Source organism: Salvelinus namaycush, chromosome 35 (assembly GCF_016432855.1).
Source record: "Salvelinus namaycush isolate Seneca chromosome 35, SaNama_1.0, whole genome shotgun sequence".
Taxonomy (NCBI): Eukaryota; Metazoa; Chordata; class Actinopteri; order Salmoniformes; family Salmonidae; genus Salvelinus; species Salvelinus namaycush.
In genome coordinates this window covers 22,633,741-22,705,829 of record NC_052341.1, presented here as the reverse complement: position 1 = coordinate 22,705,829, position 72,089 = coordinate 22,633,741, and the positions used below count along the sequence as shown (strand labels likewise).

At 43.2% G+C, this 72,089-nt stretch overlaps 1 protein-coding gene across 1 annotated transcript; it reads left to right on the top strand.

Moving 5' to 3' along the window:
• Positions 1-18,996: 18,996 nt before the first annotated feature.
• myocd (myocardin) lies at positions 18,997-71,825 on the top strand. The gene is made up of 12 exons (XM_038974929.1): positions 18,997-19,159; positions 56,576-56,746; positions 63,896-64,080; positions 64,798-64,905; positions 65,031-65,338; positions 65,481-65,637; positions 65,799-66,332; positions 66,431-66,931; positions 67,104-67,250; positions 67,626-67,754; positions 68,302-68,359; positions 68,657-71,825. The coding sequence occupies exons 1-12, from the start codon at positions 18,997-18,999 to the stop codon at positions 69,286-69,288; spliced, it is 3,093 nt and encodes a 1,030-aa protein (XP_038830857.1). The 3' UTR covers positions 69,289-71,825.
• Positions 71,826-72,089: the final 264 nt, after the last annotated feature.

Genomic DNA, 72,089 nt, shown 5'->3' with positions numbered 1-72,089 from the left:
TTTCACCTGATTTACCTGGTCAGTCTATGTCAAGAAAATAGCAGGTGTTCTCAATGTTTTATATACTCAGTGTATTGGCCTAATCCATAGAGTTAGAGTACATAGAACAACACATCTACACTATGTAGAATCCATAGAAGTAGAATTTGGAATGTTGAGGTGTATGAGTTTTTAGTAGGTTTCCCCATATCACGTGTCTACAGTTTTTGATGTATTCGGTACGTATTGGAAGGGGGGAGTTGATGGATTCATGGTTAGTATATTTGTCATAACACCCGAGCTACATCTGGTGAACTGTAAAGTATTAGAGAATCCTCTTTTCTCAGATATCTTAATGTTTCTTGCCGTTTGTGGCCAGACATACGCAAGCTCTTAGCGCGGGGTATTCTAGTTATTTTTTGTTGAATTTACACATAAGTGGTCCTGGCCTGGGACATCCTTCACTGTTTTGCTGTGTAGAGTGTTGATGAAACACCCCGGCCCAATTCCTCCGGTGATTGATGCCTATGAAGCCCATAGAGCTAAACAGTGTTGAAGGAGGGGAATACTAGAAGCTGCAGCTACATTGTTAGATAGATCACAGACATAGTAGCTTCTGTGTTGTTGCCTCATGTCATGTCCATCACAGATACATACTCAACCACTTTACAAACAGGTGAGGAAATCAGTTCGACAATTGATTGGTTTTGTTGTATTTTGGGGTTCTGAAATGGTGTACACACTATGATGAGAAAAAAAGCCTTTGATTTCATTGTCATATCTTCCAGAGCACGTTCTATGCTCTCCGTCTCTATTTTCCCTCGCATCATAACATAGCCTCACTTACACACTGTTTTTAAGTTAGTGTAGGTAGTGACAAAGACATCCTCTCTACTGATATACACCCAAACAGTTATTTTTTCCACCCTGTGCCTGTTTATTTAAAACATCTGACCTGTGAACTCTCTCCAGCAGTTTACATTTGTAATCTGCCATAAATTACAGAAGGGGTGTGTATGTATCAGCTGTCAGACACACTGCCTTTTAGGAGCCCACTAGACTAAACCACCAGTGGTCATAAAAAAGGTAAAAGTTAACAAAAAAGCTTGGTTTGTGTAATATCTTTCCAAATGAATAAGCTTCATAATCCTTTGTTGAATGACCTCGAATAAGTCTGAGATTTAGGAGAATGAGGGGAGATGGTAGGATGGCGCTGTTGTGGATTGAATGCAGAGATCGTTTCTACAGTTGTTTATTTGCGTACAGCACATCACTGAGAACTGATTTAGAGAATGGAGACAGTTTCAGTTTGTTTCTGTCACCATGTGAAGATCTGAATCCTGAGCTGAATCAAATGTGCTTTGATAGAAAACCCCACATATATTTAAGAAAATATTGTCTTTGATTTACCGTTAAGCAATAATCATTGCTGCCTTTCCAATGTTATTGCTGGGTAATACACTACCGGTCAAAAGTTTTAGAACACCTACTCATTCAAGGGATTTTCTTTATTTTTACTATTTTCTACATTGTATAATAATAGTGAAGACATCAAAACTACAAAATAACACATTTGGAATCATGTCTCCAAAAAACAAATAAAAATATATGTGAGATTTGAGATTCTTCAAATAGCCACCCTTTGCCTTAAAGACTTTGCTTTGCAGACTCTTGGCATTCTCTCAACCAGCTACATGAGCTAGTCACCTGGAATGCATTTAAATTAACAGATGTGCCTTCTTAAAAGTTCATTTGTGTAATTTCTTTCCTTATTAATGCGTTTGAGCCAATCAGTTGTGTTGTGACAAGGTAGGGGTGGTATACAGAAGATAGCCCTATATGGTAAAAGACCAAGTCCGTATTATGGCAAGAACAGCTCAAATAAGCAAAGAGAACTGACAGTCCATCATTACTTTAAGACATGAAGGTCAGTCAATCTGGAAAATGTCAAGAACTTTGAAAGTTTCTTCAAGTGCAGTTGCAAAAACCATCAAGCGCCGTGATGAAACTGGCTCTCATGAGGACCGCCACAGGAATGGAAGACCCAGAGTTACCTTTGCTGCAGAGGATAATTTCATTAGAGTTACCAGCCTCAGAAATTGCAGCCCAAATAAATTCTTCAGAGTTCAAGAAACAGACACATCTCAACATCAACTGTTCAGAGGAGACTGTGTGAATCAGACCTTCAGGGTCGAATTTCTGCAAAGAAACCACTACTAAAGGACACCAATAAGAAGAAGAGACTTGCTTGGGCCAAGAAACACGAGCAATAGACATTAGAACGGTGGAAATTTGTCCTTTGGTTTGGAGTCCAAATTGGAGATTTTTGGTTCCAACCGCGGTGTCTTTGTGAGATGCGGTGTCAGTGAACGGATAATCTCCGTATGTGTATTTTCCACCGTAAAGCATGGAGGAGGAGGTTTTATGGTGTGGGGGTGCTTTGCTGGTGGCACTGTCTGTGATTTATTTAGAATTCAAGTCACACTTAAAAAGCATGGCTGCCACAGCATTCTACAGCGATACGCCATCCCATCTGGTTTGGGCTTAGTGGGACTATCATTTGGTTTTCAACAGGATAATGACCCAACACACCTCCAGGCTGTGTAAGGGATATTTTACCAAGAAATAGAGTGATGGAGTGCTGCATCAGATGACCTGGTCTCCACAATCTCCCGACCTCAACCAAATTGAGATGGTTTGAGATGAGTTGGACCACAGAGTGAAGGAAAAGCAGCCAATGTGGGAACTCCTTCAAGACTGTTGGAGAAGCATTCCAGGTGAAGCTGGTTGAGAGAATGCCAAGAGTGTGCAAAGCTGTCATCAAGGCAAAGGGTGGCTACTTTTAAAGAATCTAAAATATATTTTGATTTGTTTGACACTTGTTTTGGTTACTACATGATTCCATATGTGTTATTTCATAGTGTTGATGTCTTCACTATTATTCTACAATTTAGAAAATAGTAAAAATAATGAAAAAAAAGTTTTACCTACAATGAAGACTTGCAGTAAAGTGAAGGCATTTATTTTCTCGCAACATCCTAAAATCAGCCGACTCTCCCCGCATAGCTAGATATCAATGAAACAAGCAGGAAATACATATTTGGTTCACACGTCCAGGCATCACCTACTTGAACTTTTTCATTTTGCTAAGCTTCTATAACGCTGTAATCATTTATAAACCCCCCAAAATGGGAGGAATGAAAAAGAGAGACAATAAGTTTTTCCCCTGGATAGTTCTTCAAAAGCCTCCTGTCGGTGTGTTTACTCATTGGGAGAGGGGCTTGGTTTTCAGATCTGGAGTCTGCAGTCTTTTACAACATTATCTTGTCCGTCACTTGACAATTGACTGCTGTAACTGCAATCCCCGCTTAGCAATCCTCCTGTTATATTTTCCATTCGAACAAGCCGAGGGGTCACCAGAGCGGGCTGCCTGTGTTAGCCAAAGCCAGATGGGCTTTTCCTATAAACAAGTGTACAGGCGGTATTTATACAGTCCGTGGCACCTGACGCCATAACACTCACCATACTCTGTTTAGTGGCCAGTGTTGCCATAAGTCACTTTGGAAAATTAAGTAAATATTTTCAATATGGTCCATGCCATTGTTTATTATAGAATGGCAAAAGTTCTAAATCTTGCCAAATCCTCTGTTAAAAAATCATTTAATAACAACTTGTCGGAGCTGCAAAGCGAGGCGTACATAGAACCAGTACCTTTTCATTAGTCCAAAGTCTATTTACTTTCAAACAAATCCTGAAACACCATCTTTTTTTAACATTCTTTCTCTCTCAAGCACGTGGAAGGGCTCCGGTTGTAGTCGCCTATTACACAAATCACAGACTATGACAATGTTGGCTGCTAACATTGGATTCTACAGTTTGGGATAAAAACATGCCTGCGCCTTGCCAGGGGGCACTGTATCAAGTTAAAGCCAAAGAATGACATAATTCATAACATAGAATGAGAAGGTGAACTCCAACATGAATGCATTCTATGTCTATGTTTGAAACAGTGTATATCACCACTCATTGATACACGCTCACATGTCATCCTCATATTACCCATCATGCTGCTGGATTCAGGCTCCTTCAGCTTCTCCTTCTTCATTAGCTCTATGGATTGTCCAGCAGGAAGCATTAGGTCACGTTAGACATTGTAAGGACATTCTCCCGGGTGGCGCAGTGGTCTAGAGCACTGCATCGCAGTGCTAACTGCGCCACCAGAGTCTCTGGGTTCACGCCCAGGCTCTGCCGCAGCCGGCCGCGACCGGGAGGTCCGTGGGGCGACGCACAATTGGCTTAGCGTCGTCCGGGTCCGGGTTAGGGAGGGTTTGGCCGGTAGGGATATGTGGATATTGTAAAGTGTAAAGTGTATATTGTAAAGTGGTTGTTCCACTGGATATCATAAGGTGAATGCACCAATTTGTAAGTCGCTCTGGATAAGAGCGTCTGCTAAATGACTTAAATGTAAAATGTAAATGTAAGAACAATGGGGAAATACTCTGAGAATACACAACATTTTAGTAGGAGAGGGCAATACGCTACTTACTTTTATATGTTTTATATTTGGGGCAAACCACAAACATGGACCAGAGTAATGTATTTCTTTCAGACTCCGTTAAGTGTTCGAAGTAAATAAGTCATGGTAGAGCAAAGTCTGAAGCAGTTAAATATAGAATTAGCTCAGGATAAGATGCCATACAACTGCTACATTTAGAATCATTTAGCAGATAATAGTATCTACAGCAGCTTACAATAGGTGCATCCAAATTACACAGTTAAAAAATATGAGAACATACCTCAAGCATCACAGTTTGTTTGCCAGCAACTATCATAGTACCATAGTAGAACATGATAAGCAGCAAAAAATATGCTAATTAGCTTCAACAGAGAATCCCTCTATTAATTCCTCAGTAAATTCCCAATCAGGAAGTCCTGGCTTAACCCCAACATAAATAAATGTAGCCAGCCAGCCAGTCAGCCCTCGGCCCAGCTGGTGGTCCAACAGGGGGAAGAACAGAAATAAGAAAAGAGAGAGTGTGAGAGAATCAGGAAAGATACAAAAAGAAAAAAAACATTCCTGGAGAAACCACTCAAAATAATAGTTTGTCAGTGAGAGGACCCGGAAACTGATAGAGAGGATTTCGAGGATATCTTAGATGTGTGCAGCGCTTTCTGTAAGATTACATTGGAACCTACGTTCAACTCAGGGCCTGTGGGGCCTTTGCGCTAATGCTTAAAATAATCCCCCCCCCAAATTCCCATGGACTAAAAGTCAGATTTACCCCAAATGTGGTCTTTTGACTCATCACAACAGTCTCTGAAGAGTTTGAGGAAATAGTGTTGATGCATTCAAAGATGGCCACACTATACCAGTAGATGCACATTAGCACATACGCTAAAATGTTAAAAACACTTCATCTTCTTCTCATGAACCATAGGACCAAATCACACAAAATGTGGTAGACCATGCTACATTTATTTATATATTTTTTTAAATATACACTGCTCAAAAAAATAAAGGGAACACTTAAACAACACAATGTAACTCCAAGTCAATCACACTTCTGTGAAATCAAACTGTCCACTTAGGAAGCAACACTGATTGACAATACATTTCACATGCTGTTGTGCAAATGGAATAGACAACAGGTGGAAATTATAGGCAATTAGCAAGACACCCCCAATAAAGGAGTGGTTCTGCAGGAGGTGACCACAGACCACTTCTCAGTTCCTATGCTTCCTGGCTGATGTTTTGGTCACTTTTGAATGCTGGCGGTGCTTTCACTCTAGTGGTAGCATGAGACGGAGTCTACAACCCACACAAGTGGCTCAGGTAGTGCAGCTCATCCAGGATGGCACATCAATGCGAGCTGTGGCAAGAAGGTTTGCTGTGTCTGTCAGCGTAGTGTCCAGAGCATGGAGGCGCTACCAGGAGACAGGCCAGTACATCAGGAGACGTGGAGGAGGCCGTAGGAGGGCAACAACCCAGCAGCAGGACCGCTACCTCCGCCTTTGTGCAAGGAGGAGCAGGAGGAGCACTGCCAGAGCCCTGCAAAATGACCTCCAGCAGGCCACAAATGTGCATGTGTCTGCTCAAACGGTCAGAAACAGACTCCATGAGGGTGGTATGAGGGCCCGACGTCCACAGGTGGGGGTTGTGCTTACAGCCCAACACCGTGCAGGATGTTTGGCATTTGCCAGAGAACACCAAGATTGGCAAATTCGCCACTGGCGCCCTGTGCTCTTCACAGATGAAAGCAGGTTCACACTGAGCACATGTGACAGACGTGACAGAGTCTGGAGACGCCGTGGAGAACGTTCTGCTGCCTGCAACATCCTCCAGCATGACCGGTTTGGCGGTGGGTCAGTCATGGTGTGGGGTGGCATTTCTTTGGGGGGCCGCACAGCCCTCCATGTGCTCGCCAGAGGTAGCCTGACTGCCATTAGGTACCGAGATGAGATCCTCAGACCCCTTGTGAGACCATATTCTGGTGCGGTTGGCCCTGGGTTCTTTCTAATGCAAGACAATGCTAGACCTCATGTGGCTGGAGTGTGTCAGCAGTTCCTGCAAGAGGAAGGCATTGATGCTATGGTCTGGCCCGCCCGTTTCCCAGACCTGAATCCAATTGAGCACATCTGGGACAACATGTCTCGCTCCATCCACCAACGCCACGTTGCACCACAGACTGTCCAGGAGTTGGCGGATGCTTTAGTCCAGGTCTGGGAGGAGATCCCTCAGGAGACCATCCACCACCTCATCAGGAGCATGCCCAGGCGTTGTAGGGAGGTCATACAGGCACGTGGAGGCCACACAGACTACTGAGCCTCATTTTGACTTGTTTTAAGGACATTACATCAAAGTTGGATCAGCCTGTAGTGTGGTTTTCCACTTTAATTTTGAGTGTGACTCCAAATCCAGACCTCCATGGGTTGATAAATTTGATTTCCATTGATCATTTGTGTGATTTTGTAGTCAGCACATTCAACTATGTAAAGAAAAAAGTATTTAATAAGAATGTTTCATTCATTCAGATCTAGGATGTGTTATTTTAGTGTTCCCTTTATTTTTTTGAGCAGTGTATATTTCTTTCATCTTTATTTAACCAGGTAGGCCAGTTGAGAACAAGTTCTCAATTACAACTGCGACCTGGCCAAGATAAAGCAAAGCAGTGCGACAAAAACAACAACACAGAGTTACATATAGGATAAACAAATGTACAGTCAATAACACAATAGGAAATCTTTATACAGCGTGTGCAACTGAAGTAAGGAGGTAAGGCAATAAATAGGCCATAGTGGCGAAGTAATTACAATTTAGTAATTAACACTGGAGTGATAGATGTGCAGATGAGGATGTGCAAGTAGAAATCCTGGTGTGCAAAAGAGCAGAAAAAAACAAATATGGGGATGAGGTAGTTGGTTGGATGCGCTATTTACAGATGGGCTGTGTACAGCTGCAGCGATCGGTAAGCTGCTCTGACAGCCGATGCTTGAAGTTAGTGAGGGAGATATAAGTCTCCAACTTCAGTGATTTTTGCAATGCGTTCCAGTCATTTGCACCAGAGAACTGGAAGTGAAAGGCGGCCAAACGGGGTGTTGGCTTTGGGGATGACCAGTGAAATATACCTGCTGGAGTGCGTTCTACGGGTGGGTGTTGCTATGGTGACCAGTGAGCTGAGAAGGCTGAGCTTTACCTAGCAAAGACTTATAGATGACCTGGAGACAGTGGGTTTGGCGATGAATATGTAGCGAGGACCAGCCAATGAGAGCATACAGGTCGCAGTGGTGGGTAGTATATGGGGCTTTGGTGACTAAACGATGGCACTGTGATAGACTGTATCCAATTTGCTGAGTAGAGTGTTGGAGGCTATTTTGTAAATGACATCGCTGAAGTCAAGGATCGGCAGGATAGACAGTTTTACGAGGGTATATTTGGCAGCATGAGTGTAGGTGGCTTTGTTGCGAAATAGGAAGCAGATTCTAGATTTAATTTTGGATCGGAAATGCTTAATGAGTCTGGAAGGAGAGTTTACAGTCTAACCAGACACCTAGGTATTTATAGCTGTCCACATATTATAAGTCAGATCCGTCCAGAGTAGTGATTCAAGGCGGGTGGGCAGCGATCGGTTGAAGAGCATGCATTTAGTTTTACTAGTGTTTAAGAGCAGTTGGAGGCCATGGAAGGAGTGTTGTAGGGCATTGAAGCTCGTCTGGAGGTGTGGACACAGTGTCCAAAGAAGGGCCAGATGTATACAGAATGGTGTCGTCTGCGTAGAGGTGGATCAGAGAATCACCCGCAGCAAGAGCGACATCATTGATATATACAGAGAAAAGAGTCGGCCCGAGAATTGAACCTTGTGGCACCCTCATAGAGACTGCCAGAGGTCCGGACAACAGGCCTTCCAATTTGACACACTGAACTCTGTCTGAGAAGTACTGTAGTTAGTGAACCAGGTGAGGCAGTCATTAGAGAAACCAAGGCTGTTGAGTCTGCCGATAAGAATTAGGTGATTGACAGAGTTGAAAGCCTTGGCCAGGTTAATGAAGACGGCTGCACAGTACTGTTTTTTATTGATGGTGGGTATGATATCTTTGAGAACCTTGAGCGTGGCTGAGGGCCAGTTGCTGCAGGGGTTGCAGAGCTGTTGGCTGGGGTTGGGGTAGCCAGGTGGAAAGCGTGGCCAGCCGTAGAGAAGTGGATTTATCGGTGGTGACAGTGTTTCCTAGCCTCAGTGCAGTGGGCAGCTGAGAGGAGCCTTTGCTTTCCTAACTGAATGTGTATATTGGTTCCTGACTTCCCTGAAAAGTTGCATATCGCGGGGACTATTAGAGGCTAGTGCAGTGCGCCACAGGATCAGTCAGATTGACTTCAGATTTGGTATATACAGTTGAAATCAGCAGTTTACATACACTTAAATTGGAGTCATTAAAACTTGTTTTTCAACCACTCCACAAATTTCTTGTTAACAAACTATAGTTTTGGCAAGTCAGTTATGACATTCACTGTATGCATGGCACAAGTCATTTTTTTAACAATTGTTTACAAACAGATTATTTCACTGTCTTTCACTTATAATCCACTGTATCACAATTCCAGTGGGTCAGAAATTGACATACACTAAGTTGACTGTGTCTTTAAACATCTTGTAAAATTCCAGAAAATTATTTCATGGCTTTAGAAGCTTCTGATAGGCTAATTGACATAATTTGAGTCAATTGGAGGTGTACCTGTAGATGTATTTCAAAGCCTACCTTCAAACTCAGTGCCTCTTTGCTTGACTTCATACGAAAATCAAAAGAAATCAGCCAAGACATCATAATTTGTTTTTAGACCACCACATGTCTGGTTCGTCCTTGGGTGCAATTTCCAAATGCCTGAAGGTACCACGTCATCTGTACGAAAGTATAAACACCATGAGACCACGCAGCCATCCTACCGCTCAGGAAGAGATGCGTTCTGTCTCCTAGAGATGAACGTACCTTGGTGCGAAAAGTGCAAATCAATCCCAGAACAACAGCAAAGGACCTTGTGAAGATGCTGGAGGAAACAGGTACTAAAACATCTATATCCACAGTAAAACGACTCCTATATCGACATAACCGGAAGAAGCCACTGCTCCAAAACCGCCATAAAAAGCCAGACTACAGTTTGCAACTGCACATGGTGCAAAGATCATACTTTTTGGAGAAATGTCCTCTGGTCTGATGAAAAAAAAATAGAACTGTTTGGCCATATTGACCATCGTTATGTTTGGAGGAAAAAGGGGGAGGCTTGCAAGCCGAAGAACACCATCCCAACCGTGAAACACGGGGGTGGCAGCATCATGTTGTGGGGGTGCTTTGCTGCAGGAGGGACTGGTGCACTTCACAAAATACATAACATCATGAGGGAGGGAAATTATGTGGATATTTTGAAGCAACATCTCAAGACATCAGTCAGGAAGTTAAAGCTTGGTCGCAAATGGGTCTTCCACATGGACAATGATCCCAAGCATACTTCCAAAGTTGTGGCAAAATGGCTTTAGGACAACAAAGTCAAGGTATTAGAGTGGCCATCACAAAGCCCTGACCTCAATCCTAGCGAAAATTTGTGGGCAGAACTGAAAAAGCGTGTGCGAGCAAGGAGGCCTACAAACCTGACTCAGTTACACCAGCTCTGTCAGGCGTAATGGGCCAAAATTCACCCAACTTATTGCGGGAAGCTTGTGGAAGGCTACTCAAAACATTTGACCCAAGTTAAATCATTTAAAGGCAATGCTACCAAATACTAATTGAGTGTATGTAAACTTCTGACCCACTGGGAATGTGATGAAAGAAATTAAATCTGAAATAAATCATTCTCTACTATTATTCTGACATTTCACATTCTTAAAATAAAGTGGTGATCCTAAATCCTAAAACAGGGAATTTTTACTAGGATTAAATGTCAGGAATTGTGAAAAACAGAGTTTAAATCTATTTGGCTAAGGGGTATGTAATCTTCTGTCTTCAACTGTAAGTATTCAGAACCTTTACTCAGTACTTTGTTGAAGCACCATTGGCAGTGATTACAGCACAGTCTTCTTGGGTATGACGCTACAAGCTTGGCACACCTGTATCTGGGGAGTTTCTCCCATTCTTCTCTAGAGATCATCTCAACGTCTGTCAGGTTGGATGGGGAGAGTTGCTGCACAGCTATTTACAGGTCTCTCCAGAGATGTTCGATTGGGTTCAAGTCCGGGCTCTGGCTGGGCCACTCAAGGTCAATAAGAGACACTACTACATTGTCTTTGCCGTGTGCTTAGGGTCGTTGTCATGTTGGAAGGTGAACCTTTGCCCCAGTCTGAGGTCCGGAGCGCTCTGGAGGTTTTCATCAAGGATCTCTCTGTACTTTGCTCTGTTCATCTTTTCCTCGATGCTGACTAGTCTCCCAGTCCCTGCAGCTGAAAAACATGCCAAACTCATGGTGCTGCTACCAACATGCTTCACCGTAGGGATGGTGCCAGGTTTCCTCCAGACGTGATGCTTGGCATTCAGGCCAAAGAGTTCAATCTTGGTTTCATTAGACCAGAGATTCTTATTTCTCATGGTCTGAGAGTCGTTCGGTGCCTTTTTGGCAAATTCCAACTGGGCTGTCATGTGTCTTTTACTGAGGAGTGGCTTCTGTCTGGCCACTCTACCATAAAGGCCTGATTGGTGGAGTGCTGCAGAGATGGTTGTCCTTCTGGAAGGTTCTCCCATCTCCACAGAGGAACTCTGGAGCTCTGTCAGAGTGACCATTGGGTTCTTGGTCACCTCCCTGACCAAGGCCCTTCTCCCCCGATTGCTCAGTTTGGCCGGGCGGCCAGCTCTAGGAAGAGTCTTGGTGTTTCCAAACTTCTTCCATTTAAGAATGATGGAGGCCACTGTGTTCTTGGGGATCTTCAATGCTGCAGACATTTTTTGCTACCCTTCCCCAGATCTTTCCTTCAACCTCATGGCTTGGCTCTGACATGCACTGTCAACTGTAGGACCTTATATAGACAGGTGTGTGCCTTTCCAAATCATGTCCAATCAATTGAATTTACCGCAAGTGGACTCCAATCAAGTTGTAGAAACATCTCAAGGGTGATCAATGGAAACAGGATGCACCTCAGCTCAATGAGTGTCATGGCAAGGGGTCTGACTACTTATGTAAATAAGGTATTTCTGTTTTTTTATTTTTAATACATTTGCAAAAATATCTGATAACCTGTTTTCGCTTTGTCATTTTGGGATATTTTGTGTAGATTGATGATGAAAAAATGTAATTGAATCCATTTTAGAATTAGGCTGTAACACAACAAAATTTGGAAAAAGTCAAGGGATCTGAATACTTTCTGAATGTACTGAATATGGGGGATACAACGATACCATCTCTGCAGATTTTGCTGTGAAGAGACAGAATTTATTATCAGAATCATTAGATCATTTGTTTTGGTACTGTCCATATGTAGCTTGTTTTTCATCACAGGTTCAGGAATGGCTGATAACTTCAGCTAAATGTTGCAATCTAACTCTGCAAATAGCACTGTTGGGTGATTTAAAAAATCATAGTCAATCGATCAATAATATAATAATACTCTGAGCAAAAAAAATTATTTAATTTAGAATCTGTAGAAAGTATGAGAATAGAAAGGTTCAGAACTTTTGTGAAACATCACAGCACAGTTTAAAAATATATGGTAAATAGAAAACAAAACTGGATGGTGTTCAGAGATAGATGGGAGGGGTTGAGTGGTACTGAAGGGTAGGACTAAAAACAAGATAACTTGTCCGGAACCCCATTGAAAACCTCTGGAATGTGATCAAGAGGAAGATGGATGTTCACAAGCCATCAAACAAAGCCGAGCTCCTTAAATTTTTGCACCAGGAGTGGCATAAAGTCACCCAACATCAATATGAAAAACTGGTGGAGAGCATGCCAAGATGCATGAAAGCTGTGATTGAAAATCAGCGTTATTCCACAAAATATTGATTTCTGAACTCTTCCTTTCTTTGCATTATTCGAGGTCTGACAACACTGCATCTTTTGTTAAATTGATCAGTTGTCATTTTCTACAAATAAATGCTCTAAATGACAATATTTGGGGGAATTTGGGAGAAATGTTGTCAGTAGTTTATAGAATAAAACAAAAATGTTAATTTTACCTAAACACATACCTATAGCTAGTTAAACCAGAGAAACGTATAATTTTGCAGTGGTCTCAATTTTTTTCCAAAGCTGTATATTTACCAAAAAAGATATGCGGTATTGAAAAAGATGCAGACAATTACATTGATGGAAGCCTCAATCTATCTGCAATATTAAAGCTGATCTTTAAAGAAAAATTGCAGGCACTGAAAATGGGAAAGTGAAACGTGTCAGATGACACAGATACCTAATGACAATACCATCTACTTTGACCGCACAAACAAACAGTGTCACTAATGCTTTACGGGATAATATATTTCTGAAATAGCCATTACAGTCACTGAAACGTGAAACGGGGCACAGATGACACAGATACCAAATGACAGGAGACTTACTCGCATTACTCCTCGATCTGTTTTTCATTAGAGAGAGTGGACGAGAACACATCCAGGGGTCTACCCCCAAACTAAGGGAATTGATAAGGTCAGGAGAAGAGGGAGAAACTGCACCATGTCTAATGACAAGACAGTGACTTATTCTTCCCGACTCTCTGTTAGTCATGAGAAAGGAAGATAACACACAGGTCGTCCCCCATACTGAAGGGGAAAAATAGGAGGCCCTCTTTACACCTAGATGGAAGTCTACATTTCAGACTTGTTTCTTACCTCTGATTGGTCTGTAACTCAGGTCTCCGGTCACTCTAAGCGTCCAGATAACATCAGACAATAAAATAAAAGTATTTTGATGAGGAGGTCTCGGTTTTTTACAGCGTCAGAGTTGGGTGGCTTGAGCCACTTAGCCACATCGTGCACTTCACTCCCACCTTACCCTGGACCTATTGCCTGGGCACATATCTAGAGTTGAGCTCAGAACATAGAATTAGAACTCATTCTAGTTCTAGAACTACTGCAGAGCTTTTCCAATGTTTCACCACATTGACTGTAGGAGAGTGGGGTAAGCTGAGCCAAAGGGGTAAGCAGAGCCACTCTTGCTTCTAGGTTACCATACACAAAATGTATAATTTGGAGAAAGTGGTAAGCAAGTTAGGTGTCACGATCGTTATAAGACGAATGAGTGGACCAAGGCGCAGCGTGGAAAAAAGACATCTTCTTTTAATGAAGAAAAACGTGACGCTAAACCAAACTAAGTGCACACATGCAACATAGACATAGACAATTACCCACAAACACCTAAAACCTATGGCTGCCTTAAATATGGCTCCCAATCAGAGACAACAATAAACAGCTGTCTCTGATTGAGAACCAAACCAGGCAACCATAGACTTTCCTAAACACCTACACTGAACACAACCCCATACATTCTACAAAACCCCCTAAACAATACACACACCCTAAACTAGACAAAACACACAAACATCCCCCATGTCACACCCTGACCTAACTAAACTAATAAAGAAAATCAATATAACAAAGGCCAGGGTGTGACATTAGGTAAAAAAAATATATTAAAAAATCATGAATTGTCACCAGGATTCATGATACTTGTATCTAAACCAAGGTAGATAATTTTAAAATTGTTCTATATATAATCTTCAATTTGAGGTCCTAAACTTAGCATGAAAGTGCATCCTTGTAGATGGGTGGGCTAATATAGTCTAAATGTTTTATCTTGGGGTAAATTGAGCCAATGACCATGGAGTAAGTTGAGCCAATGTTTGAGCCAATTGCAAGTTCAGCAAATTGAAGTGTTATCTTTCCAGGCATAATGCAAGGCATTATCGCTGGGATATGAGGTAACAACGGGGCCTGGCCTATGTTAAAAGTATTTTAAAAGTTTGTTAGGTGTTAACCCTTTACACTTGTACCTGTATACAGGTTACAAAGTGCAGATTTGGGCACTAATAAATTGGAACGTAGTGGCTGTACAGTAACATGCTATACATGATGTCAGAGCTCTGGCTCTGCGCTTCACAGCGACGTAAGGGTTCTGACTGACAGGCGTTCTGAACTTGAGCACCACGCATGACAAGAAGTTGCCCCCATCCCTCCCGGTAATTGGGCAGTTTTTTTAGGGAAATGCTGTAATTTAAGAGGACTCTATGTATTTTGAAAGATGAGACGTTGAGGATTATAGTAAATACCGATTTGATGTCGTACAAGCAAGCCAAACAAATGTGTACTTCACATTTCCAAATCATAAAAACGAATGTCATATACAGTGTCAATGTTTATGATCACTATGTTTGATGTCCAGTTATAAGATGACATATTGTCATACCCTGGGTTGTTCTGAACAGAATGAGCCTATGTTTGTTTATTGTGAAGAACAATTTGCCGCACACACACCTAAATGTACTCATAACTCTGTTTCTCTGAATTGCCTTGTGAAAGCCTAACACTGTTAGATTGTATTATATAGTTTAGCTAGTCATATTGGCAATAGAACAAGCTTTCAAATCATGCCCTCCAGATTGCGATTTATAATGGACCGTTTTTTGATTATGTAAACAACAACAGTAAATATGTGATTGCAGGGTTGTGTTTCAAATGAAACAACTACAAGTGTGCTTGGTGTAGTTCCTAAACGGCACAGCTAGGAAAACAAAATAAAGTACTTTTATAGTTGAAGACACTTCTTTGATTGAAAGGACTTAGGAACTGTTCACGCTTTGGAGAGGTGTGTGTCCACTTGGAGACACCAGTCAGTCCTCTCACTCAAACCCTTGTCATTTTTTTGTCTTATGTTGCACCTACCGCACATTTCCCATGAATATTTTTTATCATGATATTGAATGTATCCAGAAAAAAAATACAGTAAATGTAAAATGCACAAAAAAACAACAGTAGTTGGTTTCCATCCAATTAGCATCAGATTTTCATGCGATTATTCAAAAATCTGCATAAAGAAAATATGATCATTTTCCCACCAGTGGTGTGTTTCCACCAAACAGATTACAATCATTGAGTGATGATGTAATGCACACAAAATGTACTTTTTCGCTTAAGTTTTCATGTACCGAATAAAAATCTAAAGTTCAATATGTTTCCATTGCATTTTCAACTCTACCAATAATTTAGTCACAAAAATTGTTACGTTCAATTGTAAATGTGCCTACTCTGGTCCTGGCACTGTGTGCTCTATCAACAGCTCACAGATACAGTGCGTGTAGGCTAGTCTACATAATGAGATTAGTATGGATAAGATCATATTTGAATTTGTCAAATGGCAGTCAAGCATCGATCATCATGTCACCAGAATCAGACCCTTGATATTTATTGGAAAGGAGCATCAAGATCACAGTGCGTTTTCACCACGGTGTGAAGTTAATCATCATTTATTTCAACAGTAGCCTAATAAACTGCATGGTTTCCCGAGTCATAGTGGGAGGACCACACACCATGTCATTGTGTGACTCCACGTTTACCTCAATATGATGGTTATTATATCAAAATGTCCACTGCCATTTCTCGCATAATTAATTGTATCTATCAGCATTTATTAAACTGTACTGAAACTTCCTGTTTCCATCACAGCTGTCAAAAAAATGTTTTTTATATGGTATGACTTTACTAGCATTAAAAAAACGGTGGATGGAAACATGGTTAGTGTAATGTTTGGATTCAGTCTTGTGTTAGGTGAACTGTTGTGTACCCACCTTTGGTCTTATCATTTTCCCATTATCTCCTAACTGTTCCCTTTCAATTGCTACTAGTGCGGAGCGATTAGTGCTTTTCTTGTTCGGCTTCGGTGTGATTGTAAAAACAATAATCATGGTTTTCGATTTCTGTGTAGATACAAAATTGTATATATTAAATGCATTATGAAATAATGACATATCAAATATTTGGTATATTTCTTTATGGAAATTCCAAAGCCAAAAATAGTGAACATTGAATTGCCAAAACATTGAAAATATTATATTCTCTCTGTCAGGTGCACATTGGGTAGACACAAATACAAAAATAGGAAATGACTATTAAATAATACAATATTTTAGTTAAATATTACTTCGTTTTTATTAGATGCCTTTATTACTTTTCATTCCTTAAAGTCATCATCTCATCTCTGCTCAGGCAGTAGCAGCCAAACAGCCAGACAACATGATCTCTGTACTCCCCATACTGTTGTCTTTAGTCATCTATTTAGCTAAGCTAGCTGCAGAGCTGTCTGACAAAATCATTTTACTAGTTCTTCAAAGAAGATAAGGCATACTTTCACGAACTGTCTCTGTCCCTTTCTCTCATCGTTGTGTTGTGTACATTCCTCTCTCTTGCAGTCTGTGTGCATCTAACCTAACATAGCAGGCGTAAAAAGTCTCTGTCTGAGCCGGAAAAAATGGCTCAATGGATTATTGTCACAGTAGGTAATTATCATGTGCTGGGCTGTACTAGTTTGAATATTTGCTTAGTGAAAACTACAATTCCCTTCAGCCCAGCGTCTCACATAGTTCTTGAATTGATTTCTCTCATGATTTGAATGATTAGATTTCAACACAAAAAAGGCGATTGTGTTGAATTGTGTTTGGAAAATAATGATAGACATGGTTTTAAAAAGGTAGTGGTAATATTTCATCCAGTACAGAAATTTGTAGGCGGCTTAATTTACCCTGTCCTGAAGCCAAGAGACCACTTTATTTTCAAAACTGTAATGTTTACATTAATTCAGATTATTTTCAGGGATACACAACATCCTGAAATATATGTAGATATCTTTGTTAGAAAGAATACTATATTTCCCTTGATGAGTGATGCTGGATGTAAAAATGGCTCAATTTACCCACCCCTCTCCCCTACCACCTAAAACGTATTGACTGAGGGAATAACATTTTTTACAATTTTTTTTTGTAGTTCTCATCCTATAGCTGAGCCATGTAGGCCACACAGGACACCAGTCCCAGCCATCCCAGCCTTTATTAGGCTGTCACTGTTATATAAAATGGGCAGGGTGGGCTTCCTCGGTCAATGGCGATGGGTGGGCTTTCAACCTCCGGCCCATCAGTTAAGACCTCATTAAAGGAGGAGTGCATGAAGGCATTTTTTCTCTGTTCTGCTGTTTTATGGAGGATAATTTACTGTAAGTGTTGTCTTATTTCTGAGGTAAATGCTGGGCTTTGTTATTGTTTCCCCCTAGCTCGTGTTTATGTACCGCGCACAAGCCCCCTCTTTGTCTGCTCAACGAACGCTACACGTATCTGTGGGACGAGATACTGTCTTACCACACAGATAAGTGTGTTTCCGATGGGCTCTCCTCTCCCTCACAGGGCTGTTTGGTCAAGTCTTGGTGAATGGCTGTGGCGTAAAAGTTTATTTGAATCATAGTGCAGTATTGTTAACAAGTGTGGAAAGGATTTAGTTGGGACCATTAGTTGAACTTGTAAAGTGTTATTGGCAGAGAAGCAGAACCAAGCATTACACTTGTTTAATTCCTTTCAAATATGTTTTCATTATACATTTACACTATTGTTTTCTTTTGAACTGATTATTTCATTATTCAAAAGATTTTTCATAGTTTTCACCCTCCAATCTTGGCCTTTACTTACTGAACACTCTAACCGGGCAGACCAGCTGACGTAGCCTAGCTTTTTGATACCTCTGCTATTTTTATGAGGCATCACATATGAGGGAATGATTGTCTTCTAAGCATCAGAGTGGTTCTCCAAACAGAGCTTATTAAAGAAAACACTGATGTATGTTTGTGGTGGCCTGTGAGGCCTCTCAGTGGATGATGATGTACGGGGCCCAGACAGAACAGCACAGAAGACTTGGCTAGTCTACGGACGAGAGTGAGGGGCCTCGTTTTTCACCTCGACACGTTGTGGGGGCTCTCAAAGCTCCTGAATCTGGAGAGTGTGGTGTGTTTAATATTTGCACAGAGGGGGAAGAAGGTCTGCTCTTTGTAAATTCTGTAAATTAAGAAGTTGGCTGCTGTGGCGGTGGAGGGTGGATGGCGAGAGAAGCAGGACATGTCCGTGGGCTTAAGCTCTGTAAACAAACAGACGCATGCAGCGTGCTGGTCGCTGTGCTGTCTCCAGTCTCAGCAGGCTCAGATGCTCTCTAAACCAAAGACAATACTAAACGCTGTAGGGCTGTTGGAACGGCACACACTAACATAATGGTTTAGAACCACAGGGTTTAGAACCACAGCGTCGTTCAAAATGTGAAGGCATAGATTTCTCGTTGTGTGACGTTTATCTATGGGGTATATTTCTCGTCTTGTGACGTCAGTTGGATATGAATTGACCAGTTGTTGTTTTTAACCTGGAGTTGACAGACGCTGAGGCAGCAACAATATCCAGCATGGTGACCTCTGTGTTATTATGACATCAACCTATGGAGTCGTGACAGGATGTGTCCTCTCTTTCTCTGACAGGGGGACCCCCAGTAAAGGAGTCATCCAGAGGGGAACACAGCGTTGCAATGTGCGACATGAATGCAGTGAAAACTACTGAGCTGTCTGTCCACAGTAAGGAGAACGGGCAAAGTCCTGGACACCTAAAGACTAAAGAGGACGATGAGGACGCCTGGGACAGGAAGGACCCCAGTAACCACACAACCAGGAAGCATCCCTCAACCATTGGGGGCAAGAATGGTGAGTTTCAATAATATTAGTTATAATTCTAATTAAATGAAAATGTAAACAGGACTAACATTTGTGACCGACCGGCTCGATTCGCTCTTATGTAGCAACATTTGAAATGTTCTTTTTTACATTGCATACAAGTAGAGACTCACAGCTAGAAAATGGTATATCATACACTACAGTTTTGGAACAATGGGAAAGTAATTCTGCTTTGAAAGTTAATAAACTTGTTACCTCAGCTTTTGAGAAAATGGCCCTTGAATGCTTTTGACCACCTACTGGAGAGCTCTTCTTTCTCTACACCCATCGTTCACACACTCTTAAGCTTTAGCCCCAACCATCTCCTTAAGGATTCACATGTGAGGCCATGTACTAAATAACCAAAGATTTCAAGACTATAGGCTGGTTTATACTATGGGTGTGTTCGTAAATTTAATCTGGAGTGCTAGAACATGCTCTGGGTGATTGTAAACTCAGAGTGTTGGCACATTGTCAGTTCATAAACGCACACTGGATGCTCTGGCCGAGGAGTAGGGTTGATCCGAGCGTTCTGACCTAACAACAGCAGTCAAGCACCCAAGCTAGCTGGCTAACATTGGCTAGCTTGCTAGCTACTTCCTGACACAAATGAGAGAACAGCTCATTCTGACCATTTTACTCGCCCTAGCAGAGCTGGTTAGGCTGTTTTTATGTTATCCAGAGTGTTGGTGATTGCAACTGTGCTGCTGGCAACTATTTAATTACGCTTTTTTGACAATGTTTACTGACACCGCCATATTCAACGGGTGTTGAGCGTTTGTAAATTCGTAATTTATTCTGTGCTCTGGCACTCTCGGAAGAGAGTGCTCTGAAATCGGAGTAGATAGCCAGAGTAAATTTACCAGCAACGTCTATCGACAGTTGTCTCAGTGACATCATGAACATTCTATTGAAACGGGCATAGTGGAGTATTTTGTTTAGACATGTAGCTAGCTAGCTAAACAATTAACCATAATCCCAACTCATAACGTAACTACCCTGCATGAATCTGCAAGTAGCTAACCAACCAGGTTCAATGTTAGCTAGCTAACATTAGGCTACAACTAGCAATGCAAATGGCTCTGAGATACGAATAATATTACTACACAGATCATGTAAAGATAGATTTTTTTACCTTTATTTAACTAGGCAAGTGTGTTAAGAACAAATTCTTATTTTCAATGACGGCCTAGGAACCGTGGGTTAACTGCCTTGCTCAGGGGCAGAACGACAGATTTTTACCTTGTCAGCTCGGGCATTCGATCGAAGTCCAACGCTCTAACCACTAGGCTACCTGCCGCTCCCGATGATACTAACGATAGTGATCAGCAGATTGACTGGATTCGCTGAATCAATCACACAATATAACAAATTATATCTAGATTTTCGTAAATCTATGACCAAAAATAATTTGGGTTATTTTCTTTTTTAACTTAAAGTTACATACAGGCCTCTTTTAAAATAAATCACTTATATTTTCTACCAACATACATACCAGATAAATAGGTAAGTATGTACGGTGAGTCCCTGCCAAGTTCCTTCCCGCGCCAGATAAAACAAGATTGTTTGAACATTTTATTAAAGCCACCTGATGATTAATCTGCGTTGAAATATCTGTACGCTCTGCTTTTCAACTTCACAGCCCTAATCAAACCAGCTTAAATGTCACTGGCATCACAAGGGTCTGAAGATGAAGGTATTTGAGGAATCCAGTGATATAAACGTGTATTTTTAGAATGATGTATCCCCCTGGACTCCCTGCGAAACGAAGGAACGACGCTGAGAGAAATACAGCCTCTTCCCACTTCACTCCTCCTCAAGCCCACTGCTCTCCTCTCCTCACTTCTTTTCCATGATGTCATGTGTGGTTAAAAGTCATGGAAGAGACAGACAAACATAAACTGGAATCTCCTCAACTTTTAGCCATTCATTTATTTCCTCCTCTCTCTCTCTCCCTTCTTCTTTCAAATCAGTCCTGAGACAGACAGATAGAGAGGGCGAGAGAGTGGAGAAAAAAACCAACAGTAAAATGCCTCAGGATCTTGACCATGTCTCCCGGTGCTCTTGCCAAAGACTTGACGACAGAGTCCAAATATAAAGTAAAGATAAGGCTGATTTGGTCATAGTCGCCTTTTTAATTTACGCAACTATGTAATGGTGATACGATAATCCCAATGTCTGGTTTCTAAGGCTCATTGTAAATGAACACTTTGTAAATGTCTGCAGGGAAAATACAGTTAAGAAGTTAAATGTGAGTCCAGTTTTACAGGAGTTAGATCCCAACAAGAAGACGGTTACAGTGACCGTCTAGGATTTTATTGCAGTCCGCAGCCGCCCTCACACCTCTTTAACAGCAGCAAGCTGCGGAAACACGCAATACACACCTCCCTCAGCAAGCACCACTGGGACACGCACAGCACTCACGCTCTGTGTGTGTGTGTGTGTGTGTGTGTGTGTGTGTGTGTGTGTGTGTGTGTGTGTGTGTGTGTGTGTGTGTGTGTGTGTGTGTGTGTGTGTGTGTGTGTGTGCGCACATCCATCTGTGTGTGTGTTAACAAAAACCCAGCAGTGTCTCAAACTTGGCCTCTAGCCAGACGGTCATGTTCTTAGTCGGCATCTAATCATGAGAACTCTCCTCTTCTCTCTCGGGGTGAATGAATGCTTCTCACGTGTGATTCTGGCAGCCGTTATAACCTTGTAACTCCTAAACGCAGCATCACATATGACCACCCTAGTCGGTTAAAGTAGACAAGCACAGCCTGCAAAAACGTGATTTAATCAGTGTTATGATTGTAAAGGGGGAAACTTTAATGTAGACTTTTAATATGTTGTTTAAAGGTCAATATGCAGCATTATTAATTTCAAAGAATCTCTGCCGGGTTTAACATAAAAAATACTTTGAATTGACTTGTTGTATCTTGTATCTTGTTTATATCGTGATATAGAGTTGAAAAGAGGGCTAGATCTCTTGCCATGTCATACCAAGTCTTTTAAGGTGTTGAAAGAGTCCACAGGATGGCATCGTTCACACAAGTTTGGCAACAGATGCCTATACCCTCCCATTGTAGCTCATAGGGCATCTTTCACTGCAATGAAATAACACAGAAATCTTCCTCCTCCACTACTCAGTATGGAAGACGTGACTCAGTCAGAGGACTTTTAGAGTGCCCCTTGATAGTCTTAAGTCTTAAGTGGTTTCCTCTCCTTGTCTCCTTTCCTCTATCCTGCACTGGCATAAAAAAGCAAGTTCCTAATGCATCCAGATCCATATCTTCCAGATCAATGCAGATGAAGGAGAGGAAACAAGGAAATGAAGCCACGATTGCACTATTGATATACACCCCAAGTCAGATGTTCTCATGTAACCCCTTAAATGTCAGATTACCTTCTCAAGAGCAGGTTGATTCAAATGATCGATTACTCCCATCACATGAGACTTGAAACACTTCAACCAAGAACTGACTTCCTGAAATTTAGATTGAAGAGTCCAATAGTGATATCCTTTTATTTATGGGATAGGTATTTCCAGAGTACAAGCCTCATAAACTTGCAATCAAATCTCACTGGCCCCACATCAAAGATCTTGATTGGGTAGCGTTCCGGTTACCGATTTGTAAGGTGGTTCAATGCGAGTGTAATTCTTCACAGGGTTTTCATGTGAAAACAAACCCACAGCTTTACCTGATAGAAATCTGGAAAAAATACTTTTTTCGTTTGGTGAAACGAGGGAGGAGGAGATGAGGAGGAGGAGGAGAGGTCTGAGGGAAAAAGGTTGTTTGGCACGTCTGGGTTCTCCGACACCTGCAGTGGAGAACCATATTGTTTCAATCTGGGTTCCGTGGCATGCTGCACCTTCTTCTCCCTGCATGCCTTGCTTTCATGAGAATTCCATGGTGATTTGGTGAGGATTATTGGTCCACGGATGGGAGCTTACACCCATCTGGAGCGGATTGGCCTATGAAGTGAGCGGAGATGATCACTTGATCACTGGGATAATTGGGATCCTGGGTCGGGTCAGTTAAGTGGACCCACACACCGTTATCACACTAATGATAAGAGGACTGATTAATGAAATGTCATCATGAGTACATTGATGTTCCCCTCATATCATCCACCTGGTGAATGGCTATGTTACCAAACAAATGTATGTCTAAAAACTGTCATTGTAACTAATGTATAGGATAGTGTTCACGCCAGAGATCTGAAGACAGGGTTACAGCAGTAATACTTCAGTGGATATGGTAATGTTCTGTTCTAAGCATTTGTTTACTTCTTGGCATCTTACAAAAAGAGCTTTCTACACAATTGCCAAAAGCTATATCTCAGATGTGAAAATAAAAACACAATAACAGCTAGGGCCCAGCATTGTCTCATTAGGCAACAGGTGGAATGTGTGCCGATGTACTTTCCTCTGCTGTTGCTTTAAGCTCTTAATTCAACCGTGAAATTACTCAGATGTTCATTCATCATCGGACCGCTGCTCAGCTCCGAACGGAGAAAGGCTCGAAGACGATGGAGGATTAGTTGATGGATCGAGCATTTCTCAGGGCAAATATTACCTCAGTTCGCAAGACCAGTCGTAAACACATTTATTATTTATTAAATGCGTGGTGAAAATCCCCCTGAATGGGAGAACAGAAAATAAATAATTGTTTCTGAGCGACATACGGTATAAAACCTGAGAGGCCAGGAGACGCTGTTTGTAGTGCCGACTGACCCTGGGCTGGTTGGTAATTGGTTTCACATTGTGCTTGTATTACAGTAAAACCTTATTGAAACGTATACTAGCAGGGACCTCTGAGCTCAGCCATATAAATACGGCATCGTTACCTTTGTTGCAAAAATGTTCTGTATTATGCCAAGAGTTCTGCCTGCATGTTGACTGGACATCGATAGTTGACTTTTTGTTGTAAGCTTTGAAATATGTGGCTCCCCCTTCGCCAAGTCTATGCTCACCTAGCTGGAATGTACAGTTGAAGTTGGTTTTCAGCTAATATAAATAAGGGGCACTGACTGCAGTTGTAGTAGAGAGAGAGAGAGAGAGAGAGCAGACGCTCTCTTGAGCAGATTTAACTCTTCGTCATTCATTCCCTCATAATTGACCATGAGGACACGTCATCATTTGGACATGTACTATGGTTCACTCTGAATGTATTTTAAGTGGATGAGGTGGCACTAGTATAGTGGTGCGTCTGCCGTCTATCTCCAACAGTTAATTAACGACATGAGATGATGTCACAGATTGAATCCTTAACCATGAGTCCCTGTGATGGACCAGCTGCTCTTCTGCCACTCATACCTCTCAAGGAGTCATTCCATGACTGTATGAAGTTCAATTCCATGGTATCAGGATCTGTTGAAGAGATGGGCCAACTATACTGTACTACTGAGTCATGGTCTCTTGGCTGGACTGAAACCACTCTGAATTGTCATATTTTCTGTCATGAATCTAGTACAAACGATTAGCAGTATTGTGTGATAATGATTGTCTATACTAATGATTGTCTCTCTGGTTTGATGTGGACTGAAGAAGCAGTGTGGCCTGGATTGCATTTGTGAGTAGCATCTAAATTCAGAGCAGTAAAATGGTGCCGGAGAAGAAGGCAGACGTTTTACGTGCCCCCAACCGATTGTTTTTTTGTTTGTAAATTTGCCTTGTTTGTAACTTATTTTTTTTACTTATTTTGTACATAATGTTGTCACTACCGTCTCTTATGACCGAAAATAACTTCTGGACATCAGGACTGCGATTACTCACCACGGACTGGCAGAATCCTTTTTTTCCTTTAACGAGTCTGACGAGACTGACGCAAACGATACACTGCTTTCTCGGGAACAGGCCCAGATCCCTGTGATTTGCGTGATGAGGAGGTGGAGAAAACGGGGCCAGAGGGCGGGCTGCCTTCTGCGAATTCGTAGGCGATCGAATAAACCCCCACTTCCTTCCATTCAGCTAGCAAACGTGCAATCTTTGGACAATAAAATAGATGACCTACGCGAAAGATTAAACTACCAACGGGACATTAAAAACTGTAACATCTTATGCTTCTTGGAGTCGTGGATGAACGACGACACTATCAACATACAGCTGGCTGGTTATACGCTGCACCGGCAGGACAGAACAGCGGCGTCTGGTAAGACAAGGGGCGGCGGGCTATGTATTTTTGTAAATAACAGCTGTTTAAAATATATATATATATATTTTCACCTTTTTTTAACCAGGTAAGCTAGTTGAGAACAAGTTCTCATTTACAACTGCGACCTGGCCAAGATAAAGCAAAGCAGTGTGACACAAATGTCAACACAGAGTTACACATGGAATAAACAAGCGTACAGTCAATAACACAATAGAAAAAGTCTATATACAGTGTGTGCAAATGGCGTGAGGCGTAGGCAATAAATAGGCCATAGTAGCGAAGTAATTACAATTTAGCAGATTAACACTGGAGTGATAAATGAGCAGATGATGATGTGCAAGTAGAGATACTGGTGTGCAAAAGAGCAGAAAAGTAAATAAAAACATTATGGTGATGAGGTATGTAGATTGGGTGGGCTATTTACAGATGGACTATGTACAGCTGCAGCGATCGGTTAGCTGCTCAGATAGCTGATGTTTAAAGTTAGTGAGGGAAATATAAGTCTCCAGATTCAGCGATTTTTGCAATTCGTTCCAATCACTGGCAGCAGAGAACTGGAAGAAAAGGCGGCCAAAGGAGGTGTTGGCTTTGGGGATGACCAGTGAGATATACCTGCTGGAGCGCGTGCTACAGGTGGGTGTTGTTATCGTGACCAGTGAGCTGAGATAAGGCGGAGCTTTACCTAGCATAGACTTATAGATGACCTGGAGCCAGTGGATCTGGCGACGAATATGTAGCGAGGGCCAGCCGACTAGAGCATACAGGTCGCAGTAGTGGGTGGTATAAGGGGCTTTGGCAACAAAACAGATGGCACTGTGATAGACTGCATCCAGTTTGCTGAGTAGAGTATTGGAAGCTATTTTGTAGATGACACATCGCCGAAGTCGAGGATCGGTAGGATAGTCATTTTTACTAGGGTAAGTTTGGCAGCATGAGTGAAGGAGGCTTTGTTGCGAAATAGAAAGCCGATTCTAGATTTGATTTTGGATTGGAGATGTTTAATATGAGTCTGGAAGGAGAGTTTACAGTCTAGCCAGACACCTAGGTATTTGTAGTTGTCCACATATTCGAGGTCAGAACTGTCCAGGGTAGTGATGCTAGTCGGGCGGGCGGGTGCGGGCAGCGAACGGTTGAAAAGCATGCATTTGGTTTTACTAGTGTTTAAGAGCAGTTGGAGGCCACGGAAGGAGTACACGATATCTAAGGAAGTCTCGAGCTATTGCTCGCCTGAGGTAGACTATCTCTTGATAAGCTGTAGACCACACTATCTACCTAGAGAGTTTTCATCTGTATTTTTCGTAGCTGTTTACATACCACCACAGTCAGAGGCTGGCACTAAGACAGCATTGAATGAGCTGTATTCCGCCATAAGCAAATAAGAAAACGCTCACCCAGAGGCGGCACTCCTAGTAGCCAGCTACACGGCTCATTATCCCGTTATCCCAGAAACCCTAGACCCACTCCAATTTGCATACCGCCCCAACAGATCCACAGATGATGCAGTCTCTATTGCACTCCACACTGCCCTTTCTCACCTGGACAAAATTAACACCTATGTGAGAATGCTATTCATAGACTACAGCTCAGCGTTAAACACCATAGTGCCCTCAAAGCTCATCAATAAGGTAAGGACCCTGGGACTAAACACCTCCCTCTGCAACTGGACCCTGGACTTCCTGACGGCCCGCCCCCAGGTGGTAAGGGTAGGTAACAACACATCCGCCACGCTGATCCTCAACACATTGGCCCCTCAGGGGTGTGTGCTCAGCCCCCTCCTGTACTCCCTGTTCACTCATGACTGCACGGTCAGGCATGACTCCAACACCATCATTAAATTTGCCGATGACACAACGGTGGTAGGCCTGATCACCGACAACAACCGGGGCCAAGCTTCCGGCCATCCAGGACCTCTATACCAGGCGGTGTCGGAGGAAGGCCCTAAAAATTGTCAAAGACTCCAGCCACCCTAGTCATAGACTGTTCTCTCTGCTACCGCACGGCAAACGGTACCGGAGCGCCAAGTCTAGGTCCAAGAGGCTTCTAAACAGCTTCTACTCCCAAGCCATAAGACTCCTGAACATCTAATCAAATGGCTACCCAGACTATTTGCATTGCCCCCCTCTCCTCTCCCCCTCTTTTACACCGCTGCTAGTCTCTGTTGTTATCATCTATGCATAGTCACTTTAATAACTCTACCTTCATGTACATATTACCTCAACTAACCGGTGCCCCTGCACATTGACTCTGTACCGGTACCCCCCTGTATATAGTCTCGCTATTGTTATTTTACTGCTGCTCTTTAATTACTTGTTACTTTTATTTCTTATTCTTATCCGTATTTTTGAAACTGCGTTGTCGGTTAGGGGCTCGTAAGTAAGCATTTCACTGTAAGGTCTACACCTGTTGTATTCGGCGCATGTGACAAATAAAATTTGATTTGATTTGGATTAAGAGGTAATTGAAAGCTATTGCTCACCTAAGCCTCTGCCAACAGGGAAGTAGCAATCAGATGGGAATACTATGGATCGGGCTTAAGGGTTTGACAAAATAGGAAATCATGGATTAATGTGGGTGAATTAGGAGAGCAATTGTTGCCTCAAAATCATCTATCACTAGAGACGGACCAATTAACTTCATTAAAGAAGCTTAAAGGTTACCTGGAATTGATGTTAACTTTGTTGTTTGGTCTGTGTCAAACACGCACACACACACACACACACACAAAGTGAGTAAAGGTTTGGGTAGCTTAAGTACGCAGCATATAGTCTCGGCGGTACCAGTAATCAGTGCGATACGGTATGATTAAATGCTGTTGCGTAAACATTGCCATTGATCTAATCTAAGGCACGGCATGTTTATTAATTCATCAGCCCTTCACCAGGAAGATAAAACATATCTGGAATTAAAATCTTTCTGCAGAACCATCGCCTCCCGCTCTGCCGATAAATATGAGGCCATCACTTCCAGTGTATTCTATTATTAGATATTTAACGGTGGCATATTAAACAAAGCGCTCAGTCAAGAAAGGCCACAATGACCTGAATCTAACCCACAGAGTTATTGTAAAACAAAGAGCTGTGCGCTCCTGCTAGCCTGCCACAGTGCGCTATGCTGCTGGCCCAGCTCTCACATGTGGTTTGGTAGACAGGAGCTAGCGCTTGAAACACATCAGATTCTTAGGGCAGCGGAGATTAATGGAGAGTTTCTTTTTCCAGGTGTTGTATTGTGGATACAAGAGCTTTAGATGGTGAATTTTACCAAGGAGAGAAATCCACTCAGTGGAAAGGAAAACAGAAACACAATATACAGCTCTGATCCAGCTCACGGGAGAGGAGAAACGAAAGAGAGAGACCTCATTCCACTCTGGGAGAAAGAGACATAGATATAGAGATCATTCTGAATTCTCAGTTATTGATAATATGTGTGGCATTAACAGTGCCTTCGGAAAGTATTCAGACCCCTTGACTTTTTTCAAATTTTGTTACGTTACAGCCTTATTCTAAAATTGATTAAATGGTTTTATTTACCTCATCAATCTACACACAATACTGAAAAAAATGTGAAATATCACATTTACATAAGTATTCAGACCCTTTACTCAGTACTTTGTTGAAGCACCTTTGGCAGCGATTACAGCCTTGAGTCTTCTTGGGTATGACGCCACAAGCTTGGCACACCTGTATTTGGGGAGTTTCTCCCATTCTTCTCTGCAGATCCTCTCAAGCTCTGTCAGGTATTGATGGGGAGTGTGGCTGCACAGCTATTTTCAGGTCACTCCAGAGATGTTCGATCGGGTTCAAGTCCGGGCTCTGGCTGCGCCACTCAAGGACATTTAGAGACTTGTCCCGAAGCCATTCCTGCGTTGTCTTGGCTGTGTGCTTAGGGTCGTTGTTCTGATGGAAGGTGAACCTTGGCCCCAATCTGTGGTCCTGAGCGCTCTGGAGCAGGTTTTCATCAAGGTTCTCTCTGTACTTTGCTCTGTTCATCTTTCCCTCGATCCTGACTAGTCTCCCAGTCCCTGCTGCTGAAAAACATCCCCGCACCTGGATGGTGCCAGGTTTCTTCCAGACGTGACGCTTGGCATTCAGGCCAAAGAGTACAATTTTGGTTTCATCAGACCAGAGAATCTTGTTTCCCATGGCCTGAGAGTCCTTTAGGTGCCTTTTGGCAAACTCCAACTGGGCTGTCATGTGCCTTTTACCGAGGAGTGGCTTCCGTCTGGCCACTCTACCATAAAGGCCTGATTGGTGGAGTGCTGCAGAGATGGTTGTCCTTCTGGAAGGTTCTCCCATCTCCACAGAGGATCTCTGGAGCTCTGTCAGAGTGACCATCGGGTTCTTGGTCACCTCCCTGACCAAGGCCATTCTCCCCCGCAGAAATGTTTTGCTACCCTTCCCCAGATCTGTGCCTCGACACAATTCCTTTCGACCTCATGGCTTGGTTTTGCTCTGACATGCACTGTCAACTGTGGGACCTTATATAGACAGGTGTGTGTCTTTCCAAATCATGTTTAATCAATTGAATTTAACACAGGTGGACTCCAATCAAGTTGTAGAAACATCTCAAGGGTGATCAAAGAAAACAGGATGCACCTGAGCTCAATTTCGAGCCTCACAGCAAAGAGTCTGAATACTTATGTAAATAAGGTATTTCTGTTTTTTTATTTTGAATAAATTAGCAAACATTTCTAAAAAACTATTTTTCCTTTGTCATTATGGGGTATTGTGTGTAGATTGATGAGGAAAAATAATACATTTTAGAATAAGGCTGTAACATAACAAAATTAGGAAAAAGTAAAGGGATCTGAGCACTTTCCGAATGCACTGTATGTGAATGGATGAATGCTGTATGAGGAAGTTCTCATATGAAATTGATTACGTCTTCTGTTTTAGATGTGGGGCTTCCTTCTTCACTGTTTCAAAATCTTTTCTCTGCCATATAAGCCTGATAAAGATGTTAGAATGATAGAGAGTTACAGCTGCTAAAACAAAAGATACAGAGAAAACCAGAGGAGAATTTAAACATCTTTGTGGTACCAAGTATGTAACAAAGGTACACAATCAGACTATTAATAAAGGGTAGAGAGAGATGGAGCCAGGTTGCATGCAAGGTGAAATCATTCTCAGTAACATTCCTCCTTCTCCACTCCCCACTCCCAAACCATCCTCATGTGTTGCAAATAACAAAAGAAGAATTCATTTTACGGTTTTACTAGTCAGCAACCCAGGTATGTATTAGTCAAAATAGGGGGAAAGTTAGAACCATATGTTAATTTGAATGGGAAAGCACCTGGTTGTGATTATAGACATGCTGTGGGTGATAGGAGTGCACACAGAGACCTGCCCGAGACATCCCGGTACACTGGACAATGATCAGTAAATCAAAACAATTATAGGGTATAAAGAACTCGTATCAACAAGCAGGCCAACAAACACAAAATGGCGTCGCCAGGTCCCACATGCCTCCTTTTGAAGCACTTTGAAGCAATGCGATTTGTGTGGTAGACAGCAACACAGACTCTCAACATCAAGGCACTTTATTATTCTGTAAAAAGTAATATAATCTGTTTATGATTTCCCTCCCAGCATGAAGGCATGTATGCCTCAGAACCTTCTCACCTGTCCTAGGGACCTCAACAGGTGTTTGGAATAAGGCTTACTGCGGTTAAATAAGTCTGGAAATTGTTCTTCCAAAAATGACGTTGTGAAAGCTCCATGGTGTTTAATAGAAAGATATCCCAGTTTCGCTCCTCACCTCTATTCTCTTGATGTAGTTGCAAACTACACTTGTACACAGGGTGCTTTGGGAGACGATTGAGTGAAATGTCGATGCCATCTATTACCTCCCACAATATAGCCAATGTGTGGTTCACCTGCAGATACAGTAGAATGAACCAGTGCACTGGTTGGTAGGCCTACACACCCAGTCAGTCCAATAGACCCAGCCTCCTCGTCTGGTTATGGATGTGGTCTTCATTAAAGTGGAGAGCAGAGAATCCAACACATGCTGCCTCAGATGTCTCCTCCTGAAAGCTGCCTATCCCATAGGCCAAACAAAACACGGCAGAGAGGCTGTGAGGCTCGTATTTTTAACGGTTTCAGCTGACATACCAGCCGCTTGACTATGGGAATTGGCTAGAGCAAAAACAACAGAACACCAACTCATATATTGAGATTTTGGTCGGCCCGAGCCATTGCTTTGGAGATACTATCAGTGAAACTGACTGTTCATCACAGGTCAAAATGGCTGGTCTGCAATTATGTCTTTGGGAAGTCTCTGCTACTTTGATGCTACTTCTTTATTATTTTACATTGTCCATCATCTCCAACACACCTGAGTGGAATTTTCATAAAAATTGAAGAGGAGTTTAAGAAGGATTTGGGTTTTGTGTCAAAGGTTTGCTTTTGTTTTATATGGACCACTGTCTTGTGATATTGAATTGTTTGCAAGTAGGCTTTCCAATTCAATTAGGAGTAGGAGGGATGGTAGAGTGAGGAAGAAACTGTTTGCGAATTCTGTTCTTGGCTGCATGTGATACAGTACATCAAAACAACAATGTTTGTCAGACATGGACACTGTGTTAAAACCAGACCTACTAGTAGACCCACTGCACTGAAGGCAGTTCAATGAACCATGCTTGCGTGTTGAGCAATTTTGGCTGAAACCTGAGGACTTGTGTTCTCTCCCAGAGCTATAATGGCTAGACTTGAGTTGCATGGACAACCAGGGTTTGAAAGCCAGTCTGTCACACAGGAATTGAACATCTCGTATTCTTTAACGTTTTTCTTCTTATCTTCCTCCCCAGTCATCTCTCTGGTCTCTGTATCTGCCCAGAAACCTACTGAATATCTTCTTATTTATCTCCTCTACACTCACGCCTCCTGTCTGCGTGGAGTTTGACCAGTATCCTGACAGGTGACCTGTCGTGTTCAGCCAATAGCAGACGTTTCCAGCAGGACATTCCAGGCCAGGCAGCGATCCCTCCAGGCAGGCGATGTATGTTCCCCTCCAAAACAGACAGGGGTGATAAGAACCTCCACGCTGCTCAATGTTCCACCTAAATACATAGCCAAGCCCTACAACACAAGGTCACATACACACGGACATGCGCACACACACACACACACACACACACACACACACACACACACACACACACACACACACACACACACACACACACACACACACACACACACACACACACACACACACACACACACCACCTCACTCACAAGTCTGTCTCTCAGTGTACACTACAACCTCTCCCACACTGAAAAACCACCCATGTTTTTATGATATTTCATAAATGTGAGGTCCTGAGTAGACGCATCACTGTGCTGGACCAACTCAATATTTACTAAGAATACGGCAGACTGGCTTTGGTATTTGTAATATGAATACATTATGTTTGGTTTGGCACACCAGTACATTGGGCCAAGGCGATGAGATGTCTTTTCTTCACCTGTAAATGGAACATTCTATTTTGTACAATGGGCCCTGGAAATGGTATGGTGCTATGTGTGTTTAACCTCTTGTCTCAGTGGTGGGCCTGGTTTAACTGTTATACCCAGGCGGTAGATTTCCCCTGGAAGTCAAGAGGTGAAAACACTCTCCCAGAGCAAGCTGTGTGTTATCTCCTCTGCTAATGCCTCCATTACTAAAACAGACACATTCACACAGATAACAACAACTTTCGTCTCTGATTCTGTCTCACTAATCCAGTATCTTTTACTCCTCTTACAAATCCCTTGCTGTCTGATTCCAAGTCAGAGTCAGTAGATAAAGTTGATGTGCAGTGAGTGAAGTGCTGCTTCGGCCAAGATAGGGTCTCGAGAGACAGAAACATTTCTTTAACTGTCAAGTTTTCAGACCACCAGACAGACACATACACGCGCGTGCGCATGGACGTACACACACGCACACAGCAGTCAGTTAGCAGGTCTGTGTGAAGTATGCTGCCTCCTTGTCAACACTGTGGCAAGGTGTATCCCTCCAGAGACAGAAAAACAGACATGGCTGTCAAATCAGTCAGTCAGTCAGAGGGGTAATCAGGGAGTCTCTCCCCCAGGAGCCTCCTTAGACAGCTGACACCTGCCAAGGGCTTATCAGAGAGGCACTGGAGAGTGTGTGTTTGGGGGTTGGGTTGTGTACTGTGTGTGGCATTCATTGGACTACCAGTGGGGAGTCTGATCTACTGTATTGTAGGCCTTTTGGGAAGGTAACAGGCCTTTTTTCATCTATTTAGCCTATTGGGTTAATTCAGGCTGCCTGTGTTTAATGACGACCTGAAATGTAAGCTTGTCCCTGGAACACCATTAGTCTAGGCCCCCTCTTCCCCCTGCTCCCCGCTCCTCTTCCCTCCTTCCCGTGTGGTGTCTGTAAGTCCTCTGGTTTCTGATCATGGCTTTGGTCCACTGCTCAGCCGACAGGCATCCAGTAATATCATCCCTCACCCTGGCGGGGAGAGGAGAGGGAGACAGTATGACACCTCTGGTCGTGGTGACACACTACACTATCTCACCCCGCACGGCCCGCGTTGTGAGTCAGATCTGAGCAAGGCTACGCGTGTGTGTGTGTGTGTGTGTGTGTGTGTGTGTGTGTGTGTGTGTGTGTGTGTGTGTGTGTGTGTGTGTGTGTGTGTGTGTGTGTGTGTGTGTGTGTGTGTGTGTGTGTGTGTGCGTGTGTGTGTGTGTGTGTGTGTTTGTGTGATCCGTTGAGCTAATGGAATATGCGTGTGTGATCAGATGAGCGCAGGGGTTAGGGAAGGTGTGTCTCTGATCTCGGAGCAACTGTTACATGCTTTGTTCTGCGGTAGGGCCTCTTTGGTCTCACTGCATGATGTCTCTATAGACCTAAGTACATTACATGTATACCTTTTAGCGTTTAGGAGCTGTTTTACAGTAGAATGCCTACATGTAAATAATGAATGCATTAATTATAATTTTTCATGTTAACCACTACATATTTACTGGGTAACTGGTCCTGAATCGGGTCCCAAAGGCAGAATGCCTCCTGGACATGGATACTGTCATAGCCACTGAGGTCAAAACCAACATTTACGCTCTGGTTCATAATCTGATTATCCGAGTACACAGAATCAGCTTCACTTTATCCAATTACCTTCAAATAACACAGTAATGCAAGTTTCCAAAACCACGCTGGCTAGAGAAGTGTGCAGAGGTTAATACAGTTACTGCTTCTTTTGTGATGGTGTGTGTGTGTGCACGTGCATGTGCGTGCGTGTGCGTGTGTGTGTGTGTGTGTGTGTGTGTGTGTGTGTGTGTGCATTGGAGTTGAGAGCTAATACAGTTATTTTCCGACCCTCAAACAACATTTGGGTTGCAGGTGTTGGGTAACTTAGTTGGGTTGTTTTCTTTAAAAAGAGCAAGGTTGGGTTGTTAATGCTGGGTTATTGGTGCTGGGTTGTTGAGATATGAAGACTGGAGCAAAGGGGGTGGCTTTCAGATAGTTGTCTGTTGAGAGTAGATGTAATTCCTATTCATCTGTTCTGTTGTATAGATATCATATGTTAAGGTTGAACATTTACATTTTTGTAGCTTCAATAAGGCTTACAGAAGTGTATCACTTCCCTAAAAGCCTATGCAAATCCCATTTTTGGATAGATAGCGCCTTATTATAATATGTAATACATCATCTTAATATTCTAGTAGGAAAATGAAGGAAAAATGCAATTTGCAGCATGTAAACGTACCATGATGAACAGGAATGACTACTCTCATGGGTGGCAAATAAGATCAATCTGCAAGCCACATGCCTAATAAGCCATGCCTCCTGAAATTGCATTCAAAACCCAGCATGAAAGTAAAAAGTACCCAACTAATGGTTCAATTAACCCATGTGTGGGTAATCCCAACAACCCGACATGTTGGGTTATTCGTGCCACCCAACTGGCTGGGTCAAAATCACCCAGCGTGTGTTCAGTCCAATATTTACCCAGCGCTGGGTTACCAAAGAACACAAATTGGGTTGTTTTTAACCCAGCATTTTTTTAAAGTGCAGTGACTGTCCCCTGGGAGTTAAAAGCATGACTCTGTAGCTATTGGTCCTCCTTTGTTGTTTCAGGTTTTGGAATCGGGAGAGAAAGAGAGGTTTGTTTGACCAAATTACCTATCGCAGGGAAAATAATAAAAACGCAGTGTACCAAATCAATCGGGCAGCGTGACGATACTGTAATTTCTTACTGACAACTTGCATAAGTCAAGCCTCTCAACATCCTGAGGAACAGAGACAGAACATGGAGCTGTGTGTTTAGTTTGAACGCAAAATGGCAGAAAGTGTCATTCCTGATGAATGGCTTAGAGTGAAGATAAGAACACACACACTCAGGTGCGCGCAGGCACCCATACACTGACAGACACACACACACACACACACACACACCCTTCCAAGCCTATTAATAAGTGTGTGTGTGTGTCCTAAGGGGTCAAGTGGAATCCGTTCGAACAGATAACAGTGATCGGCTCAGGGAGCTGTATGTGGCCCGTGGCTGCCATATTCCTGCACTGTGGGGGGGGGGGGGGGGGGGAGCTGATCCTAGATCTGTGCCTTAGGGTATATTTTAACTACATCGCTCTCTCAAATAAACATCATCAGCAACCTTAGGCACAGGTCTAGGGTAAGGTTAACCTGACTGTCAATCAAAACCTTAATTATTAGGGGAATGTGAAGATCTGACCCTGAATCAGAAGTTAGGGGAGACGTCTACCTTCTCTATACTGATGTGTGACGTGACGGAGGGGGATTGATGGAGCATTGGGTCTTACCAACAATAACATAGCCCTGGTCTCTGTTCATTGAGTGAGAAAACGTCCCGGTTGACAGCTCATTTCAGCCAGACCGTTTGGAAGTGTTGGACCCGCTCGGGAGACACGGAAAGACAAATACACCACATGACCAAAAGTTTGTGAAAACCTGCTCGTTGAACATCTCATTCCAAAATCATGGGTATTATTATGGAGTTGGTCTCCATTTGCTGCTATAACACTGTTATGGGAAGGCTTTCCACTAGATGTTGGAACATTGCTGCGGGGACTTACTTCCATTCAGCCACAAGAGCATTAGTGAGGTCGGGCACTGATGTTGGGCGATTAGGCCTGACTCGCAGTTGGCGTTCCATTTCATCCCAATGGTGTTCGATGGGGTTGAGGTCAGGGCTCTGTGCAGGCCAGTCAAGTTCTTTCACACCGATCTCGACAAACCATTTCTGTATGGACCTCGCTTTGAGCACGGGGCATTGTCATGCTGAAACAGGAAAGGTCCTTCCCCGAACTGTTGCTACAAAATTGGAAGCACAGAATCTTCTAGAATGTCATTGTATGCTGTAGTGTTAATATTTCCCTTCGCTTGAACTAAGGGGTCTAGCCCAAACCATGAAAAACAGCCCCAGACCATTATTCCTCCTCCACCAACTTCACAGTTCCTGGCATCCGCCAAACACAGATTAGTCCGTTGGACTGCCAGAAGTGTGATTCATCACTCCAGAGAAAGCGTTTCCACTGTTCCAGAGTCCAATGGCGGTGAACTTTACACCACTCCAGCCAAAGCTTGGCATTTCGCATGGCTTTTGTGCGGCTGCTTGGCCACGGAAACCCGTTTCATGAAGCTCCCGACGAACAGTTCATGTACTGATGTTGCTTCCAGAGGCAGTTTGGAACTCGGTAGTGAGTGTTGCAACCTAGGACAGACGACTTCAGCACTCGACAGTCCCGTTCTGTGAGCTTGTGTGGCCTACCACTTCACGGCTGAGCCGTTATTGCTCCTAGATGTTTCCACTTCACGAAAACAGCGCTAACAGTTGACCGGGGTAGCTCTGGCAGGCAGAAATTTGACAAACGGACTTGTTGGAAAGGTGTGTCCATCCTCTCTAGAAATCCTTTTTCTTTATCCCTGCTTTCTCTCTAGCCGCTGTCTACAATCCTTTTTTTCTATCCACTCTTTCTATATATTTAATTTTCTTACCTGTCTATATTTTCTATCTGTCCATCCTTTCTATTCATTCTCTTTTATCTCCTTTCCTAGATCTGCTATTATACCTTGTTTGGAGAGTTTTTCTTTCCTTTCATTCCAACTCATGTCTGTGAGGGCTGGTGAGAGTGACAGGAATGACACTGACTGGAAGCATCGTGCTTTAAGTCTTAACTAATGACTCACGATCCAGCAGCTCAAAATATGATTGTCTGATACTCACTTGTTAAAGCAAGAGGAATCTCATTTTGGAATAACCTAAATCGTATCTCTTTTTGAAGTGCTTTCCATCCATCAAAAACTATTAGTCATAGACACACATTAACAACAACAAAGTCTGCCGGGAGTTATTACATTTTCAGATATTAAAGTGTACAGAAGTTTTTGGGAATACCTCACAAAGCCCACGATAATAACCAGGAGTTAGGCCTAAGCCGTAGTGAAGCAGGGCCTTCTCTACTGATGCCTCCAGGCATATCTCGCTGCTCTCCCTCCTCTCCTCCTCTCCTTGTGGCCACGTGCCAGCCGTCCCAGACTGAAGTGGAGGCAAAGTCAATTGCCAAACTCTAAACAACCACAAAGACACCAAATAATATCCCTGCTGTTTTGCTTTAGCATGAGACGGCTTCAATCTGGTTCCGGGATGGTGTGATCGCACCCGTTGTTGTGTTTTGGGATTCCATTCAGATTGGCTGCAGCCAAGGGACTGCGAGAGAGATGGATGGAGAGAGAAAGGGGAGATAAGGATAGATAAGGGGAGGGAAAGATAGCCCCGGCTCACACGTTCAACCCTCTGATCCCAGTGAGGTTGAGGGAGAACAATAGAAAGATTGACAGAGTGTAGAGAGAGAGGGGGGCGGGTTGAGAAAGAGTCCAAAATGTTGTTAGAGAGGGGGACAAAGAGACATCGATAGAGAAAGAGGGAGCGAGAGACAAAAATAAAAAGAGAGAGTTACAGTGGTCCTGGGAATCTGTTGGCCCCAGCCCTCCTATCTGTCACGTCTAGTTTGGGTTCTGTGTGTTCCCTTTGGAACCTTAATGAGAACCCAGCACAGAACAGCGCCAGACTGGGGTTTAAACCCTCGTTTGGCACTGAATCTGTCTCAAACACTCTTTCCCTTTCTTTCTATCTCTCTTAGTCTCACTTTCTTGCTATCTCTGTCTTCTTTCTCTCTGCCTCTATTACTCTCTCCACCTTTCCCCCAGTCTCTGTGTCTGTGCTACTCTGTCATTTATGTTCTCCCCCTCTCTTTTTCTGTCTCCCCATTTCTTCCCTCTGGTCGTGAGAACGTTTGTGTTTCTCTGATAAGGCTGATTTGCTCTAATAAAAGTATGAATCATTCTCAGGCCTATCAGTGTTGACTAATCCAGCCTAAAATCAGACCTATTATCACCCTGCAGTGTCTCTCTCTACCCAGATAACACATGTACTGTAATAGGAGTAACAGGAGACTCTAAAACACAATTGTCTGAGATTTCCTTGTTTCCATGTCATTAGCAATGGGGATGTATAGTAAATCAGCCTGGTAGTCCTGCGTAACTTCTATGTAAACCAGCCTGGTAGTCCTGCGTGGCTTCTATGTAAACCAGCCTGGTAGTCCTGCGTGGCTTCTATGTAAACCAGCCTGGTAGTCCTGCGTAACTTCTATGTAAACCAGCCTGGTAGTCCTGCGTGGCTTCTATGTAAACCAGCCTGGTAGTCCTGCGTGGCTTCTATGTAAACCAGCCTGGTAGTCCTGCGTAACTTCTATGTAAACCAGCCTGGTAGTCCTGCGTGGCTTATATGTAAACCAGCCTGGTAGTCCTGCGTGGCTTCTATGTAAACCAGCCTGGTAGTCCTGCGTGGCTTGTGTTTCTGATATATGATTTAATTGGTCCTCCTCTGGGAGTGTTTACCTGAGGAGAGTGTACATGTTTCTCTGGTACCGTGGGCCTGGCCAGGGACAGTAAGCAGAGGGGGTGTAGCCATTAAAGGAGTCCTGTCTGAAACAGAGACCTACGGCTCTCAGACAGATAAGAGCCAGCTGCTGCTGTTAGGGCTGGGACGGCTGCTATGTCTGCCCTCCCCTACACATACACACAGACACACACACACATGCATGAACAGTTGGAAATATATACGCACACACACCGACGCACGCTTGCAGACAGACATACACACCTCAGACCCCCCACCGTCTCCAGGCCACTTCTGCCATGACAAACCTCTTCGCTCACTCTGGCCTCCTCTCCCCTTCCTCTCTCACTCTCTCCTTCCCCTCCTCTCCCCTCTACTGCGTCTCCTCTCCTCCTCACCCTGGCCCAGGTCTCCTCTAGGGGAGACACAGTGCTTTCCTTTGCTTTTCTGTCTCTAGTCTCCAGTCTGCCTCACAGCCCAGCACTGCTGCTTCTTCTCCCCGACCCAGAATGTCTACCGTGCCCCTGGGACACTCAGCCTGGGGGACCAGAGAAGGAGGGAGGATAGGGAGCAGGGAGAGGATAGTTACCATGATATAAAACACTTGTGATATGATTCAGACTACTACAATCCACCACAGTTCCTTTACACACACCGGTTGACAAATGGCCAAGGGACAACTGGAATCCATGCACAGAGATACTGTATGTCAAAGATGTGAAGCATGCAAGACTTCCTATCAGTGGCTATTTTGAGGGGGAAAAAATGGGTCCCAGTAATGCACTGTGCAGTGTACACTCTAAGAAATATTGGGGACTCGAGAAACCCTGGATTGCTTGTCAATAGTTCATATTTGCACCTTCGGTTAGTTGAGGGGCTCCTGGAGGAAGCCTTGAATTGAGGCGTGGCTTAGTAAATGTCATTCCTGTTCACCTGTTCTGTTGTGTTGTCATCACATGTTAAGGTTCAACACTGACAGAGTTGTAGTTTCAATGAGGCTGACAGAGTTGTATGACTTCCTCAAGAGCCTATGCAAATCCCAAAGTGGGAATCAGCAATGTTAATACTATATTAGAATATGTAACATGCGTAAATATTCAAGGAACATTTTAATTTGCATTGTACGAACTTAACATGATTACATTTACGCTAACGGTTGACCAAAAATAACTATGTGAAAGTCACGCCTCCAATCTGATAGGCTGCCACCTCTATATTATTACAAATGAAACCCCTCCCATCACAAAAATGTTCCAACGGGTTCCTCAAAGAACCCTTTTTCAGCTGGAAAGGTTCCGCCGGTGTGGCAAGCCAGAAGGTTCTTCCAGGCACCTTTACTTCTAAGAGTGTCGTGAAATGAACAAAGGCTGGGTTAGTGCCATCGTTTTCAAATGAAAGAAACTGTTCTGTACAGTTCATCCATGCAAATTTGACTGTATTGTTGATTTGTCTGACTAGTCATTGTGTCAAAGTTCATCCTAGGTTTTATACATCATTTTCACTTCAAATTATAAATTTTTTTTGAACTCTCAACTTTTAAATGACACATTTCCTCCTGTATCTGTAACACTAGAAAGCAAGTGTACACTAAAGGTTCACAATATTCCTTTTTTGATAAAGCTGCCTGCACTAGTGTAGTTCTTGATTAACCTTGCTGATGAGTTCAACATGGTAAAAAAAAAAACAGTACTGTATGTTATTGGCACTGAGTACACATGACTTTTATTATGACAGTGTAGCGTGTCTAAAATTACCATTATACTGTGTAGAGGGTATGTTGGCCAGTTAATGCTGTACTATGTAAACAAACATAAATCATAACCCCAAGGTAATGAATCTCTTCCTGAGGAGACACACACCACACACACACAGAGTATACGGAGGCTCCAGACAGGTCAGATGAGACTTGTCACGTCCGTTGACACACGGCCCAATTAAAGGGGAGAATTAGTCCAGGACTGGGTGACCTCCCCAGGAATCTCCCTCCCATGCTGTGTGTACACTGTCAGACCCAACCACCAACCCTCCCTTTAAGCACTCTCACCTGCTAATTAGGGAGGCCAGGAGCTGTGTATGTGTGTGTGTGTGTGTGTGTGTGTGTGTGTGTGTGTGTGTGTGTGTGTGTGTGTGTGTGTGTGTGTGTGTGTGTGTGTGTGTGTGTGTGTGTGTGTGTGTGTGTGTGTGTGTGCGTGCGTGTGCGTGTGCGTGTGTGCGCGTAAGGCACTGAGTGCCCAGGACTGTCAAAGGGAACCCAGTGGATTTGCAGCCCAAGATGTCCTTACATAAATATTTGACTTTACTATTGTAAGTCTATGAGAGTCCAGTCCAACACACGTCATAGCCATGGCCAGCAGCTACGATTTTCAATTTAATGCCATTTATTGTTTTAAATGAATAAGTGTGTGTGTCTAGCTCGCATGTATGAATTCCTTAGTCATTAAACCCAAGTAGCCTTTTGTGTACAATGTTCAGCTGGGGTTATAGGAGTTTTATTGTGAGGAGATGTATTCTATCAGACACTGTGTTTTTTACTTTGGATAGTTTTGATGTGTGCAGCTTGCAGCTGTGTATGAATTAGGCCAGATACTGTAGGACCCAGGGATGGGAACAGCCAAGGCTAAGGCACAGTGACAGTGGCATCAGGAGCGTTCAGCCACATTCCCAGCTGTAGCCGGTGAAGGCTTATTTATCTGCAGGGAGAAGAACAGTAGCCTTCTGAAACAACACACACACTAACACCTGCTGCCCTGTCAGACCAACAGCAGCCATGGACACCAGCTACGACCACGTGGAATTGAACTAAGATGTTATAGGTGTCTGACTTTAGCTAAAGCTCACAAAGCAAGGCCTCTGCGAGTGTAGTTGAGTATAGTAAAGTATGTTTTGTAGCTGAATGTCAGTTTATTTGATCTGAGCTGAAAGAGGCCTTGAGGAGTTGGGAATGGAGAGGTGAGTGATGATGTGAGTGGGTTGAGTGTTGAGAGATGTGTAAGACTAGCCCTGAATGATCTTTAAAACAGTTGTTAGGGAGCTTTTAATGTAGTCTCTGAGGAGAGCAGGCACACAGCTCAGATTGGTGTGTGTGTTGAGAGAGAACAGAAACTCTGACAAATGCTAGGCTGGTATGTGGGAGATGGAGGAAGGGAAGCCTTGTTGATTATCGACTAGAGAGTCATACTACTTCTCACTGTACACATCGATGTCAGTCATTATGACACAGGTAATGTGCCATTTTTTAAAAGCTTTATTTTCCTCCCGTGTGTGATAGTCTAAAGGAATTGTGTATGTTTTGTTGGGGTGGGGGTTGTGTGTCTGTGTACAGTCAGTATATCAGCTTGTTTGTCTATGTATCTGTGTGTATCTGAGCATGTCTGTGTCAGAGCAGTAACATATTCAAAAGGTCTGGGGGAGTCTCCAGTCCAGCCCTCCAGCCTGGAGTCCTCTTGGCTCCCTCTCCCTAGGAGGAGGAGCTACTGGAACTTTTAGTTCCTAGTCCCTCTGTGCAGAGGACATCATTACCTACTGGAGGAGGGGTTAGGGGAACTGTGGGAGGGGCTATGGGAAGCCTCAGTGGTTAGCTCCTCCCAGCAGAGGGCATATCACTCTACTTACTCTCTCTGGCGTGGAGACTCAGAGCTCAGAGCTACATGGGACCAAAGCCTGGCTGTCTGCCTCACTGTCCGACTCCCACAGCTACCCTAGGGAGAGAGAAGGAGTGAGAGAGAGAAGAGAATAGAGAGAGAGAAGAGGAGAGAGGAGTGAAGAGATACGAGAGATACACCACCATTTTTTCTTATTTTCTTGTAATAGCTGTTGTGTTGTGGATGACGAGCGTTTGGCCAACTCTGGTCTCGGTCTCCGGTCCCAGGAAGAGGCAGGGTCATTGAAGTGAAATTGTGTGTCCTGTCCCGTCGCTTGTGCCAGTTTTATTTTTCCCTCCTGAACACTGGAACCATACTGTGACATTATGACTCTACTGGGCTCTGAACACTCCATACTGATACGAAGCAAGTTTAGATCAGGTAAGATCCTATACTGTGTGTGTGTGTGTGTGTGTGTGTGTGTGTGTGTGTGTGTGTGTGTGTGTGTGTGTGTGTGTGTGTGTGTGTGTGTGTGTGTGTGTCTTTTCATGTCTACTCACCTATCGGTAATCACCTATGCAATTGTCCATTCATTTGTTCATCCAACCCTTTGGACCGGCACTTTGTTGATGTACTGCATGAACGGCCTCTAACATATGATACAATGTTTGCACTGGCGTGGAATAAGAAACATGTATTTGTTTCAATGCCATTTGTCCCACCGTCAGTACTTGTATTTTGTTGATAGTGTACAGTAGTACAGGTACATGCTCTTTCGTTATCCTTCATCTGTGGTAGAGTATGATTGGCGTTGCCTCCCGTGCAGCAGAGCACAGAGACGTACCAGCAGGATGAGGGAGGTTGGATGACAGGTGTGTGTAATTTAGTAGGGCTGGCTGATAATGTAGTGGAGGAGGAGCAGAGAGACTCCGTCATCACAGAGTTGATGGAAGATACCACCCATCAGAGGTGACACCCTTTAATCACGTTGCTCTGCTCTGTGGATGCTATGGTGTATAGGTGCTTTGTTATTGAGCCGCTCGTAAAAGTCAAAACACGTGACCCCGGGTATGTGTGTGGTTGGGGTCAATCCCATTTAGATTTTGTTCATTCGGGACGTGAACTAAAATTCCAGTCCAAGAACAGCTAAAATCCTCATTGAAAATAATATATTTGAATTGAATTGGAATCGACCCCAACCTTGTGCACTTGTTGACAAGAGTTCTCTTGTACAGGTTCACGTACTTGTTTGCTTTTGAAGAAAAGCAGCGAGTGACTTTCTGCGTTAGGCTGTGATGAGAGTGGTGTGTGTGTGTGTGTGCGCGCGTGTGTGTGTGTGGTGTGTGTTGGTGACCTTACCTGCCTGTCTCAGAACAGTGTGGACTACAGTACTGATTTTAAACCCTTCTAACACACAGCAGCTGTTCGGGCTTCTCACACACACACACACACACACACACACACACACACACACACACACACACACACACACACACACACACACACACACACACACACACACACACACACACACACACACACACACAAAACCCTCTCTATCTCTCTCTCTTCTCTCCATGTCCCGTGTATATGCAGTCTACTCTTTATCTTTCAACTTTGTCTCTATGTATATGTCTGTACTGTGAACAATACTGCCCCCTCTCTGAAGGGAATGTCACTGACAGCCAGAGACACAGCCATTCGAATGCTTGGGACTTTCTCCATGTCCTGCTCAGTCACAGTTTGATACACACGGTTTACAGTCAACCAGCATTTTATCCAGTGATTCATTTCACTGTGAACAAAACGTAAGGAACAACAATACTTGAAAGGCTTTTACCAACTCTCTTTCTCTCTCTTTATTTGACTCCAGTGCAATCTCTCTGCCCTCGGCGCGGTAATTGCTTACCAGCAATCGCAGGCTAAATTGTGCTTTTCCTCTGTGTTGTTTAGACCAGCAACCGCGCGCTGGGAAATGACCTCTGGGCTCTGGGGGGAGAGAGCGAGATGTTAGGGCTGAAGTCATTGTAGTGGTATGGTCAGAGAAGGAGACTTTCACACGGCAGCGGCTCAGGGATTTGGTGTTTTGGTGTTGCTGTGTAACACACATTAGGCTGATAGACCAGTTATTACTGCACTGCTGCCGTTGGGAGACTGTTTAGTCTGACATGCTGGGTCACAGAGACAGAGAGAGAGACAGAGAGAGACAGAGAGCCTGGCTGAGGTTATTACAGTTGGTGACGTGGGTGTTTTGTGATGTAACGTTACAGCCCTTTCATGTATGTTATGTGTTCGGAGTTCCAGTTTATTAAAGTAAGTTGGCCAGTCAATGGAAATGGATGTCGCCAGGACAATAAATGACATTTGAAACGTTCTCGGTCCCTGGCTGGTTGGCTGTCAAGGAGAGAGGTGCTTGTGTTAGGCTGTGAACATGCAGTTAACACATTTATTTAGTGACCTATGCTGGAATCAAACTCCCAACTCTACTACTGCCAGCTCCATGCTCACACCAACAACAGTACGCTATGGGAACTACTACTGGTAAGATATTCTAGCAGCGAGGGATAAGGATCTCAGAGGGGTCCTAGGGGACGTGGATATGTTTAACTATAGTAAAAGAACAACATTTTTACCATCTGGGGACATTTTGTTAGTCCCCACGATGTCAAATGCTATTTCTAGGGGATTGAGAGTTAATGTTAGAATTAGTTTTAGGGTTAGAATTAGGTTAATGGTTAGGTTATAGGAGCTAGGGTTAGGTTTAGGGTTAGGGTTAGGTTTAGGGTTAGGGTTAAGAGCTAGGGTTAGTTTTAGGGTTACAGTTAGGAACTAGGGTTAGGTTTAGGGTTAAGGTTAGGGTAAGAGTACGGGTTAGGTTTACGGTTAGGGGTTAGGGAAAATAGGATTTTGAATGGGACTGAATTGTGTGTCCCCACAAGGTTTGCTGTATAATACTGTGTGTGTGTGTGTGTGCGTGTGCATGTGCGCTTCTCACTAGCATTGCATAACTGTGCAGGACAGAGATGTTGGAGTTGTATATTATGTCAACACTAAATCTAGGCTCAACGTGTTGAATTAGATATTATTTGTATTTTTACATTTGTCCATGCCTGCTGCCTCTGGAGAGTTTCATGGCAGTATAAATGGTAGGTTCTGTTATAAACATAACCTTGTTACAAACCCTGATACAACGTTCCAGTAGTGTCCATCTAGCATGTTTATGATTTTGTTGTAATTTTTATTTATTTTTTCACCTTTATTTAACCAGGTAGGCTAGTTGAGAACAAGTTCTCATTTACAACTGTGACCTGGCAGTTGGAACACCAAGCTTTCCTACGTAAACACGGTGTATTGTATCTCTCTCTCCCTGAATTGAGTTGTGATTAACAGTAGCGTTGGGGTGTCTGTGCTATCTCTGTGGGATTTCAGAGGGCCAGTTGGTGGTAATATAAAGCAGGGAAGTAACTATAACTCAGCTCAGAGCCAACTCTGTTACACACTGACAGGCACCACACTTCCAAGAATCACAAAGGACAGGGTGAGGATGGATCTGAAAATGATTTGCCCTAATGCCATAAATTAAACAGTGTGTGGAAACAGAAGGGTGTGTGTTTATTGGCACTGTGAGTGAATGTGTGGAAGACGAGAGAGAGAGAGAGAGAGAGAGAGAGATCTCAGGTTAAAGAAATGTTAGAAATCGTAGTCTTGTTTGGGGAACTCCTCTTTAGAGGAAACCCCTAACTATACCCTTTGACCTCTCCAGGAGCATCGCAGCTGCTTTGACAACAGCTGTGCCATGGTCGTTATGACTGTGTTGCCGTGTCTTTTTGCTCCAGGAATCATTTTGATTTGATTAGACTGATAGACATTTTTGTACAGTCAATGTTAATTGCTATGCCAGTAATTGAGATCACCAGAGCAGTGAACAGACTCTCCTGACATGGGACACAGGCCCTTTTGACAATTGGACGGGCTATTTATGAGCTGTTTATAAGATATGAATCAGATATTTATAGATCCATAAGGTGTTAAGAATAATTGTATTAAACCTGGCTGGGATCCAGTGTGGTGGGTTACTGATCCCTTGACAGAAAGAGAGAGAAAGCAAGGAGCTAAAGAGAGAGATTCAAAGTGATTCGAAGGGTTACTATACTGAAAAATGGTTTGCTCTTGACTTGAACCATATCTGTGACATACTTTGTCACAGTGTCCAGTCAGAGTGAATGGCTGTGCTCTTGCCATCTGAGGTACAGGTCAGGAGGTCACGGCTCAGGGATGTAAACTCAACCAGATGTTTAGAGAATTGTGTGTGTCATTATGAAACAGAAGTAGATGGCCCGAGAGGAGGGAGAGATAAAGCCAACACACACACACACACACACACACACACACACACACACACACACACACACACACACACACACACACACACACACACACACACACACACACACACACACACACACACACACACACACACACACACTACCGGTCAAAACCTTTAGAACACCTACTCATTCAAAGGTTTTTCTTTAATTTGACTATTTTCTACATTGTAGAATAATAGTGAAGACATCAAAACTATGAAATAACACATATGGAATCATGCAGTAACCAAAAAGAAAAGCTAAACAAATCAAAAATAATATTTTAGATTTTAGATTCTTCAAATAGCCTCCCTTTACCTTGGTGACAGCTTTGCACACGCTTGGCATTCTCTCAAGCAAAAACGTTTAATCGGTAGTGTCCACCACTCCTCAAACATCGCTCGGTATGTGTCACAGTGTTCCCATGGCGAATTGATCAAACAGATCTCTGAGCCTACGTAGCAGCTCTGTCCAGTCAGCGGTCCACTCCAACCCCAGAGCAGCTAAGAGTGATAAGCCTAAAGAGAAACACAACGATAATCAGTAGATCCACAGAGAAAGAACGCATCATACCACAATATCAGCTGGAGGGTGCCACTGTGAGACCCTCCAGCTGAGGTTATGGGCCAGTGTGTTTGTCAGAACACAGAGAGACGCACGCCCTCACAGACCACACACTGCCTAGCAGATCTGTTTAAAGGCCAGGAGCTGTGTTCATCATTCCCTGCATCCTGTTCACAGAAATATTTGTCAGCCCACAGTGCCATTTCTTCCTTGTTTTGTGTGTCTGTGCAACTCTTCTACGTCATTGCCGCACAGCGAGATTGGCACACAGAGAGATTGGCATGAAGCTTGTTTTGAGGACGGGAGCATCAGAACTTTGAGAACTTTTAAACAGTGGTGTGTTCTATCACTGAAACGTTGTTGATGTTGCTTCATGAAACTGTCAAACCCGATTCTCTAACCGTCACACAACCATAACAATACTTTCTCTGCTGCTATGGTACTCATCTGACATTAGTAGCATACTCAGTCTCTCTACCCCTCCTCTGTATCTCCTTCCCTCGCCCTTTTCTGCCCTCCCTCATCTCTCTGTCTCCCTGTCTCCCTCATCTCTCTGTCTCCCTCCCTTCTCCATCTCTCCCCTTGTAGTTCTGCAGTTAAGACTTCAGCAGAGGAGGACTCGAGAGCAGCTTGCAGACCAAGGCATCATGCCTCGTGAGTAACACTCTTTTACCCATGAAGTCATGCGCATGTGTACACACACACACGCACACGCACATGCACACACATGCACATGCACACACGCACGCACGCACGCACGCACGCACGTACGCACGTACACACACACACACACACACACACACACACACACACACACACACACACACACACACACACACACACACACACACACACATACCGCTCATAAGTGTGTGTGACACTATGTACTGCATTACTAGAGAGAGTGAGAGAGAAAGAGCGAGAGAAAAAGAGAGAGATTTAACTTGCAACTGACAACGGCAATGAAACACGACACGCTACATGGGCCTCGCTTCTACGAGCCGACGCACTTACCTCATGATAACACAACGTAGTCCTTAACACTGTAACCAGAGACCCATCTATCCTGATAACACAATGTTTAAGCTGATCTAGGATCTAAACCTCTAACCCCATAATATGTTATGGTGGATATATGATCACCTCTGTGATCTATGTGGAAGCCGTGAATCATCTTGCACAGTGAGACAGTAAGGGAGTATCAGACAGACAGACAGGCAGGGAGACAGGTAGGTAGAAAGGGGCACACACACACACACATACACACCCACAAAACAGGTATATTTCATCTGCTCATAAAAGTAGGGCTATATTACAAACTGGCTAATGTCTGTGAGAGAAGCCAGTCACGAGTCATCTCCACTATACAGTCCAGAGTTGTAGCCTGTGTGAGTGCACTTGTCTGAGTATTTATAAACCGGCTGCAGGCTGGGGTTAGGGGGTTGTAGTGTAGTAGGGAGGGTTGTTGAATGCTATCTCTCTGGCACGGTTTGACATTCGTTTCACTGGGGCTCCAGCAGTGAGATAACCAGTGGTAAGTGTGTGTGCAGAGGGAATTCAATCCAGAGGCCTAGCACTGCCACACTATGTGTGTGTGTGTTTGTGTTTGTGTGTGTGTGTGTGGGGGGGGGGGGGGGGGGGGGGGGGGCCTGCCCATGAATGTGTGTTAATAGACGGCACTCAGAGAAATCTTCAAAAACCCTTTCCATGTGTACTGCGGACCTCTCGCATACAATCAGCAGATAAACGGCCAATCGAAAAATTCTTCTGAAATAGTATTTGCCCTGTCGACCAATCACGTTTCCCCTAGCTGCTTTATCTCCGGCAGACTCCCAGAAACTGATAGGCCATGCTGGGCCTCTGGATTCCGTTCCCTCGCACACTTACCACTGGTTGCACACACACACAAACACACACAATGTATTATCCTTCACAGGACAGGGGACTGGGCAGTCAAATCCAAGCCTCTCACAGTGTGATGGAGAGAGAATGTGATTTCTCATTCTGTGCAGTTTTATTATGTAAATAAGGCTCATTTTTAATAATATTGTTTTTCAATGTCAATCATTTTTGATAGAATACCATTATCAGTATTGTGTGCACAAGTGTGTGCATGTGTGTGTGTGAGATGGACACGGCGTAGGGTGTGTGTATATATTACCCAGGGAACATCTGGTGTTTATTAGAATCCCAGAGTGCTGCTTCGGCCTCTCAGGGCTCTCTGGCTTGTGGCTGGCTGAGGAAGAGTCCACACACTTGCACACACTTGCACACACTTGCGCACGCACGCACGCACGCACGCACGCACGCACGCACGCACGCACGCACGCACGCACACACACACACACACACACACACACACACACACACACACACACACACACACACACACACACACACACACACACACACACACACACAGAGAGAGAGAGAGTGAGACACTGCCTCTCAATATGACGTGTGGTTGGCAGAGAAGGAAAGGTCCACATACACACACACACACACTAAGTCCTCTACTCCTCTAACACGATAAGTGTGTCGTTTCACCACAAATCTCCATTTCCCTAGATGTGGTACTTTTTCTTTATTCCATAGGGCCAATGGAAAAACTATGATTAGTACTGTATAGTTTATTCTACTGCGTTAATAGCACCATATACTGCACATAGGATTGGGATCTGAAGTGAGGTTTAAATTAGACAGAAAGTAAATAGTGGGTTTTAGTTTAGCTTTAGGATGTTTTAACTTGGTGCCAACTGTAAAGTAGACTGACTCATACCACAAGGTATGTTTCTATAAGAGATAATAGTCTGGAGAGCTGTGTAAAAACGCTAATGCCCTGCTGTGTTGTTATTCAGTGTCTGGACAGTGCTTAAATTGTTGCATTTGGAGAGTGATGTAATCTGCAGCTCTAATGTCACGAAGAGTGTTGTTATATGTTTTTTGTGCAGACTTTATATTACGTGGAGAGTTGATATGAAGTAGCTGTGTTGTGCTGGAGATACTTTTATGTAGTCTTCATGCATCTCTATAAAGCTTCTGCAGCCCTTATGTCAGGTTAGAATCATGTGCGAGTCAGAGAAGAGGACACAGTGAGTGACAGGCCGGGGCAGATGGTGTATTAGCAGACGGTGATCTCACCATCGCATCCCATGTGGCTGGTTAGCAACATGATCACTGCTATGCCAGGACAAACCATGCCAGGACAAACCATGCCAGGACAAACCATGCCAGGACAGACCAGGCCAGGACAGACCAGACCAGGCCAGCAGGTGATCCCTGTATCCTCTAGGGAAGGACACAGAAGGCCCTAGTCAATTACTCATACATCTTTCCTTCCTTCCTTCCTCCCTTCTTTCTACCTTTCCTTTCTTACTGCCTTCCTTCACAGCAAAATCGCCAGTGTTCATATCCTGGTGAGGACAGTTTTGGTGTTGATGTGGTGTTACTTTGTGTTACTATGAATGCCCCCTGGTGTTGCTTTTTAAGATGTTGTTAAAAAATGCTGTTGTTCAGTCAGGGTGTCAAATTGGCCAGTGTTACCTAGTGTTGAATTTTCAGTGTAACATTTCTAGTGTTGATTCAGTTGTTAAATTAACTTTGTAAGTGTTAAATGAACACTCATTGGTGTAAAATAATGCCAGTGTTGGTGTTAATAACCAGTGTTAAACCACAACCATGACCATCATTATTATATTTCTCAGCATGGTCTGTTGCAGGTTGATTTTTAGAATTGTTTGTTTCAATATCTATGTTTTTGCATGTACATTGGTTGATTAATCTTATGCAAGTCAAATATAAATAACTAACATTTTTATAAACTAATCCAATGTTACTTGGATTTATTGCACCCGTTACTGAACTGGTTGTTCCAATTTAAATGCTTTAAGTAGTCTCATATCTTAGTCTTCCCAACCCGGCAGTCATTCTGAATGCAGGTTGCAGGTGAATAAAAATTCTTAATGTTGGATATCCCCACTCTGGTTGCATTTCAATAGGAATTACACATCACAGCATAATGTGACTTGCAGGCCTGATGTGACCTGTAAACCATGAGTTTCAGGCCATTGTATTAGGGTTAAACTAGGCCTTCAAAATAAGGCCTTATAAATTGTGTTGTTTTGTATTAAGGAATACAATTTCATGATAGCATATTAATTTAGGATCACACTTGGTGAAGACCATTGGACTGAAAATGGATGAATGAAACAACTATATCTCTGTCACTAACAAATACAGTCATGGGTGGTCACTCGAAAGGCAAGACACTCTGGGAAATATGCAAATAAGGCTTTACACTAAACAGTTTGCTAATTTAACACTGAAAAGTGTGGACCCATATAGACAATGAACCCGTGTTAAATATAACACTCTCTGTGGATTAAACACTGGAGAATTTGCTGTAACGGTACCAGTGAACACCATAAGTGTACCTCAGTAGTGTAGCCAGACATTTGTTGCAATTATGCAATTCTACACATTCTTTCATGGGGCAAAGATTTAAAAAAATAAGTTTTAAAGCTAATTCAAGCTAAAAATATAGGTGTGTTGACTTGTATGCTAAATGAACAAATGAAGTAGGCAGTGGCATGGTACATATAGCCATAGAAGCACAGTGACATAGGCCTCAATGCGGTCATATTCATGGCTTATTGCGGGTCTTGCTTTCAGTTAGTTATTTTTTGCCGCCCATCCCATGAGAGGGAATGTCATTCCAGCACTGTTTGCTATCAGTACTATCTGATGGTGTTTGCATATTTAGGTAAAAAGACAAATAATGCCAGAAAACGACTTACAATTCATGACCACAAACATGTGGACACCTGCTTGTCGAACATCTCATTCTAAAATCATGAGCATTAATATGGAGTTGGTTCCCCCTTTGCTGCTATAACAGCCTCCACTGTTCTGGGAAGGCTTTCCACTAGATGTTGGAACATTCCTGCAGGAACTTGCTTCCATTCAGCGACAAGAGCATTAGTGAGGTCGGGCACTGATGTTGGGCAGTTATGCCTGGCTTATAGTAGGCGTTCCATTTCATCCCAAAGGTGTTTGATGGGGTTGAGGTCAGGGCTCTGTGCAGGCCAGTCAATTTCTTCCACACTGAACTCGAGAAAAAAAATATCTGTATGGACCTCGCTTTCTGCACCGGGGCATTGTCATGGAAACAGGAAAGGGCCTTCCCCAAACTGTTGCCACAAAGTTGGAAGCATAGAATCGTCTAGAATGCCATTGTATGCTGTAGCGTTTAGATTTCCCTTCACTGGAACTAAGGGGCCTAGCCTGAACCATTATTCCTCCTCCACCCAACTTTACAGTTGGCACTATGCATTCGGGCATGTAGCGTTCTCCTGGCAAACCCAAATTCGTCCGTCGGACTGCCAGACGGTGAAGCATGATTCATCACTCCAGAGAAAGCGTTTCCACTGCTCCAGAGTCTAATGGCGGCGAAGTTTACACCACTCCAGCCAATGCTTGACATTGCACATGGTGATCTTAGGCTTGTCTGAGGCTGCTCTGCCATGGAAACCCATTTCATGAAGCTCCCGACAAACAGTTATTGTGTTGACGTTGCTTCCAGAGGAAGTTTGGAACTCGGTAGTGAGTGTTGCAACCGAGGACAGATAATTTTTTCGCGCTTCAGCCCTTGGCGATCCCGTTCTGTGAGCTTGTGTGGCCTACTACTTGGCGGCTGAGCCATTGTTGCTCCTAGACTTTTCCATTTCACAACAACAGCACTTACAGTTGACCGGGGCAGCTCTAGCAGGGCAGAAATTTGACAAACTGACTTGTTGGTAAGGTGGCATCCTGTGACGGTGACACGTTGAAAGTCACTGAGCTCTTCAGTAAGGCCATTCTACTGCCAATGTTTGTCTATGGAGATTGCATGGCCGTGTGCTCTGTTTTATACACCTGTGAGCAACGGTTGTGGCTGAAATAGCCGAATCGACTAAATTGAAGGTGTGTCCACATACTTTTGTGTATACATAGTGTAAGTACTAGCTACAAATCACATTTTTTACACCTTGTAAACTGTGACAGCAAACATAAAGAACAACCACGTAGTGTAATTGATTTGACATTAATTTATTATTTAAGCCAGCATCATCTTGTGGACCCTGTCACGACTTCCGCCAGAGTCAGTCCCTCTCCTTGTTCGAGCGGCATTCGCCGGTCGACGTCACCGGCCTTCTAGCCATCACCGATCCACTTTTCATTTTCCATTTGCTTTGTCTTTGTTTTCTACACACCGAGTTTCAATTCCCTCATTACATGTTCATTATTTAACCCTCTGGTTTCCCCCATGTTTGTGTGTGTGTTTGTTTTATTGTGAAGGCTGTATCTGATGGCTGGTATATTGTTGCCAGGTTTTGTGATTATGCCCGTTTATTTTGTGGTACCGGTATTTTTCCCGCACCATAGTATTGTGTGTATACTGGTGTTATCTTGTATTAAATACCTTGTCCACGCATCTCAGCTCTCCTGCGCCTGACTCCTTTCACCAGTTACCCACAGCTTTGACAGACCCCAGGAAGAGTAGCGGCTGCGTTAGCTGCAGCTAATTGGGATCCTTATAAAAATGCTAAATTGCAGATGTCCTACCTCCAGCACAGGTAGTCTCCAATGAAGACTGACATCAAACAAAGTCCATAGGCTATACAGTTTCAATGATGGTCCTTTTCAAAGTTTTCTTAATATTTACTGTATCAGTGTGTTCTGGTTTGTCCTCTGGGTTTTGCCTGACAAATAAGTTCTGTTATAGTCACAGACATGATTCAAACAGTTTTAGAAACTTTAGAGTGTTTTCTATCCAATACTAATAATAATATGCATATATTAGCATCTGGGACTGAGTAAGAGGGAGTTTACTCTGGGCACGCTTTTCATCCAAACGTGAAAATGCTGCCCCCTATCCACAAGAAGTTAACTTCTTGACGCACGGATCCCTTTAGCGGGAACATTTTCGTAAACAACCGCTGAATTGCAGAGCGCCAAATTCAAAAGAAATACTAAAAATATTTATAATCATGAAATCACAAGTGAAATATACCAAAACACAGTTTAGCTTGTTGTTAATCCACCTATCATGTCAGATTTTGAAAATGTGCTTTACAGCGAAAGCAATCCAAGCGTTTGTGAGTTTATCAATCACTAGACAAAACAGTAAGAACAGCTAGCCGCAAATGAGCTTGGTCACGAAAGTCAGAAAAGCAATAAAAGTAATCGCCTTCCTTTGATAATCTTCGGATGTTTGCACTCACGAGACTCCCAGTTACACAATAAATGTTATTTTTGTTCTATAAAGATTAGTTTTATAACCAAAAACTGCCATTTGGTTTGCGCGTTATGTTCAGAAAACCACAGGCTCGTTCCGGTCCTGAAAGGCAGACGAAAATTCCAAAAAGTATCCGTAATGTTCGTAGAAACATGTCAAACGTTTTTTATAATCAATCCTCAGGTTGTTTTTAACATACATAATCGTTAATATTTCAACCGGATGGTAACCTATTCAATACTACAGAGAAAGAAAATGTTGAGCTACATCTCTCGCACTCAGGAACTAATCAAAGGACACCTGACGCGTTTTGAAAAATCTTGCTAATTTTTCAAAATAAAAGCTTGAAACTATGTATAAAGCCTGGTCACAGCCTGAGGAAGCCATTGGAAAAGGAATCTGGTTGATAGCCCTTTAAATGGAAGAGGGGCAGGCAATGGAACAGGGATTTTTCCAAATAAAAGGCACTTCCGGGTTGGATTTCCTCAGGTTTTCGCCTGCAAAATCAGTTCTGTTATACTCACAGACAATATTTTGACAGTTTTTGAAACTGTAGAGTGTTTTCTATCTTACTCTATCAATTATATGCATATTCTAGCATCTGGACCTGAGAAATAGTCCGTTTACCTTGGGAACGTTATTTTTCCAAACATAAAAATTCTGCCCCCTAGCTGAAAGAGGTTAAAAATTGTTAGATTTAACACCCACAGTGTTCAATTTACCAATCAGATTTTGCTGTGTTCTTTTCTATCTTCACTTTTTGTCTTTTAGGCATGTATTTGGATATTCACTCATGAAGGTCATTAACTCTTAAAGTAGTCCAGTAGTTTCTATATTTGGAAAGGATATTGATCAGTGATTGTAACCAATAGCCATACTCTGGACTATATAGATGTAGCTATAATTTGTAGTCTGTACAAAATGATGACTCTGTGGCTCGGCAGATGTAAGCGTATAACTGTTGTTTTAAAATGTTCTATCAATTCTTAATGAGACAGCAATAGTTCTTAATTAAAAGGAGCCAATGAAATATACTTAATATCATTCCATTCAATTGTTTCCTGGCACATAGTCCAGATTTCAGCCATCGATGAAAGATTTGACCAAATAAGTGCTGTTACTATTTCTCTCGGTGGTTTAATCAAGCTAGCTCAGGTTATCCATCCTACTGTAAGAGAAGAATGGATATTGGGCCAACCCAACCCAGGATTATTTGTATAGGATTAATGGGCAGTGTGTGTGCAAGGCAGTCTTACCCATATCACTATATCCCTTTTAATTATCTCTAACCCCATTTATTTATCCAGTGGAGGAAGTCTGTCTACCTTCCATGAGGGGAGGAAAAGGATTCAATGTTGACCTTTTATGAGCACCTGGCACCAGCCAGCTCACCAGCTCTGACACTTAGGCATTAGGGCTGCAATTTTGGGAGAACTGCTTGGAACAGGTCTCAGACCAGGACACGTATAAGTCGTCAGTGGATGTTTTGCCACTGGAGATTCAGATGAGGAGCCCAACTGGCCTTAATCAACTCATATACAAAAACGTTAATAGTCAAGGGAGTTAATAGTGTGGCTTTGCTTGCTGTGTATATGTAGACCCGGAGGGGGACGTTTCGTCTGTGGAGGCTCAGCTGAGGCTGAAGAGAGCCCGCCTGGCAGACAACCTCAATGACAAACTGGCCCTGAGACCTGGCCCCATGGAGCTGGTGCACAAGAATATCATTCCCCTAGACTCTGCTGCATTCAGACAGGCAGCCGCCACGACAGGTATCACTGAGTGATCGGATGCCCTTTGCACGTAACACCTATCTGCCTGTATCTTGACGTGTGTGACTCACAATCACCGGTGTGTGATTTTTGACACGTGAACGTGTGAGTTTGGTTTTAAATTTGTTTTTGAGTTTGAAAAGGGTGTGTTTTAACTCTTTAGTGGCCTGGAAATAAGGCTATACAGCTGCGGTGACAAACTAACCGATGGACCTAGACTAAACGTAGTAAACCTTTTTAAAGGCAAAGTGCAGTCAAAACCGTGATTTCCTGTGTTGTGTATATACGCTGAGTGTACAAAATATTAAGGACACCTTCGTAATATTGAGCTGCATCCCCCTCCCCTTTTGCCCTCAGAACAGCCTCAATTCGTCGGGGCATGGACTCTGCAATGTGTCGAAAGCGTTCCACAGGGATGCTGGCCCATGTTGACTCCAATGCTTCCCACAGTTGTGTCAAGTTGGCTGGATGTCCTTTGGGTGGTGGACCATTCTCTATACACAAGGAAAACTGTTGAGCGTGAAAAACCCAGCAGCGTTGCAGTATTTGACACAAACTGGTGCTCCTGGCACCTACATACATCTATACATCCACTTCAAAGGCACTTAAATCTTTTGTCTTCCCCATTCACCCTCTGAATGGCACACATACACAATCCATGTCTTAGTTGTCTCAAGGCTTAAAATCCTTCTTTAACCTGTCTCCTCCCCTTCATTTACACTGATTGAAGTGGATTTAGGTGACATCAATACGAGATCATATCTTTCACCTGATTTACCTGGTCAGTCTGTCATGGAACGAGCAGGTTTCCTTAATGTTTTGTATACTCGGTGTATATTTCACATTATGAGGTTGGAATAATACTGTGAAATTGTGAAAATTATGATAATGACGTTTTAATGTGAAGACCGCCTGAAATGTAAGTGTGTTTTGGTGGGAGGGAGTTTTGGCCTGCCTGGCGACATCACCAGGCGGTATAAGTTATTGGTAACACTTTACTTGACACCTATGTCATCACCTTATGACATGGTCATAACCTGTCATAATATGGTCAAAACACTGTCATGACACACATTTAGACCTGTTAGACATTTAGACCTGTTAGACCTGTTAGACATATTTAGACATATTGTATATTGCATTATTTTATATCTGGCTACTTGTCAACAGTATGTTTATTTTATATTTTCTGAAATTGAACATATTAAATTATCATTGTAATTGCGCACACAATGATGTCATACCTACACCTACTCCAATGCTCTGTCGCTGATGACTGGAATGAATGCTGGAGCAGATTTCAGGAGCAGGACAAAGCACGAGGAGCAAGCTCAACTGGCTTAAAGTGCATTGTCTTAGTCCAAGTAAAGTGACACAGGATGGTCATAATGCTTCATGACAGTGTCATAAAGTGTATTTTCTACAATTGATTTAAAATATGACGAGAAAAAAACATGACTGTAAAGAATTCCTTGCAACATCAACAAAGGAATTAAAACTTCTTAAGACTAGGGGGCGACATTTTAACTTTTGGATGAATTGGTGCCCAAATTAAACGGCCTCGTACTCTGTCCTAGATCATATGATATGCATATTATTATTACTATTGGATAGAAAACACTCTGAAGTTTCTAAAACTGTTTGAATTATATCTGTGAGTAAAACAGAACTCATATGGCAGGCAAACTTCCAAACAGGAAGTGAAAATTCTGAAATGGGTCGCTGTGAAAGGCATCGCCTATTCAATTGCCTTATATTTATAGATCTGTATGCACTTCATACGCCTTCCACTAGATGTCAACAGGCAGTAGAACGTGGAATGAAGCGTCTAGCCTGATGTGGGACCGAACGAGAGCCTTTGGAGTGACAGGTCAGGCATATTGCCAGTTCTTGGCCACGCACACTACGCATGTGATGTCCTTGTCTGCAATGCGTTAGATAGACATGAAGAAATGCTCCGTCTGGGACGTTATTGGATATATATGAGAAAAACATCCTGAAGATTGATTCTCAACTGAGTTTGACCAGTTTATTCGATTTGTAATATCACTTTTTGAAGTTTTCGTTCATTAGCGTAAAGTTCTATGGACACGTGAACTACACATGCTAGCCAAAGTTGCTAATTCGACAGAAGTAATGGACATTATAAAACAAAAAAAGATTTATTGTGGAACTAGGATTCCTGGCACTGCATTCTGATGAAAGATCATCAAAGGTAAGGGAATATTTATGATGTAATTTCGTATTTCTGTTGACTCCAACATGGCGGAGAATGGCTGAGCGCTGTCTCAGATTATTGCATGCTGTGCTTTTTACTAAAGTTATTTTTTAAATCTAACACAGCGGTTGCATTAAGAACCAGTGTATCTTTAATTATATGTTAAACATGTATCTTTCATCAAAGTTTATGATGAGTATTTCTGTATTTCACGTGGCTATCTGTAATTACTTTTGCTATTTTGGAGCCATTTCTGAACATGGCGCCAATGTAAAACCACGATTTGTGGCTATAAATATGCACATAATCGAAGAAAACATAAATGTATTGTATAACATGATGTCATATGACTGTCATCTGATGAAGTTGTTCAAAGGTTAGTGATTCATTTTATCTCTATTTGTGGGTTTTGTGAAAGCTATCTTTGCTGTGAAAAAATGGCGGTGTGTTTTTGGATATTGTGGTGAGCTAACATAAATATATGTTGTGTTTTCGCTGTAAAACATTTTAAAAATCGGACATGTTGGCTGGATTCACAAGATGTTTATCTTTAATTATATGTACAACATGTATTTTTCATCAAAGTTTTATGATGAGTATTTCTGTATTTCACGTTGCTCTCTGTAATTATTCTGGCTATTTTGGAGCCATTTCTGAACATGGCGCCAATGTAAAACCACGATTTGTGGCTATAAATATGCACATAATCGAACAAAACATAAATGTATTGTATAACATGATGTCATATGACTGTCATCTGATGAAGTTGTTCAAAGGTTAGTGATTAATTTTATCTCTATTTGTGGGTTTTGTGAAAGCTATCTTTGCTGTGAAAAAATGGCTGTGTTTTTTGGGATATGGTGGTGAGCTAACATAAATATATGTTGTGTTTTCGCTGTAAAACATTTTAAAAATCGGACATGTTGGCTGGATTCACAAGATGTTTATCTTTCATTTGCTGTATTGGACTTGTGATTTCATGAAATTATATTATATTATATCCCTGTGGCGCTAGGCTAGGCTATGCTAGTCAGCGTTTCTGATGACAGTTATCCCGGATCCGGGATGGGTGGTCCAGAGATGTTTTAAGAAACAAACTTTCAAACGAAAGGACATTTCTTGGCAGGGAAAAAACACATTTGAATAAATGTGGTTTGACACTCTTATGTAGGTGTCATAACCAGCCATAAAATAACGGAATATATGCCACAACAGGTGTAAATATATGGGTCATGACAGTGTTATGACCATATTATGACAAGTTATGACAAGTTAAATCAGCTGTTATGACATGGTTATGACCGTGTGTGTAGAATTGTAGGAAATGACCTTGAAAACTGAAAAATGTTCTCTTCGATGCCAAGAGGCGCGCTTTTAAAATGTTTCTTCCCAGGGCCCGAGATTTGGTTTGTCCGGCCATGCACTGCCGAGGGTCGAGGGTCGTAGTGAAACGCTGTATACTTATTATTTATTTGTATCACTCGAGTTGTGTTCTGATTATGAGGGGATCCCTGATGAATTTGCTATCACCAAAGGGGTCCCCAGCCCCCCGAAACGTTTGAAAAGTTAATAGACCAATAACAAATTGAGTTACAAACCTCTGCCAATAACAGCTAGTTTTCAGGTTACATATCCCTCCCATTAGGCTGGTCCAATTAGGCCCCTCACAGTTCACTCCCAGACAGTCCTAGATGTTTGCTGGACAAATTGCTCTTTGTTTCTTTTTGACCATTTGAATTGAAATAAAGAATATATAGCAGTTAGGTACTTAATTGTTACCCAGAAGTGATTTGATATTGATACACTGAACAAAAATATAAATGCAACATGCAACAATGTCAAAGGTTTTACTGAGTTAAAGTTTATATAAGGAAATCAGTCCATTTAAATAAATAAATTAGTGCCTAATCTATGGATTTCACATAACTGGGAATACAGCTATACATCTGTTGGTCACCTTAAAAAAAAGTAGGGGTGTGGATCAGAAAACCATTCAAATTGCCATTGACAAAATGCAATTGTGTTTGTTGTCTGTAGCTTATGCATGCCCATAGCATAACCCCACTGCCATCATGGGGCACTCTGTTCACAACGTTGACATCAGCAAACCACTCACTCACACGATGCAATACAGCTGTCTGCTATCTGCCAGGTACAGTTGAAACCGGGATTCATCCGTAAAGAGCACACTTCTCCAGCGTGCCATTGGCCATCGAAGGTGAGCATTTGCCCACTGAAGTTGGTTACGATGCCGAACTGCAGTCAGATCAAGACCATGGTGAGGACGACGATCATGCAGATGAGCTTCCCTGAGACGATTTCTGACAGTTTGTGCAGAAATTCTACGGTTGTGCAAACCCACAGTTTCATCAGCAGTTATCTGGGTGGCTGGTGAAGAAGCCGGATGTGGAGGTCCTGGACTGGCATAGTTACATGTGGTCTGTGGTTGTGAGGCCGGTTGGACGTACTGCCAAATTCTCTAAAACAACGTTGGAGGCGGTTTATGGAAGATAAACAAATAAAATTAACAATCAACTCGGGCAACAGCTCTGGTGGTTATTCCTGAAGTCAGCATGCCAATTGCACGCTCCCTCAAAACTTTAGACATCTGCGGCATTGTGTTGTTTGACAAAACTGCACATTTTAGAGTGACCTTTTATTGTCATCAGCACAAGGTGCACCTGTGTAATGATCATGCTGTTTAATGAGCTTCTTGATGTTCCACACCTGTCAGGTGGATGGATTATTTTGGCAAAGGAAAAAATCTCGCTAAAATGTGGGATATAAACAAATTTGTGCACAACATTTGAGAAAAATAAGCATTTTGTCCGTATGGAAAATTTCATGGCTCTTTTATTTCAGCTTATGAAACATGGGACCAACACCTTACATGTTGCGTTTATATTTTTGTTCAGTATTAAAAAACGTCTGGATTGGGCCTTTTAAGTTTAGTGTGAACCACAAGCAACCGAGAGCATGCATTGAATTGCATGCAGTTCAGCATTCTGTAGAGTTGGTGGTATATTTTGCAACATCATAGCTTCCCTATTGAAATTATGTGGCAACCATAGCACACTACAAAAGCATACTATTTTATATACTAGCCAGTATAAAATAAATAAGGATCCCTTAACCTTGGGCATCCTACTGGGACATATTGAAATGTTTCTCTTACATCCAAGTATGTTAGTCCTCCCCTCTATATCATGCTTGGCTGGGTTTTTGTATACGCTGGTTTTCTGTTTTCCTCCTCGGGCTCTTCAGTAAACATATTGCGTAAGATCAACACGGGGCTGAAGCGGCGAGGTTTACTCTACCTCCCTATGAACAGGGAGGATGCTTATTGAGACAAACAGCAGCTGTATTTGGGTCCACCCTTCTCTGAAGAGAAGTGTGTGTGTGTGTGTGTGTGTGTGTGTGTGTGTGTGTGTGTGTGTGTGTGTGTGTGTGTGTGTGTGTGTGTGTGTGTGTGTGTGTGTGTGTGTCCCTCCCCCACTTCTCTGATTTATATGGCTCCAGTGAGTCACCTATGAAGGTATCTGATTGGACAAGGCTGTTGTTCAGCTGTCTGCCACCTCCCCTTCACCCCGCTCACACACACAAACCTTATTTATCACGGAGGCCCCCACCCGCCCCATCCTGCAATGCGATGACCTCTTCCATTTCTTTATCATCTTTGAAAATATTAGATCTCTGACATCCAGTTGCAGTCCTTGCTGACAGAGAGATGTTATGTGGAGGAACTCAGGATGTGGTTAGTTTGAGACGATCATGCATCAGGACATAATAATAGCCCAGTAACAACTTGTTCTGTCCCCATGCTAGTGTCCTTTCTGTGACCGAGTGGGACTGAAGTAGACAACCCTACCCAGTCAGGTGGTCCTGAACCCTGTGTGTGTGTGTGTGTGTGTGTGTGTGTGTGTGTGTGTGTGTGTGTGTGTGTGTGTGTGTGTGTGTGTGTGTGTGTGTGTGTGTGTGTGTGTGTGTGTGTGTGTGTGTGTGTGTGTGTGTGTGTGTGTGTGTGTGTGTGTGTGTGTGTGTGTGTGTGTGTGCGTGAGAGAGAGAGAGAGAGAGAGCACAAAGAGAGCGCAGAGTGAGTGCAGAGTGAGTGCAGAGTGAGTGAGTTCAATACCAACAGGTGGTAGGAAATAACACCCAGGCCTGTGCCGCTGTGTGTGTGCAGGCCCAGAGTGCCACAGAGCAGGGCTGATGGTGTGATTGAAACCAGGGTCTGCTCTTGGCAGGTCACATGTTCTCATTCTAAAAGAGAGTCACAGGCACGCGCACAGACACACACACATTACCACTCTTCCCCTCTCCTGGCTCTGTCCCTTTGTTAACCTCAGGCTCTGCTCCTCCAGATAGCACAGTCTCTAACAGCTAAACCAATCAAGGCTCTGTTCACTATCACTTCAGCCAATCAGGGCTGTGTTCACTGTAAAGTGGCCATGTCAATCTCTGCCCACTGCAGAGTAGCACCTCAGGGCTAAGTGTTTCACTAGGTGACAGTGACAGAAGGGCAGTGTGTGAATACTGATGTTAAACAATAGAGAGGATAGGGACTGTGTTGTACAGAGCAATGTGCAGTGGTGTCGCACGTAGGCAGTTCTCAGAGAGCCACATACTGTACACACATTCACATCTCTCTCACTAATACACAACCCTGCAAAAGTCCAAGGAATGTTATGTTTGAACCTCTGGAAATATTTAAAGATATGAACAGATTTACATTTCAAAATCCTTCAATTCTAAACCCTCTTTGCCAGTATCTTGTCGTGTGTCAGGTTTCAGTCCTCTGTCTCTCTGCGTGTGATTAAACTGCCTCCTGTGTGGTTCTCTGTAGTGAACCACATCAAGTTCTCATCCCCTCCCTCTCTCCTCCCTTGCTCACCCTTCTCTCTCTTTCTTTCTCTCTCTCTCTCTGTCTCCAGTGAACCATGGGAAGTTTCCTAAGCAGGAGGACTCGTATGCGTTCGAGGAGGACAGCAGCAGTGACAGTCTGTCTCCAGAGCAACCCCACAGTGACGAGTCCCAGGGGTCCGCATGCCCCTCCTCTGAGGCCATGGGCAGCACCCCCTCCTCCTCCTCATCACCAGCCCTCACTAGACCTAGACAGGTAATACTCCTCCTCCTCCTTACCTCTCTCCTTACCAGCCCCAAATAGGCCCATCGTCCTCTCATTTCCCCTCCATCACCCCTTCCCTCTTCTCCTCCTCCTTCTTGATAATGTATCATAACATAAACTATCCTCCATGAGTTAACACACTATGAACAATAGGTGCACCAAAGTCTGCCCTATGCGTTCACAAACATACCCCAGTCAGTTATGCGGTAATGAGTCATTTCAAGCAGGGAGCTGGGTTAAGCCTGCCATCTTGTGGTGGCTGGGAGAACTACAGTGTCCTCCCCTGGGTTCTCTCGTGACCGTTGGAACATGTGTGACTGCTCTTTGGCACGTGTCACATTCCTCTATGCCAGTGTGTCTGTCTCACACAGACACAGTATGCTGAAGGCTACTGCTTCCTGTGTTTTATCATCTCAGTGCACCACATTCTGCACCACTCTCCCCTCAATGTGTGGACAGAGATGATGACATCATTCCCAACGGTCACTGGAAGCTTCTGCCAGAAACCGTTTTTATTTTAAGTGTTTACCAAAAGTCAGCTTGGGCTTAGTACCCAATTCCTATTTTCTAATGATTTAATTTTCATGTTTTATATAAATCAATAAATGTTCTTTGAATTCATCTTGTTGTTTTATGGTGGGCCAACCACTGAATGTAGTTGACATTTCCTGTATTCATGTCTTTCTACTGTCTGCATTTGTGTTCCAGGGGTGTCAGAACAGGGACCCGTCTGATCAGAGCAAGGAAGATGGCTTGTCTGCGGCTAACAATGGGCTGTCTGCCACCCCACCCATACCTGTCCCTGCCATAGTCAAGGTAGGAACAAACACTTTACTGTCGTACTGACCTCTTCATAGCCAAGACGACGCATCACATTAGAGAACTTCAGCTTGTATTGCGTATATTGTATGTTCTCACTATTTCTCCCATTGATTCTACAGTCCAAGACATCGGACAAGAACCGCCACAAGAAGCCCAAAGATGTGAAGCCCAAGGTGAAGAAGCTGAAGTACCACCAGTACATCCCTCCGGACCAGAAGCCCGAGAAGTCTCCCCCTCCCATGGACTCAGCCTACGCCAGGCTACTGCAGCAACAACAGCTCTTCCTACAGCTGCAGATCCTCAGCCAGCAAAAACACGCACACACACACTCCCAGCATACACACTCCCAACACACACAGGCCCATGCACATCAACGGCAGCCTAGTTTCAGCTACCAGCCCCTGCACCAGCCAGTCCAAGCCCAAAAGTGAGTACCCTAGATGGGGAGATGGTCTAACTCTAACCCCATGTCTCAGATCTGACCTTCAATGTACAAAATGTTGAATGTTCCATAATATTGTAATTTTTTATCTTTATCTCTCGAAAATCTAATGTTTTCCTATCTTTAGACAATCCAGTGAGCAGCTGACGGTGGGTAGCTCCAGTGTTACTACTAACATGATCAACAGTAGCTCCTCGTCTCCAGTTAAGACCACATACTCTGGTCAAACCAGCATCTCACCAGTCAAACCTGGTCCTCTGCCACCTAACCTGGATGACCTGAAGGTAGGTACTCTCTGTCCATAAAGCGAGGGATATATTCTTTATTACGGGTTGGAAAAATAACTCATATACTGTAAGTGTAAGACTTTCAAAATGCAAGCATCTAATGTCTTTCCTCTACCCCTTTATCCGTCGCTATATCTCTCTCTCCCTCCATCTTACAGGTGTCAGAGCTCAGGCAGCAGCTTCGTATCCGGGGCATGCCCGTCTCAGGCACCAAGACAGCCCTCATCGAGAGACTCCGCCCCTTTAAGGACCCCACCTCAAGCCCCTCGCATTCAGGCTCCAATGACATCACCACGGTCACCTTCCCTGTCACCCCCACGGGGTCCCTGTCTTCCTACCAGTCCCCCTCCTCCTCCAGCGCACTCTCCCAGGGGGGATATTACCCTTACCCCAGCACCTCCTCCACCCCACCCATCTCCCCCGCTTCCTCAGACCTCTCCCGTAGCGGCTCGCTCCCAGACAGCTTCAGCGACGTGCCCATGTCCTCTCCTCCACAGTTTGGCCTCCAGCCGTCCCCGGCCCAGCTCAGCTCTGAAGAAGGCCTGGGAGGAGGGGGTCTGAGTGGGGCAGGACTACGGGGAGGGGAAGGTGGAGGGATGGAGGGTCTGGAGGCAGAGAAGGATAAGATGTTGGTGGAGAAACAAAAAGTGATCGAGGAGCTGACGTGGAAGCTGCACCAGGAACAGAGACAGGTGGGTAACTGCACTGTTCAATTCAATAAAATGTTATTGTCCTTAAAGGGCCATTCAAGGCTAAGCTTACCTACTGTTAACACCCTGTTTCACAATAGGTGGAGGAGCTCAAGATGCAGCTGCACAAGAGGAAGCGTTGCCATGGCGCCACACATGAGGGTGTCCCGGCTCCGTCCCAGCCCCACCACCTGCACCTCCAGCAATCCCCCTCGCTGATGGGGCAGCACTTCTTTGGAGTGACTGTCAAACAGGAGCCCATGTCCCTTTCCTCCAGCTGCCCCCTCTCCTCCCCCAAGCACCTGAAGAGTCCTCCAGGAAGCTGCATGGAGGGGATGGGCCACTGCGGTGCCTCCCTGACCAATATGGGAGGCCCTGGTGGGCAACGATGCCTGGACTCAGTCCCCTCCTCTGGAAGTCCCTCTGGCATGTCTGCCTTCCTCAGCCCCCAGTGCTCTCCTCAAGACTCGCCCATCACCAAGACCTCCAGCAGCTCCCAGCCTTCCTCCCCCAACAACCCCTACCTGTTGTCACCGCCGCTGGGCAGAGACGGGTGTAGCCACTCCCTCAACCAGACCAGCACCAGGCCCCGCAACATGCAGGTAGGCCTAAGGCAGAGCGCTTGTTATGAGTCTTTACAAGAGATAATGGTCTACATGTACTTTATATGTTGGGTCTAAAATGTTCTTTATATTGTGTTTGTTGTAACTCTGTTCACATGATTATTGATTGATAGCTTGGTGGTCATGATAATTATGTATTCCCTCCTAACAGATTCAGCAGAAGAATGGAGGACAGGCTGTGAACTGCTCCTATCCCTCTGACCAGAGAGGCCTTCAGTCAGTGTTCCCCAACTCGACCGACAACGGCCTGAACCACAGGGTCAACACTAAGGCTAAGAACCCAAACATGCAGCAGAAGGCAAGAGCTATTATTCTGTCTAAATTTGGTCTGTAGCGGTTGAACATGGTTGTGTCACATGACTGGGTATCCACCATCACATTCACTTAACCATTTTTCTGCTTTCCATTCATTTGTTGCTTCTCTCTAAAACTTCCATCATGAGGTTCATGGTACTACTCTTCACAACTTAGCAGTTCTGATTCAAGCAGATCTCTCCAATGAGCTAGCTAGCTCATTTCACAAGAACTCCACAGCCCAAACTTTTTTTTTAAGCATCTTGTTTTTATCAGGATGCATAGAGGTTTTCTTACATATAAGTTACCACACTATACTAAAATTCCAGCTCCATTTTCTTATCAGTAATACAACTTTTTCGCCTATTTTTTCATATAGATGGCAATATTGCCCTCTCCCCGGCACGTTGGCCAAAAGTGCCCGGTCTCAACCCCGGCCTTCTGTAGCTCAGATTCAACTGCATTCAACTCTAGACAGCCCCCTTGCTATGAGGATGCAGTCAAGCAGGTAAACTAAATTATACACCAAACTCTGCTCCTGATCATGGCCGGCCAACTCAATTTGTTTCGTTGTTGTAACCTCTGTGGTGTCGCTTCGATTCCCGCTTTCTCTCTAACTTCCTTCCTTCCTTCTCTCTCTCTTTCTCTCTCTCTCACCTGCTTTGCACCTCTTTGTTCATCCATCCATTGCTTTATCCATCCCACACTTTGCACCCTTGACCAAGTTTGACTGGGTTTCTTCAGAGCTGACTGCTTTGTGGTTGTGTTATTGAGTTGTGGTTGTGTTATTTTGAGTTGTGGTTGTGTTATTGAGTTGTGGTTGTGTTATTTTGAGTTGTGGTTGCCCCAAGTGCCTTATAGAACATTGTACAAGTATATCAATATCATAATGTTAAAATCTTCATCATGAAACATTATCATTGATAGCATTAAAAATCCCCAACATGGTGCTAAAACTGGGGACATGTTTTTCAGATTAGTATTTTTTTATAAGGTGTTGATAAAGTATGAATGTATTGTAAGTCTGTTAATCACATTCTTATTATTTTTTTTAGCAACTGACTAGGAGTCAGCAGATGGATGAGCTTTTGGATGTGCTCATAGAGAGTGGAGGTGAGTGAACTGACTCCAAATCAGTCTCAATGTGTGCGATGTATATAATGTGTAGTCTTAGAAATTGGAAGGTGATATAGCTGTCAGTGCATGTTGTTGCCATGGTTATGGATGAGCAATGGCTTTGTAACTGCAAGCAATTTAGTTTCGATCCCCTACATAAGGTACTAGTCAGTTTGCCTCCCTACATACCATCCATCACCGCTTAGTTAAGTAACTCCAGATTTCCCTCTTACATGGGTATTAAATCACACTCTGTGCTGTGACTCCCCCTCCCCCCATCCTCTTCTCTTCAAGAGATGCCAGCTAACGCCAGAGAAGAGAGGGAGAGGTCCTCTGTAACCAAAGTTGTGCCTCACATTACAGTTTCCCCCGGAACCACCGGCCTCGCCGTCCCAAAGTTCAACCAAAGACACTACGAACACCTGCCCCCCTCCCAGCTCAACTATGACCACACAGCCAATCACATTGCAGACAGCCACCTGGAGACCCTGCTGGGAAGCCCCCTAGGCCGAGGGGGCGAGGTCGCCCTTCTCAAGATGGCTGCCGAGGAAACAGGGGAGGGGGAGGAGGGGGGTGATGGACCTGAGGGCTACCCCAGCCCCAATCACCACCACCCTCACCAACACCCCCACCAGGACAAACTTCTCCCCAACAGGGACCTGATGGAAACGCCAACGCCTCTATCTGCCATCCACCCCATCAGCGCCAAAGTGTCGTCCGTGGCCGAGGTGCAGGGGATGGTCGGCATGACGTTCAGCGAGTCGCCGTGGGAGACGATGGAATGGCTGGACCTGACGCCCCCAAGCTCGGCTACGGGGTTCAACTCCGTCCCGGCCGCCGGGCCAAGCATTTTCAACACAGAGTTCCTGGATGTTACAGACATCAACCTGAATACAGCCATGGACCTTCATCTAGAGCACTGGTGAAACACCAGAGACTGGCTATGGAGCAGCTAGCCACTATCAGCTATCCACTAGCTGGCTAGGTACCTACAAAAAGAAAAACACAGCAGACGACTAGCTAGCTACTAGCTAGCTACCTAGAAAACCCAAGACTATAGTGTCTAGCTAGCTCCCCAAAAGACAAAGAAGGAGACTAGCTAGCAACTAGTATCCAGCTAGCAAAATTTTTTGCTAGGTTAGATACTGACCAGAGACACTGACCAGCAACTAAAAACACACAGCAGGAGACCAGCTGAAGATATCACACCAAATTCGCCTTGGTCCCAAAACCGGTTCCAGATAACCTTACAATGGAATTTTAAGTGCAACGATTTACCAAAGAACACAAGCAGAATCACACAGAAATGCCATATAGTTTGTTGATAACGAACATTGAAATGTTTTTTTGACATGATCTTTGTCTTCTTGGACAATGATGCGCACAACTACCGAAGCAGTATGACTCTGGATAGATCCATGATGGATGTTCATTAAATGAATGCTATGGATGAAAAAATATTCTAACGTTGCCTTATGAGAAGTCTATAGAATATACACAAGTAGTTTCTTACAGTTGTAAGTGCTATGCCACCTAGACTTGAAGACACATATTTCGACAATCAATGTATTATTTGTGAAGAGAGTGTCTATGTTTGTATTACTGGAAACCAAAAGAAGACAAGCTTAATTGGATGAAATCGAATGCCAAATTTGTAAATATTATATGGTTACTGACAGAGACAAGTTTAGGTCTGCATAATTGTCAGTGGTGTGGGAGAGAACACTTTAGAAACTATCACAAAGTCAAATGTATCATTTTAGTATGTCGTTTGATATTTTCAATGTAAATATTTAAAATCTCACATTTTGCGCCTTGATTAGCCTAGAAGATTGTCACACTTTGCTTAAGCTTAGAATTGATTTGCAGGGAAAGCATTTAGTTTGCCATTTCATGCAAGTGCTCGCGTAGGTTTCTTCTCACGCTTAACTGGTATATTTATTCACAATATTATAATATTAAGATTAATACTTAGCTTTAGTCTGAAAACCCATTTGTCACAGTTTTGATAGAAGGGGCAGTGTCTTCAGATGCAGCAATGCATGGATTGTAGGAAGAGACAGCAATATTTCACTCAGTTTGTGCCTTAAACACTTCACAAGAAATCTCTTGGTTTTTCAAAAATGAAGCATTTCCTGACTATGTCCACTCACACCAAACAATGTAGCCATTACTTGGGCCACACAAAGCATCCACAATAATTCAAGACCTGGTACTCTACAGTGCATGTTCCCCACTTTTATCACACTGCTTTGATAACTCATATTACATTTTTAGTGCAAGGATCCATCTTTTTAGTCACAGCCAGGAAGTCTGAAGTATGGCAAGAAAATCAGTCTAAATTTCATCTCTATTTTTTTCTTTTCATTATCTACAATAAATTGTTTTGTATTTGACCTTTGGAAAATTCACCAATTTATATATTAGTGAGCATCACTTAGTTATTTATTTGTTCATTTTTTTTATTTATACGTTGATAGAGTATATTTATTTTTGACATTCCTTTATGATAAAATGGGATTCTTGATTTACAAACTCATATGCCGCTGTTTTGATCTTGCATTGTTCTTCCCAAAACGTTGAAAAAAGATGCCTGTTTGAAATGGTATATGAATTGAACCAAATAATTTACAAAGAAAAATATATTTTCTAAAAACAGTGTTATCAGTTTTCCATGGATAACCAATATGATATAAAAGTATTCCATTCTTACCAGCACTTGTGAATATCAAAATGTAATATATACAGAGTTTTGACTATCCTGTGAATCTAGCAGAGAATAATCAGTGTTCAATATGTTACATAAAGTATATGTAACCTTTCTATAAACTTGGTACTAAAGCCACCATTACGCTGTAGAGGTTTGGGGTAGGATCTGTACAATGATTTTTGAATCAGGAAGGAAAAACATGTTGGAAATACAAGTTCACTGAAATGTATTCATGAAAACTGTGAATATAGCTAAAATAACTACCCATCTGTAATAGATGTATATGACGTCTATGGCTAAACTAATGGGACTGTTCTTGTAAGGATACAAATTGAGATGTTAGAACAAGTAAGCATAACTATGGGTATGATTTTAATCATGTGACTACCAGATTGACTGAGATTTTGTGATGACACTGAAATGGGGAAGAACTTTCAAAACATTAACTCAGACTTAGTCTAGCCATCTGTCAGATTTGGTTCAGTATAATTGTTAATTTGACCAAAGTGGGATAATTTCCCTCAAACGCTCTTCTAAAAATGTTTTAAGTAGAAGACCCTTTTTCTCTGTTACTTGCCGTGGCACCCTTGTGTATAGGTTTTCTGTGGTTGCAACCACCCATGTTGTCACCCCAGATGAGTTAAGACATGTGTTTTTTACATACACACGAGTATACAAAACATTAACACCTGCTCTTTCCCTGACAGACTGACCAGGTGAATCCAGGTGGAAGCTATGATCCCTTATAGATGTCACTCGTTAAATTCACTTCAAATCAGTGTAGATGAAGGGAAGGAGACAGGTTAAAGAAGGATTTTTAAGCCTTGAGACATAGATTGTGTATGTGTGCCATTCATAAGGGGAATGGGCAAGAGAAAAGATTGAAGTGCCTTTGAACGGGGTATGGTAGTAGGTGCCAGGCGCTCCGGTTTGTGTCAAGAACTGCAACCGCGCTGGGTTTTTCACGCTCAACAGTTTCCCGTGTGTATCAAGAATGGTCCACCACCCAAAGGACAT

What these genes read in the sequence shown, in the direction of transcription:
- myocd (XM_038974929.1), top strand. Translation starts at nt 18,997, where the DNA reads ATGAATGCAGTGAAAACTACTGAGCTGTCTGTCCACAGTAAGGAGAAC. An exon ending in CAGCCAGTCCAAGCCCAAAA is followed by an intron (nt 65,339 to 65,480) that starts GTGAGTACCCTA and finishes TCCTATCTTTAG; the next exon opens with ACAATCCAGTGAGCAGCTGA. An exon ending in ATGAGGATGCAGTCAAGCAG is followed by an intron (nt 67,755 to 68,301) that starts GTAAACTAAATT and finishes TATTTTTTTTAG; the next exon opens with CAACTGACTAGGAGTCAGCA.